The following is a 69,712-nucleotide window of genomic DNA, read 5'->3' on the forward strand; positions in this document are numbered from 1 at the left end:
TGTGGTGCACAGTTTGGAGCGGCCAAGCAACACCGTGTGCGCTGCTCGCGAGGCGAGGCGAGGCCTGCACGCATGCAATGCATATCCCCGCGCGTGTTCTCATCTAGTGTGATCTGAATTTGACAGCTTGCTTGTTTCTATTCTGCCTGCACACCTTCAGAGATTTCAGAAGTTCATAATAAACGAACGTCATTCTAGTGGTGCAAAAGGTGGGTATTCGTCGGAGAAGAAACCAGGCATCAGTCATGATCATGCGCACAGGAAGAATCTCATGGACAGAAAACTTTGTACAGCCAGCAAGCATGTCACGCGCGATTGTTTCTTTTTTTTAGGGAACGTACGATTGTGTAGCTAAACACAACTTTGTTATCCTGCGCGCGATGAGCAAGTAGGCCCATTCAGTGGATGATCAAAAAAAAAAAGTAGACCCATTCAGTGAAGAGTGCTGCATGGGCAAGTAGCCATCCTCCAGGCCCATTCAGTGCAAGCCCAACACACAAAACCCAAGGCCTTTGTCCACATTCAACTTGGCAATAGCAACTTAAAAGAAAAATATTGGCAGTAGCACACTAGCACTGCGCCACCACGGACACACCTGTCGCCTCTACTGTGAAGTATCATCTCTTTCTCCCCGTCTCCTCTAGCACGCCGTCACTCCAATTATAGACAAATTTTGCACAAGCTGGAAGTAAACAGTAGTAGTACAGTACAAGTGCAGTGGGAGATGAAAATCCAATTGGCATATAGTATAGCGCTGGTGCGGAATTTGCAAACTTGAATTTACAATGTGGTGGCGATGAAGAAATGAACATAAGCAAACACACTGGCAAACGGCAGAGAAAGAGAGGCTGAACCGCCCGGGGTAGCTGGTTCGATTCGCCTCGTTAATTCTCCTCTGCCATTTTTATTCCGCTAAGTTCAGAAACGAATTCAGTTAATTCGCAGAAACTGGCTATCAACCCCGAGCACACGGCCGCCGGGCGGGCAGGGTGATCGGCTACACCATGTCGCTGATGAGCTGCACGTGGCTGCTCCGGTGCCGCTCCACGAACATCCTCGACGCGCCCGCCACCGTCTTCTTCCACGTCTGAGCAAAGACACCCAACAAAATGGCGTGTGAGCCGAGGCGATCGAAATTAAGGTTCAGAAATGGCGTGACAGAGAAACGGCGAGCTTATTAGCTTACCCGCTCCAGCGCGGCGAGGAAGTGCGCGACGCCGGCCTCGTCGAGCCGCGCGCCCCGCTTCGCACGCGCAGGGCCGCCCGTCTTCCGCGCGGAGGAGGAGGAGGAGGCCGTGGTGGTGGGCAGCAGCAGCCCGGCCCTCCAGTCCGTGGACCCGCCGATGCTGCGCCGGCGCTTGGGCGCGGCCAGCTCCAGCCCCGCCCCGGACGCCGTACCGGAGTCCCTGGCGGAGAGCCCCGACGCGACGCGCCGGGACGAGCGCTTGCGGCGCAGCGCGAGGCTGCGGCGGGGCGGGGTGAGCTGGCGCTGCTTGGCGTCGTCGTCGTCCGGGTCGGCGAACTTGCGGAGCAGCTCGTCCGAGGAGGCCTTGGCCACGTGCTGCACCGACACCGCCTCGCCGCCGCCACTCTGCGATGGCCGCGCCGGCGTCGTCGCCATTGGGTTGGCCTGAGGGGGTAATGGTACAGTAGCCGTTGGGGAGCAGGAAGTCTGCGGGGTCAGGAATTCAGGATTGATTGATGGAGTGGAGTGGTGCGGGAGAGCGGGAGGGGATTGAGGAAGAAGGGGGCGCGGGATTTAAGCGCGGGGAAGGCGAGGAGGAATATAGCCGTTGCGGAGCGCGGGTAGGTGGGATCCCACTTGGCCATGCTGGTGTGGTGCTGGTGCGGTCGTGGTCGGCACCTGTGAGCGTGCAGAGTGCATCGCTGGCCGGCCTCGTGCGTGGGTGGGAGTGACCGCTTTTCGTTTCCCTCTGCCGTCGATCGATCGTGTGGTCGCTGTGCTGTGCTGTGACCACGATTTACGTCTCCCGTGACACCGGCGGGCAAAACGGAAGGGAATCTCCATCATCATCATCCACAGGATTCAGGCCGTTAGGCTAGATCTGCTGACCGGCCGGCATAATAAATGACAGCCTGACAGCACGGCGCCCGTGAGCCGTGGAGTGGAGTACGCACTACGTACTGCTCCGTCGTGCACCGGCAATGCCATCTGCAGGCGAGAGAGTAACTCCGTTGCTGTTTGTGTCGTCCAAGTACGCATCGTTGCGGGTAATAAACACGGCTGGGGAGGAATGAGCAGCAGCACGCCAACACAGCGATCGAGTGCCTTCCGTTCTACTAGTACCCGTGCAAAGATGTCACAAGTACGGGTGTGTTTGGGTTTGCGCCCAACTTTGCCTACCAAAAAAATTGGTCAGCCAAGATTTTAATTGCCATGGATTGGCCAACATTGGCTCGGAAAATCGACTAGAAGTTATCAAAGAATTCGTAGGCCGGAGATTTTGGTGGCAATCCAAACATTCTAGCATTTCACCAACAGGTCCAGAGATGGCAGCCTGCGTATAGGCGTGGCATTGCAGCAACTAAGATCAGATCAAGCTGGGTTGCACCTCAATAAGAAAAAAAGGGAAAGTTTATGAGCTCGCAATCTGGCAGCAACAATAGACACGCAGGCAGCAGCAAAGAAGAAATGGAGCACAGCCACTGTCTTTCTCCAAAATAACAGCACTTGCTTACACCCTGACTAGAAATAACAGCGTGAAATAAGGTAATAAGTGACTTTTGGCTAGAAATATGTGATAAATTATTCAAGAAATTTCGGCTGGAAATGACAGCAGAGGATGCAATGATCCAGGGCTATCATCAAACATCAGTCTGAGACAAGTGTATATACAACTGAAAAGGTGCAGAACTATCCTAAGATTGATGAACATCTAAGATTTCGCAGCCCCAAAGACGAGACCAACAATCCAGGTGAAGATCGATCCGATTACCCACAAGAGCAGAAAGAACACGACGATACCGGCCAAAATGGTGAGGACTGGCGGGCCATCCGGAGAAGCGCTGGCGTCACCAGTGCTGCTCTGTTTTGAAACCTCGGTGTTAGGAGAGTCTGAATCTGATGCAAACAGGGCCTTCTTCTTTGTTGCATTCTCAAACCACCCAGAATTTCTTGACAAAGGGTAAGGATGCCTGCAGCGCAAAACAGTGAGAGTGATATACAGATAGGTGTCCTTGCCAATTCACTTAACATGGAGACAACCGATGCCATATGGGCTCTCTCAACGACCATGTCACGACTCAAGTATTTGTAAGTAGCATGTGGTTGCGCATAAAATGGACAACCGAAATTTCAAACATGTAGGTGATTCTTTTGCAGTTAGTGGTTATCCCAATTTTGCAAAGCCACAGATGACAGATTCGATCCACATAGGTGCATCGATAAGCCAAATTAAAACTTATCTATACTAGTATATGGTGTATCAATTTTGAACTGAACTCATGTGTCAATCCTATCCGTTGGTCTTCTAAATAGTATAACGATTGGGAGCAACCCCTCCGGTTTTGAGACGAACAGTAACATGCTGCTGCCTCCACCGTGGTCTAGAAACATCGCGTCAACCTTCCCGTAAAAAGGGCCCATGCCTCCTGAGCCGTGCTGCAGCTTGAACTGAGTATGTTGATCAGCAGAAAGCCCATTCCAATCGATGGGGATGGCACTTATACTAATTCCTACTTTTCACTGTAAAGTCAATCCTCCTACCATATTTCCTTTCTAGATTCAGAATTCCTTTGCCTTGAATCATTTCTCAAGGCATTCTATGATTATTTTTTTATCCTTTAGCAAAATCAGTATAAAACACAAAATGCTACTAGCATGCTAGGTATTCCTAAGACTGACTGGCTGACTGACCGACCTCCCTCGATGCATCATGAAGCACGGGATGAATCACTACGATATGTTAGGTATTTGCAAGACCGCCTAACATACGTGGCCAAATCTGTCAGTTCATTTATGCGACGTTACCAAACCCTACAGATCACAGAGCTCCGCCCCCTTTCTTCCCCTGCAGCCGTAGTGACAAAATGGGGTGCCCGCACGGCCGCCGCAACTCCAAATACGTCAAGAAAGAAAGTGGTGGAGTAGAGCATAGCTACTAATCGAGATGGTATTTCCCTGTCTCCGGCCAATGCCCGTTGGTAGAAGGAGCGCTAGGGTAAGGAAGGGGGCGGGGAGGGAGAGCATCATACGGCGCGCACCTGGAGGAGCGACGGAGGGCGATGCGGGCGCCCCGGGGCGGGAGTAGAGAGGCCGCGGGAGAAGGCCGGCGGGCAGGGGAGCGGAGAGACGGCAGGGTCGCGGCGAGGTGGGGGGAGAGTGCGGCGGCCATGGCGACAGAGGGGGGCAGCAGGGGGCAGGGCGAGGGCGCAACACACACAAGCGCGGATTGGTTCAGTAGTCTAGTCGGTCCAGCTCCTGCTCTGGTTTTGGCACTTTGCTGCGTGCGACGAGCTGCGGCCACAGGTTTTGGGGTTTCAGGATCAGGATGTTAGGATGATCTCCACCGTGTGGGCCCAACGGCCCACCGGGCCGCTGGTCAGATCCGCCGCGGTGGAGGCCAGGCAGAGCGGTTCTCGCGGGGGGAAACGAAGGGGAAGAAGAGGAGGCTGGCACGGTGCGCCGTTTTCGTCACCGTCGCCAGCGATAGGCGCGGCGCGGCGGCCGAGTGGCCGGCGAGAACACCGTGCGGGCGAGCGACATAGGAAGGGGATGAAATGGCCTAGGGTTCGTCCCGAGCGGCGCGGTTGGTTGTTTCGTTCAACCGCATCGCGCGCGTGGCCGTCGGATCGCGGTGAACGGCCAGGATCAAAACCCTAGTGCACAGCGGGCTTCTTGGGCCGAAAGTAGAGGCGGGGCCAGGCCGGCTCGCGCAGCGCCTAGGCCAGTAGCCGCGCGCGCTGGGCTGAGGCCGCAGCCGCGGGCTCTAGGCTGCGCTGCAGTTTTTCTTTATTTAGTTTTGTTTGTTATTTGTCTGGTTTTTGGGTAGATTTTAAATAGTTTTTCTACTCAAATTTCATCCAACGAATTTTTTTTAGAGCACACAAAAGTAAAATAAAAAGTTCTGAAAAGGAAAATAAAAAAAAAGTTTCTGAAGTGAAAATAGAAAATTTTCAGAAAAAGAAAAATTCATGAATTTTATAAAGAAAATAATAAAGTTCATAAGATTTTCTTTAGTAAAAGAAAAGTTTCTGAGAGTATAAAAAGTTCATGAATTTTATTCATGTTTTTCCGCTGTGTAAATAATTCATAGTGCTCTTTTACCAAGAAATTAAAAGTTTACATAGAATTAAGTTTTTAAGATCGTGTTAAAGTAAAAGATTAAATTTTTGCTTCTCTAATGCAATTTTGAACCAACCGGTTAAAATTGCTTAGAGAGTAAAAGAGTACAGAATTGTTTCTGAATAGAATATTGTAAAGTTTCCGCTGCAAAGTAAAAGTTTTATCCTCAAATTAAATTGGAACCAACGGGAAAATTTAATTGGAAGAACTGTTCTTAGCAATGTTTTTCCCCTGTGGGTGAAATAAGATGCATATAGTTTCCGCTATGACAAAAGAAAGATATTTGTTTTAAAGTTAAAATATGGTATTGTTATTTTCTGACTAACGTTGATGATAACAATACTATAATTCTATGTGTCTTATGTTCAAAGCTTAAACTCTGATAAATTTTATGTCAAAGTGATCAATTTTCAGAGAACAGTTAAAGATGAAGAAATGCTCTTGAACTAGAGAAATGCATATTTCTTGTTTCCGCTGCAATAAAGTTGATGATGATGATTATTTCTTAACAAAGTTGTTTAATAGAAATACTATCATCACATTGTTTATGAGTTATATGCGTTATTTCCATTTCCGCCCAACGGTGATATGGAATTAATGTAGAAGGATGATGTTTTATTATAATTCTGCCACAACGGTGTTTTCAAATATAAAAGAAAAGTTTTAAAAAGTTTAATGTGCATATTTTTTAACTAGACCAACGTAGGGTTATTTTTTTATGCTCATTATTGTTGATTATTGGCTAATTTTTCTCAGACTAAAAGTTTTCCATGCTTTCATTCGTGAAAGCGAATGGCTGGGTACTTGTGACCCGAAAGATGACCAAGAAAGGTCACAACATGAGGGAGTATGTTCTCTCTAAAGAATGGCTTCAAAAGAAAAGGATTCTTGGATATTAATCCAAGAAAAGAAAAGAGATAGATCATTGAGAGTCTTGGTTGACGAATGTCTTTCATGTACTCTCTATGAAGAAGATTATTCAGTCAACATGATTTGAGTTGAAACAAGCAACATGCGTGTTTAATTTGACCAACGTCGGATCAAGCATGTGTGTTAAAGAGCATTCGAATTTATTTCTGAATTTGATGATTGAATATGCAGTCAAAAGAGCCAATTCTGGCATTTATGTCCCTTACAGGGAATTACCCGCATAGCGGAAAAAGATGATTATGATAAAACCTGCATGGCGGGAAAAGTCTGGGAAAATACCTGCGTAACGGGGTAAAGTTGACATAGTATTATGTCAAAAATCCTGTATGACGGGAGAAATTTATGCAAAGGACTTATCCTATATGACAGGAGAAAGATATGATGATTCATGTGCGTTTAATGCGTCCCACTCTGGGAGAAAAGTATGGAGTAGCTATTATGCTTTCCTAGTATCGACCGTACACCTTATGTGTAATGATCATTAAGCACTCAATAAATCCAAAGAGAATAAAAGTTACAGACGAACCTAAAGATCAGAATGATATGCAAGTGTGACTTGCAAAAGTACTAATGATCAAGAACTCTGTTGAGTTTCTGGAATGGAATGAGGGAAAAGTACTCCCATACCAGTTAACAGATAACTTCATTTCGCATGAAGTAGTCAGATGAATGAAATACATAATCAAAGTTTCCTCAATTCACAAGAGTTATGAATGGTTTTCAAAATTGTGGCAGAAAAGTTCTTGCCACATTTCGAGGGGGAGAAGATACCGTGATGAACATTATGCATCTAAAGTGTTCCATTAATGAAGAATGTGATCGTCAGTGGGAGTACGACGGTCATAATAATACTCCTAAAGAAAAGAAATAGTTGTATCCCTAGATTTTTCACAGTTTCGAAAGCAGACTAAGGAATACTAAGACGATGCTTAAAAGTGCCATAAAGAAGAAAGTTTTAACAAAATAAACCCAAATAATAGAGTTTAAAGATACCCCATTTTTAGTAAAGATGGAGTAATCTGGGGGAGCATGGTATGAAAATACCTAAGACTCGAATAGATTGTATCTGGGGGAGCATGTTGTATGACTTATACAACACCTGTTGTTAGCTCCATAAAGGAGGAATGAGTAAACATGGATCTTGTGATACATGTCCTGTAATACCTATTGCTTCTTGGAGATGAAAGACTATAGGATCAATTTGCCTGTTAGTGGCACATCATGATCGACATCATGATCTGAGTTACATCAGATAGAAGTAAAGAACACAAGGGATACTTCTTCAAGAAGTCTTTTGTGGACTAGAGCAAGTCTCTAGACAGTGGCATTTAAAGTTAGAAGAATCACATGTTTTTTGGGTTAAAGAAATGAGAAGACAATTGTATTCATGCAACGGTATAGAACGGGAAATTCATTTCCTAATCCTGTGCATGTGCATGACGTCCTACTTGCTAATGGTGATGTCAATCTACTGCAGCAGGAGAAAAGAAGTTCTTGTTCTCAAAGTTCAAAAGAATGTTCTCAGTAGAGTGACTCTCGTTATAATTATTGAGATTCACCAAGAAAAAAAGGGGGTATTAGGAGTGTCGCATGAGCATACTTTGAAAAGTCTCTAAAGTATGCATGTGAGAAAACCTACGCCTGTTCTTATAGTAAAGGGTAATGATTTTGGGAACTTTAGTGTCCCAAGAGTCAATGTGAAATAGACCAAATGAATATGGTACCATATGCTTCAGCTGTTGGAAGCTTTATGAATGCAAAAGTGTAACATTACCGTGACATAGTTCACATATCCGGGTTGTTTTGGCAATATCCAGTACATATTTAAATTGATGGAATGGAGTCAAAGATATCGGCCTCATGCTGAAAGAAACAAGTGCTCTCAAAAGGTTGTGAGTACAAAGATAAAAACTTGTGAAATGTACAGCGAAATCCACAATTTCGTTGACCTTCACATTAGGAGTTTTTGTGTGGAAGAACTCTATAGAATGAATCATTTATCATCAATGTGATGCAAATATAAAGTATAGCATGATATGAGGCTGAGGGACAGGCAACATCGTTATGGAAACCTGTACCCGGAGTTGATAATGGTTGACAGCAGCGATAACCATTTAAGTAATTCACTCCTATGACAACGAGTCAAGTGTGGTGCCAAACACATTGACACAAAGTTGTACGTTGTTAAGGAGAAAAGTCCGGAATTATGTTGAAATGCTTGGAGCATAAAAGCAACAAACAAGTTTTTGCAGTTCTGCTTATTAAAGGCTTACCGCCCAGTGTGTTTGGAGAACACACAGTCGACATGGGTTTTATGGTATAGTCTAAAATTTCCGGACAATAAAAGGGCCCAAGGTTAAAGAATTTGTTTCAAAACCGAGAGGTATGTTGTGGTTGTCTGATTCTATCGGCAATTGAGCTGTGACGATGAAACATGTTCTATGTACTGATCTGTTATGAAATGAGTAAAGTAAAAGTATAAGGTCAAAAGTAAAAGTTGAGATCAAGGGAGAATGTTAGGATGATCTCCACCGTGTGGGCCCAACGGCCCACCGGGCCCTTAGATCCGCGCCCTGATCGGGGGCGCTCAACCCACTATGTTTGACGGGCCCTTGTCACCTGCACTATATATAAAGAGGTGGGGTTGGCGGCTCGCTATACGAGGTTCGTCGCAACGCCGTACACCCCACCTAATCCCCTACCGATCTAGGGTTAGTGCAGTGCTGATGGGAAGCGCCGCCACCACTTCGCCCACTACTCTCTGCCATCACCGGCCACCGTCACCATGGCCGGCACCGGTGGCTCCTCGAGCCACAAGGAGAAGGTAAATCACCGATTGATCTAGCCTACCCGATCCCATGGATATAACACAGGAGAGGCTCTCGCAGAGAAACATAAGTAGTTTTATTTCTCTCTTTTATTTCGGGAAAATTTAGTTTTATTTCTTGATGATGAGAGTATGAATTCCGACCTAACGAGTGCTCCTGTTTTTTCAAGGATTTTCACTTGGAGATGTACCAGTAGCAAACAAAGCGTCAGCGTCAGGGAGCATCGCCTTTTCTTAACACAAAAATAACACATGTATGGATAAAACAGGTGACCATTTGCGCCAACGAGAATCTGAATATGCTCTTGGACATTCTGGAACCTGATTCCTGGCCAGTGTTTGCTCCGCCGCCGGAGACCTGCGGATGTGCCTCCAGACAGGCATACCACACAGGAACACAATCTGTTTCGTAAAAGACAGATACATTTGCTAACACTAATGAGAACAAAACACAAGTTCTGAATAACGCATCAGCTCATGGAAACTGGGAAAACAAGCATGATCTTCTTCTATTTGTTTGTTAGCTACAACGAAGCACAGGGCTACCAAACCTAGGTCATCACATCTAACAATGAGCTGCTAAGCTACAGATACAGGTAGCCCTTACACAAGCCTCTACGGGCAACACAATAGTTCGTTCCCTTGTGAAACCTTACAGATGAAGATCTGCGTAGTAGCGCCACACCAGACCCTTCTTGTGTGCACCCCATACATGGAGCAGAGTCAGGCGTCGAAGCTTGTTGAGAAACTCAAGGTGCTGCATTCCAGGTTCCTCAAGTTGAGCTGTATTAAACATACACATAGATATGCTTGTCAGCAAACTACCACCACACATTTTATATAAACAAACAGAACAGAGGAATGGAGCTTATGGTCTCATAGCTAGCCTTTTGTTTTACTTTATACAGTTATTACTGTGTAAATGTAGCAGAACAAACCATTGATAGAATATAAACATGGTGGATGCAGAGCTACCAGTACATACCATGACAGCGATTCCACTCTCACAAAATCTTGGAATGCTGATTAGCCTGACCTGCTGCTTTTCCGTTCCTGGATAACAAGGGTGTTAAGTTGGGTACTGAAACGACATATGGATTTCGCTTCAAGTAGTACCTTTCAACAACCGAGTCTCGTATCTATCTTGATTCCCGGCGAAGTAAACATGGGGGCAAGTTTCAACAAGGAAAGGGTCCTTGTCTGTGTATGGATAACATCCTAGACAAGACAGAAAGGCAAGTAAGAACAAGAGCTTAACTAGAGATAATTTGGCCAAACGCAGGCATGTAGATGACATGTCTTGTGTCTTCTGCAGCAAACCTGAAACTATCCAGCATCTATTCTTTGATTGCATTGTTGCTAAACATGTCTGGAATCTAGTTGCTGATATTTTTAAGGTTGATGTTCCTAATTCATTTGCTTTGCTGACTTCCTTCTGGAAGAGAAGAAAATACTTTGAAGCTTTAAACATCGTTACTGCTGCTACCTTGTGGAGCTTATGGCGTTTTCGAAATGACTTTGTTTTCCAGGGGCGAAGATGGCAAAGTATACGATGTGTTTTGGACCTGTTGGGGGCAACGATCAAGCAATGGAAAATACTATGCTCAGAAGCTCAGGGTGCGCTACTTCTCCGATGTTTAAGGCTACTGGACCACCGAAGAGGGGAATTGCTTAGGATTGCCTGGAGATAAAATGCTACTATCAAGGGCGTCGCTGGGCTGTGTTCTGCTAGCTTACAATTCTTAGCTTTGATCTTAAGTAGGCTGGCATGTTGCTCCCCGGCTATGTTTCTTGGCTTGAACTACCTAAAACTTGTAATAGGGCAGTCTAAAACCCCATTTCCCATCTGTGGCAGCTACTCTCTGGTTGCCGCCGAGCGCTGTTAACAGTCTATGTTGGTTGACGTTTGCCTTGGCTTTCTATAAAGTTGGGGTGGGGGGAAACCCCTTTTGATTCAAAAAGAAAAAGAAAGGCAAGTAAGGATTATCTAGCCTAAGATAATGCAACTACCAAGTGACCATTTAAACCATGAAATTCAGGTAGAATAAATGAATGATGATAACGGCACTAGGTCATTTTACCCAACAATATCATCATTACCACTAAGGCACTAAAGTTGAAATGCCTAATGGGTTACCTAGGCTGTTCGGTGCAGTCGGAGCAAGATGGCGCCATTTCAATGTCCTTTCCATGAACTCCAGCCTATCTTTGGCATCCGAGTTCCTGTAGAGGTCATCTATGTTCTGCCCAGATGTTCCAATGAACCTGCATACAGAATTTATTGCATAAAAACCTCCAAGTTGCTTTCATTTATAGAAAGTTAAAGAAGCAGTGCCACTCACTTGACATTGTCAAGATCGAATTGATGTGGATTCGGACATGATGAAAATGTATTATAGGTGGATGCTCCAGAGAAAAGGCATCTATGCAAAGGCTACAATAAATAAATTAAGATATGAGTTAGTCATGCATACACAAAAGAAACCATTGATTGGTACTGATATTATGATAATAAAATTCAATAGCTATTCATCAGCATCAAGAACCAACCTGCTGAGGCAAAGCAAAATTCGCTGGATCATTACACCCTGGCATTATATCTACAGGTAATGACGCCACCAGCTGCAGAGGAAATAGATTACATCAAGATCAACAACAGAAAATGGAGCAGTCAAACTGGCAAATTTTGAAGGGAAAGGGTAAAACAGTTTAACCTGAGTCAGCATTATATCCAGTTCTTTGATTGGTTCAGCTATCCTTGGTTGATCTTTTGCAGCTACTGTCTGAAAGATACAATACATGCTGGTAAGCAATTTCACAAAGTGGTCGCAGAACATGTGAAATGAAATGCTATTACCTGGCCATTCAAGAACCTTGGTGCAATATGTACTGAATTTCCGGCAACCACAACACGAACTATCTTCGATGCTATGGCTTGCTCCTAATTAATTTCAAGAGAACAGCAGAATTAGTGTCTCACTTGAGTATAACAATACTTATACTTGATAATGACAAATGACATACATTCTCATCGCCCAAATGCCCAGTGATATGGTCGATAAGAAGTTGGAACTGCAGAGGATTGAATGTGCTGCTCCCGACACTTAGTCCCGACACAAAAACAACATACTTGTCCTCATCTGTAACAGAAATGAATTCATTCCAGAGCAATTTTAACATGACTGGAAATTTGTAGCAACATGGAAAAATATTCAGGAATGAGCCCCGCAGGATACAGAAAATATTACTTATGCTAGGCAACACAGTTTGAGGAGGAAGACCAGCCTCCATAACATCTTCAACAAGAAAGTTGCCAGCACTTGTTTCCTTCCCATGAAGAGCTACTACAACTCCTGTAGATGACCAAGTGTTATTCCAAAGAACATGACTTGCTAGTTAAAAGTACAGAACAGATTGTACAGCACTAAAGAAACAAGCCTTGAATTTGCAGCATGACGAGTCTTTTAAGTGACAGTCAAACTTACCGGTCACATAAGCTGCTGGAGGTATGGCTCCTGCAAGTGCAACTCTTCCACTTTCATCTTCCAGAATAAGATTATCGTCAGAATGCATGAAATTGTGTGGCTTAACAAGAGGGATTGCCGACCTCTGCAGCACAGAAAGTTCATGCAGAAGCACATCAGTTTTTTTACACACATGCATCATATATGAACGTGTGGAATCACTACCATAATGTTACATTACCTCCTTTGAGTATTCATCGAGAATTGAAGGCTTCAGTTTCATGTGCTTGTATAAAGTTCCAACAAGCACACAATCTTTTCCTTCTTCGAGTCCAAGTACCGTAGTGACTGTAAGGTAGGAAAAAGGAGTGACTACAATTCATTCTTAATTCACAAAAAGAGAGCAAATGTTGTGCGATCCACTAGCATGAAGAAAATGTAACTACACAACACCAAAACTCATGCTGAGGACTCGAATCAGTAAAACCCCGGAAACTGGACCCAAATTTCCAATCTTGCTAACAAGGAGGCGGACTGTAAACATACTCCTAGATTCTAACTACAAAATGATGGTGCTCTCAGCAATATTAACTCCATTGAAAAGATCATATGCCACAGAGCACTACAGCCAAGTGAAATGGCTTTCACCCCAACTTCAATTGCACACCAACCAAAGCATTTGATAGCTACCAGTTCCGGAACTTTATGAAAGCAGACAAACTAAATTGGACATGAGCCTGAACACACCCAGGAGACCCTAACCGGATAATCAATGTCGGAAGCTGCTTAACCTAAACAGAGCTCAAAGGGCCTAAAATTCGGCACTCACAAGTCACAACTGCACTTGCCAAATCTTGTGTAGCCACCAGTAATCAGCTGTCCATGGATTAGAGAGCAACATTTCAACAAGCCATACATACTGTACCACAAATTCACAGCAAACACCGAAATCAGGCAATGCTCTGGAAACAATTTCTATCCATAACTACCCCCAGACAAGTCATGCTGAACTCTCCAAAGTATCGATTGGGGGGGAGAGGGGGGAGGGGTTCCGTACCGGGGAGGTGCGGCTTCCGGGAGGGGACGAGGGCGTGGAGGAGGGTGCGCATGTGGTGGAGGCGGGTGTAGTAGATGTGGCTGTACTGCTGGCCCTGGTACCTCTCCCCCTGGATGGTGTACCTCTCGTCCTGCACGCGCGCGGCCGCCGCTCGGCAAATCAGTCAGGTCCACGGCCCCGAACGGGGGCGAATCGAATCGGATGGGGGCGGCGGGGTGCTTACCAGGTTGCTGTAGTCGGCCTGCTTCCTCTCCATGGCGACCGGCGGCGGCGGAGTTTTGGGGGAGGGGAGGGGCGTGGGTGGGGTTTGGAGCGGTCTGTGGGGTTTCTCTCTCGTCGTCCGCGCGTGTCTCCTTCCCGCCCGCGCCCAAATTTATCCGCCGCGGGCGCGCTCCGTGGTTTCGTCGGCGATGGAAGCGGTGCGGCGTCGCCGTGACAGAGTGACTGGCCTGGCTCAGGCCCGGGTGGGAAGATTAGTAGCACTTTCGCGGCCCAACCCGATAGACTCCCTCACGGTTGCGCTCGGCCCACCTAGAATGATTTCGTGGGGCGAGTGACTGTCACGAACTACTCTCTGGATTTCAGCATAATTTGTCTCTCTTACACTAGGCTAGGGTGGGCCCGTGGTACGTATCTCAGAGGATTCTCTAAAAAAAACTTGTATCTCAGAGGAGAAGGAAACCGATAAAGGGAATCAGATCCAAACACAGAGAGAGAGAGAGAGATTTTTTGCGACGGAGAGAGAGATGTGTACAAAGTACTTCCTCTGGACGGGAATATAAATTGGACATCGATTTTTAGGTCCTCGATTTGACTAGCAAAACATGTGTTGTATGCCATAAAAATTATATTTGTAGAATCCTTGTCGAATGAACTTCCTAAACACATATTTTTTGGGAGGAATATTATACATATATTGCAAGTTAAATTCACGACCTAAATTTCGGTGCTCAACTTATATACTCATCTGAAGAGAGTAGGCGAGAGGAGAGAGAGTCGTTACAACATTTCCTTTCTTGCCGTCTTCAAAGCCTCATCATCGCTTAGGACCAGTTCTTTAGATGGCTTCTAGAATAAGCTGGAACAAGCTTATGAGCTTGCCGCTGGATGATCGCGAGACTCTTTTGAGGCGTTGATTTGGCACACTAGGCTAGGGTGGGCCCATGCCATTCTTCCCTCTTTTACAAGCGGCTTGTGCCCAAGTCAAATCCTATCAAAACCACTGAGTAAAGTGTACTCCTTGCATAGGTCAGTACCACCTCCGCTTCTGGTGATAAGTGACGCACTGTATGCGCGACAATTTTCTTTACCATTTTATCTCTTAAACTATGCGTCCAGATCACAACCATTTTCACCGTTGCATGTCTTACATCGAGATTTTTGAAACTAGATCACATGTTAATATGTTTAAAGGAACATTTTTTTCCCAAAAAGCAAAAACAGGAAAAAAGGGTGAAAACCAAAAAAGAATACAAAAAACGAAAGCACGGCCGTGCCTTTTCACTTATTGGAAGCACACATGTATTTTTTTACTTTTTGGGAAGCACAATTGTGTTTTTCACTTTTTGGGAAGCACACCTACACTTTTCACTTCCAGGAAGCTCAACTGTGCTTTTCACTTTTTGAAAGTGCAACTATGGGAAGCACAGATGTGCTTCACGTCGAAGCAGAACAATGTTTTTTCACATGGTATGCTTCACCAGAGAAAATAAAAACAACAACAAAATATAAAGAAAACATAGGAAAAACCAAAAGCCTGGAAAAAATGTGTGCAAAAAATGAGTTCTCGTGAGTGTATTCGACGCGCGACACATGGCGGTGGCTAGCCAGACTACGCAGGCGCCCCTCGCGCGCTTGTGCGTGCCCGTAGGGAAGCCCATCCAGTGTACCCCTTAACTAGTTGGTCCGAAGTCCTATTTGATGCTTACTATAGAGGCTTATTGGTACGGGGCGGACACCTCCTAGGTAGGTAAATGCTAAGTGTGCCGCGGACCCATATTATCTCTTCCATCGGTTCCCTCTGGTTTTACTGGAGGGGGGGGGGGGGTATTTGGTTTTGTATTAATGGTTTTCCGGGTTTGTTGGTTTAAAAAAAAAACAACTTTTTTCTTTTGTTTATGAACTTTCTTAAAAATTTGTGAACTTTTTCAAATGTGTGATTTTTTTTTGCAAATCGTGTTATTTTTATCAAATTTATGAACCTTTTAAAATCACAAAATTTTGCAAAAAAATGTTAACTTTATTTCAAATTTATCAATTTTAAGATTTTTCTAAATTTATGAACTTTTTCAAAATTTGCAAAGTTTTCAATTTTTATGACTTTTAGAAAAGGCGAGTGATAGGCGCCGGTGCGCCAGCCGAAATTTCGGCCAGTCGCACCTCGTACGTACGATTCGTCCAGTATTAGCCGCACGATGCCTTCCTCCCCACCTGTTTTGTAATTAAAAAAAAGCATATCGTGTGTTCATCCCGAGCAGCCGTCGTGTTCTCCCCCAGCCGCCAGCCAGCCCGCCGGCCGTCCACGTCGCTACCGGCCGCCGCCGCCGCCTGGACGTCCTCCCAGCCACCGACTCCTTTCCAGCGTCACCGTCGCTTGTTCCCCAGCATGGCCCGCCCCCGGTCGCCGTGGCTCTCGACGGCTCCGCCGCTTGCAGCTCCGGCGAAGGTCGCAGCTCCGACAAAGGAGTGGCGTCATTGCATCAATGGTGAGGTGCCAGTTCCAGCTTTATGACATCAGGTTGAAGCTTTTCAAAAATAGGGTTGAAGCTTTTCATGTCAACAATTGCAACTCTTTTGTTGTGTACTCGCGTTGAAGCTTTCTATATAGTTGGTTGAAGCTTTCTATAAAAAGGGTTGAAGCTCTTCAGTTTAACGGTTGGAGCTTCCCAAAATGACGGTTGTAGATTTTTTTTTATTTCGTAGTGGTCGGATGAAACTTCTCTATCCGCCGTTTGAAGCTTTTCCGAATACGGTTTGAAGCTTTCACGTGAACTATTGAAGCTTTTTTCAGTCCATGGTGTCTTGTTCAAGCTTTATATACGGTTGGTTGAAGCTTTTGAATCGAACGGCCGTAGCTTTTGTGATTGCTGGTTGTAACTTTTGTGATTGCCAGTTGCAGCAAAAACAACTTCTGGTTCCAGCTCACGTCGGTACTTCCAGCAAAACTTTTGTCCGCCGCCCTCCGCGGTTGCAGCATCTATTCTACACGGTCCTAGCACTGACTCTGCTGGTTCCAAGAAATCTCACTTCGCAAAAATCCGCCGCCTTTCGTTTCCAGCTTTTTATTCGTCGGTTCCAGCTTTTTATTGCGTGGGTTGCAGCGTTTTTCTCAGTTGGATGCAACACATTGTAGCAGAGTAGAACTTAATATGGCTGGAGGTAGAAGAAAGGTAACAAATAAGGTAAGAAATAATTAAAGGGAGAAAAAAAGGGCAGTCGAGCGGGCCCATAGCGTGAGTCGTGGGGAGCAGTTTTGCTAAGACTGTGCCAGCGTGGCACGAAAAGCTAGCGTGGGGCGCGTGTAGTGCGCGCGAGCGAACGCGGCCGGCCGAAAGTTGCGCCGGCGCGCCGTATTTAAACGTTTCCCTTTAGAAAAACTCAAACCCTCTTCAAATTTGCCAAAAAAAACATTTTGTGCACTTTTACAAATCTACAAAAAAAAAGGGATTCTTTTTTTTAAGTCAACCGCATAACCAAGCCTTGCTGGGCCGGCCTGCAGCGCGCGGGCGTGAGCACCAGTTGAGTGAGTAGAAGCTCTCCGTTCCCAAGCCGCATCACGAGAGAACCACCGAGCACGCAGACAGAGTTCATTCTCCCAAAGGAGTATGACCAATGTGGTGTAGGAGTATTATTTTCAGGATTGTTGGTTAGGTAATTCTCATCTACCTCACACGCAGGGACGGTGCCGGAGGTCGGAAGTAGTACTATTTTTCCGCCTCCGGTCGTTGTCGATATTGCGCACGACTCACACGCAGGGACCGTGCTGGAGGATGGACGTCGCTTGTGTCCCCACGAGACCGCACACGTCGATCTTCAGCTCTAAATTCAGACAACACGCGGCTCTTCATCTTCCATATTCAAATACAAGAACAAACAAGCTCTCCTTGATTACGCCGTCCATCCCAAGCTCCCAACCACATTTCTTCTCCCACTCCACTCGTTAAATACCCCTTGAAAATACACTCCCTCTTCAGATCAACATAGAAGTGCAAGGAAACCCCAGCCTCCAGCCATGGCGACCACCGACAGCATCAAGCTCTCCGCCGCCCAGCAGACGAGCTTTGCACTGCGCCTCGCCTCCGCCATCTCCTCCCCCTCCAACGCCGACGGCGCACGCGGCAATGTCGCCTTCTCTCCGCTGTCCCTCCACGTCGCGCTCAGCCTCATCGCCGCCGGCGCCGCCGGCGCCACCCGCGACCAGCTCGTCGCCACGCTCGGCGCAGGCGAGGCCGAGGGGCTCCACGCGTTCGCCGAGCAGGTGGTGCAACTCGTGCTTGCCGACTCCTCGGGCGCTGGCGGCCCGCGCGTCTCGTTCGCCAATGCAGTCTTCTCCGACGCGTCGCTGCCGCTCAAGCCGTCCTTCAAGGAGGTGGCCGTGGGAAAGTACAAAGCCGAGGCCCACTCTGTCGACTTCAAGACTAAGTAATCAAAGCCAAGACTCACTGCAGTATTTCACCATCAAGTTTTACAACGACGTTAAAAGCTCGGACATATACAAACTTATTTTTTGTGTGTATTTTCTTGAATTTATAATCTTTGATTTCATCATTCATCTTGGGCACACCCATAAGACTACCCAGAGTGGGAGTAACATAGGTAGTAACATCACATATATCTAGATAAAATAGATGATGTGGCAAGCAATAAATGAAGAAATGGAGGAAAGTGGTACTACCTCCGTTTCAGTTTACAAGTCCTACGCGTATACCTAGGTTACCAATTTTATCACCCCTAATATAAACTATATAACACAAAAATTATATCTTTTGAAAGTAGAAACTCCGAAGTTTATGTTGGTTTTTTTTTGTAATATATGACTTGTATTAGGTTGGTCAAATTGACGACATAGGGGTACGCGCACGCCTTACTGAGGGAGAGGTAGTAACATAGCTAATTACTAGTAGTATGAGTAACATCACACATATCTAGATAAAATGAGTTTATAGCCTAATAAATGAAGTGTTGCATGTTACCACACATATGTTACTCCCCACTATAGAGGTAGTAACATAGACTAGTAACATGTGCATGTTACTAGTCTATGTTACTATCCATTATGGCTAGTCTAATTCAATGTTGCAGCCATTAGTTAAAACAATGAAAATAAATAAGATATGTAAAAACTGATACATGCACATGTACTCTCTATGGGCCCAACATGTTTTTCGAAGTTGACTTTGACGGTTGATAAGATTAATTATTATATCATTATAAATTCCTTTCACATACAAATTTGACTATATGATTTGTGTAACATTCATGTTATCTATTATTAGGTCCTATATATTTGTATTGGGGGGGGGGGGTACATATTCTTGCCATGTACTCGCAAAAAAACATATTCTTGTCATTAATATGTGTGTAAAATTTCATGAAAAATAAGTTAAACACTTACGTTTTTAGGGGTTTACACAAACATGTACGCATCTATAAAATTTCAAAAAAAATTGACACCTGCGTTTTGATTTTATTTTGTGGAATTTTTGTTCATCCCGAGAGCTTATTTCTAGTGAAAACAATCCCTGGTGACTTTGGTCCAATCGGTCTAAGATCCGGCCCATACAAGGCACATCGCCCTGCCCTCCTAGCACATTGCCCGTAGAAAAACCTAACCCATTGTCTCAAAAAGAAAACCTATCCCTCCTAGTTTCATCTCACTCCCTCGTATAGCCTATATTTTTTTCACTCCCTTCCCGTGTGCCACACAGGTCCCATGAAACTATCTTAACACTGTCAATTCATTACCCTTTTGTGAAAATAATTCTGATGCTCACTGTTCAGTACAACCAATACAAATTAATGGACGTTCTAATTTATTACCCTGTGGTGCAATTTTGCTTCATCTGTTTCGCAGTAGCATATGCTTCTCTAGTGTTGCAGTTATACTTCTGTCTAATCATGGTAAATTCGATCTTAAGAGATACTTATATGAAGTAGTATGTAATATGGTGATTTGCAAGTGTGTGAGGCCCTACTAATTAATCAGCATAACTTAGAGACACATAGCATGTTATTTTTATGAGCAAAGATGCCTTTCAGAAGTATTAGCTCGTCTAAAGATTTTGATGGCGGGGAATTTCTAACAGATGGAACTGTGCAAAAACTACTGCTATTACGTTGGAAATTCAGCACATATTCGTTACAGAATCTTATCGTTTCTGTCTTTTGGTCATTTCAGAGACAGTAACTGGATTGTTTATTGGAGTTACAACAATTGTACTAAATAATTATGTATTTTGTCTTGGTATAGGCTGCCGAAGTTGTTGGTCAAGTGAACTCATGGGTTGACAAAGTCACATCGGGTCTCATCTTCCAAAGAGATACTTCCTGTTGGGTCCATTGAGGCTGATACGAGACTGGTTCTTGGGAATGCATTGTATTTCAAAGGAACTTGGGCTCAGAAATTCCATGCATCAGACACTAAAGATGATAATTTCCACCTTCTCGACAAGACATACTTCTTCCAAAAGCACAAGACAATAAAAGCGCCATTCATGTCTAGTACAAAGAACCAATATATTTCGTGTTTTGAAAACTTAAAGGTACTCAAGCTTCCTTACCAGCAAGGCGGGGACAAGAGGCAGTTCTCCATGTACATACTTCTTCCAAAAGCACAAGATGGTCTTTGGAGCTTAGCAGGGAAGTTGACCTCTGAGCCAGAGTTTCTGGAGAAGCATATCCCTGCTCGAGCGGTTCCGGTCGGGCAATTCAAGATCCCTAAGTTCAAGATATCGTTTGATTTTGAAGCGTCCAAATTGTTCAAGAGTTTGGGCCTCCAACTTCCATTCAGCACAGAAGCAGATCTTTCGGAAATGGTCGATTCCCCTATGGGACAGAGTCTATGTGTCTCATCTATATTCCACAAGTCTTTCGTAGAAGTGAATGAAGAAGGAACTGAGGCTGCCGCCGCAACTATTGCGGTAGTCATGTGTAGATCGCTTCCAGCAGTTCCTCCCATGAAGGTGGATTTTGTCGCGGATCACCCTTTCCTCTTCGTGATACGAGAAGACGTGACCGGTGTGGTGCTATTCGTCGGTCATGTGGTCAATCCTCTGCTTGCAGGGTAGCGCATGTGTAGTGAACCACTTCCATGGTGCAAGCGTGATCGTGACGGCGTCCGTGACATGAAGGCCTTTCTCCATTGTGTTGCAAGTTCAATAAATGTACGTAGTCGTACATGTTCCTTTTTCAAAACTATATAAGAGTTGCTTGAGGTATGATGTTTTGGCTTTTAAACTGTTCCTTGCTTGGTGTACATATGAAATGGAATATCGATGCCCTAGTCTCTGGATATGAATTTCATAGAAAAGCAGCTAGGTACTCCATTCTATGATGGTTGGCAGAGGTTAGAGAATTTGGAACTTGCTCCGCTCTGGAACAGAACACTTTAATTTGACCACAAGCTAAACCCCACGCAGCATGACGCTGATGCAAATCCCATTTACGCAATCACAGGCAAATTCCCTTAACAGTAAAACTGTACACGCTTGCATCGTAATCCAAAACTCTGGACTCCAGTACTAATCAGTTGTGTGATCTCAAGAAAACACCATGCATCTAAAGCAAACACCTAAAAGGCCGGTGGTTAAAGAACTGATTCAGTCCAAAATTCGGATAGAAGGACAAATTAGACCAACGCGATCAGCTAGCTTATTAAAGAACTGATTCAGTCCAGCTGACAGCAACTCGGCGTGCTAGCTGCCGCAACAAGGAGATTGAGTGTCACTTGCATAGTCGCCCGATGTGCATGCCTGCTTTGTTTGTGGGATGCGTATATAGCGGCGGACAAATCATGTGCTCTGCGGTGCTGGAGCCTACGTGGACGGATAACGTAGACTAGTAAGTTTTTCCTCTCCTGCCGGCCGGTGGCGTCGAGATCAGACGCCACGGGGGTACAGTTCAAGTGTACAGCAGTAGACTGCTACAAACATCTGCTAATCACGCGGGGAGGGGAGGAATTGTCTAGGCCTGGGATTGCTTTGACACTCCGCCTGGTTTGTTTTTGCCTGACGGCGGATCCAGCAAAGAAATTTCGTGTGGGGGATACCCTTGCAAATCAGAGGAAATACAGGGTTTGGTAGTGGATAGAGGGAAAATTAGAGCATCTTCAACGTTGTCCCCTAAAACGAACACACTACATGTTCACAGACACTGATACAGAAGCCGGCCATCCAACATGTACACTAGCTGTCCGGGCACATTTCAAATGGAACTTGAACAAATGAGACAAATTTCATGCAAACCATACAATTTTTATTTAATCTGGATCAAATTCATGAAAAGTTTGACATAGTTCATTAAACAAAAGCGGACATAGCAAAACTTCCTGGTCTAAGTTATGGCTCTTGAACACATGCGCGCTAGTTGTTATGGCTCTTGAACACATGCGCGCTAGTTCCTACTGAAGAATGATCTTGGCCAGCTTCGGTTTTGGATGGCAATCGATGAAAGTGAGGTGGTTCTAGGATGGGTACATGTTCTGATTTCTTCTCATATTATGTATTCCTTCGCTTGCCAAGGTCATGTTATCCTTGACTTTGTTCGACATTGTGATGTTTACCGTTTTGGCACGTGATGCCCATTGGAGGACTTCTAGTCTCATCGTGGGAGATTCTCCTCTCATGGATCGTCGACGCATGATGTGGCTTACACGAATAGTGTTACGGAGCAAAACTCGCCTTCACCTTGATTGGCCTCTAGATGCCCAAATCTTTGTCTGGCACATAGCCAAAAAAGACATTTCTAGGTGTATAGGGGAGATCAAACACATCGTCTGATCTATCTGTGGTAGCCGGAGCCCCAGCTTTTTAAAAGCTCCGGTTAGAGAAAATGCATTGTATGTAAGCTTCTATTGTGCTCGTTGCAGTAGTGTGCACTCGGCAGCGAGATGATTCTTTGTCTTGCACTCTTGTGTAAATGAGACTAATTGTTCACCAGTTCCATATCTTTGTTGATCCCACCCCCTCCCCCCTACTCGCCTTTCTCTGTAGCAATGGGAAGAATGGGGAACCCTGTTGAAGTGTATATGTGGATTGTATAGTCCTTTCCATCAGTTTAGACTTTTGTTGCGACGGATTGTGCATGAAGCTTAACATGGTATCAGGGCATAAGATCTTGAGTTCAAGTCGTGGCTTTCACAGTTTATCAAAACATTATTGTTGCTCTCTGTGTCCACGCATAGGTCTCTTGAACCATATCTCTAAATCTATTCACGTGTTGACTTCCCACGTCACACGTGAGAAGGGGTGTTGAACTGTATATGTGGATTGCCTAACCCTTTTCATCAATTTGAACTTTTGATTGCGTTGGCTAGTGCATGGAGCTTAGCAAACCCAATGCTTCGGTGCGGGCCATAGATAGGTTAGGGTTAGGTTCCACAGTGGCGCAACATTGATGATGGCAGCAGCGTCAGCTTGGTGAATAACTTTCCCTCGAGCTACATAGGTGTCGTCTATAGTGGCGTCGATGATAGATTCCTGGCGTCATTTATTCAAATGAGCCTAGGTTTGTAGGGTATGTCGATGCGGCAGCGATACCATCTTTCCTCAGCAGTTTGATCCTCCGTCCTCTTCTCCATCACATCGGTGCGTCCTCTAGTGCCAGAGCAAGGCATGCGAGAAAATAGTGGAGGTCTTGCTCTAGAACTTGCATCGCTTCCAGCTGTGTCGACTTCTTTTACATGACGCTGATCCAGCAAGACTGTGGCCTTGATGAATTCCCGTTCCGATCAAGAACGACCATCTAGCTCCGGCGATGGAGCGGCTTTTGGGAAGAGCGTGGTCGCACCCTAGAAGAGAAGAGGTAGTAGAAGACATGGTCGCATTTACTCCGCAAAAATAAAAATAAATAGACGGAACTAAAATGGGCACTCCTCTTGGCACACAACATACGGTGGTCGGTGGAAGAATATATTTACGGATATGATCATATGATCAACCTTTGAAATTCCAGGAACAAACGCATAACTTTCTCTTACTTTAAATATCGCTGTCGGTGTGGTCAAGGACTTAGTCCCGAGGGGGGACAAAATGAGACTCCCTAAATCTATGGGGGGCATGGGTTTCAGGGATATGAGAGCGTTCAACCAAGCGCTGCTGGCTAAGCAAGCTTGAAGGCTTCTTGACTCCCCTGACAGCCTATGTGCGAGACTAATGAAGGCATACCCTCAAGGTCAGTTGCTAGATACAGTATTCTCAATCTCTGGTTCAGCGGTGTGGAAAGGTATATTGCATGGTTTGGAGCTGCTCAAAAAAGGTGTCATATGGCGGGTGGGGGACGAGGAGCACATCCGGACGTGGCGAGATCCTTGGATCCCACGACCATCTTCCTTCCGGCCGATCGCTCCAAAAGGCTCATGCCGTCTCAATCGTGTTTCAGCGTTTCTGGATGCTAATGGGGCATGGAGGGCTGATCGCCTCCGTGAATATTTTTGGGAGATGGATGTTCAGCATATTCTCAAAATTCGAACTTCTCCAAGACAGTGGTCTGACTTTATCTCATGGTATCCAGAGAAGAGTGGAGTTTTCTCAGTTAAAAGTGCATACAAATTAGCTACGTGCGATCACAACACAACATTTTCTGAAGGGGCAACAAGTGCGTCCGCGAGTGGATCCCGGTCCCTATGGAACTGTGTGTGGCAATCATCGGTCCCGCAGAAGATGAAGATCACTGCGTGGCAAGTTATAACGGGAGCTTTACCCACGCAGAAGTGTAAGGTGTTACGTCACATACCCACAACTTCCACTTGTCGGCTATGTGGACTAGAGGAGGAAGGCACTTTCCATGCCTTGGTTGCATGCGATCATGCGAGAGGAATTTGGTTGCAGATGCGTGACAGATGGCCACTCCCACCGGACGAGATTCTTCTTGATAACGGAAGGGAATGGCTTATGCACCTTTTGTGTAGAAGCTTTGATGATGTACGGGACATGATCATCATGTTAGTTTGGCGCATTTGGCAGCTAAGGAATGACCAGACTCATGGCAAGGAGGCTCCGCCAGTTTCTGCTACGGTGGACTTCCTCGAGAGTTATTACAAATCCATCAAGCTTGCTGGTCGGTATTCGGTGGACGAAATTCTGAAAGGAAAAATGCCATCTTCGGCGATTCCAACAGCTCTTCCTAGAAAGGAAAATATACTACTATCTTGGTCGGCGCCGGGTCCGGGTTATGTTGCCCTAACTGTCGATGGATCTTTCCAGGCAGCAGATAGCTCGGCGGCTGCTGGAATGGTGTTGCGCGACCATCAAGGACAGATCATCTTTGCAGCTTACCGAGTCCTGTTCCACTGTAACGACACTCTGGAGGCTGAACTTCACGCGCTCATGCCGGGTATGGCCTTGGCCATCCAACACTCGGTTCATCCAGTCGTCGTCCAGTCGGATTCTTCTGAAGCCTTGGCGAGTCTCTCAAGCAATGCTTTAACTCGCTCGGCTTACGGTCATTTGGTTCTAGAGATTAAGGAGTTGATGAGTAATAGGGAGTTTGTACCTCTGAAAACAAGTCGTTCTCAGAATAGAATTGCCAATCGGTTGGCCAATTATAGCCGATCCGATCGGGCTACATCGGTGTGGTTGCGTTCGGTTCCACCTTGTATTGAGGATTTGTGGCCTCTCGACTGTAACACTATGACATTTGAATAAAACTTCCTTTACTCCGCAAAAAAGAAAAAAACTTTCTCTTACTTTAGACACGAACCTAACATTTCTTTTCCTAGTCTTCTTAGATTAGAAAAAAGAGCCTAACCTTTCCAAGGCACCGCACGTACGTCGTCCATTTGTACATTTCTTTATATCAGAGGAATAGGTGCACACCTGCCTACATCAACATCACGCACCACGCACCACGCACCGCACTTTACAGTAGGCCAATCCTTTACTCCAGAAGCGTATTCGTGCCGTAGCGTTCGGTATCCACCAAACTTCCCCTATCATTTCGTGCAATAGTCATCTGTACCTATTTCCAGAAGTAATCCGTCTCCACCGCAGCAAATGCGGTGCGCCGTGCGTCCTGTCACGTCACGTCCTCTCGAGTCGATCTCGCGGTCGCTGTGGTGTGGGTTCAGATCGGCCCGTCACCGCCTTTCAGGTCCAGCAGATCGTCGATCGCGATCGACGGATGGCGTGTGGAAAGGTGGCAGCGGAGCGACCCCTGGCCCGATCGTGTCCCGACGGCGACGGCGGCCTAACCATGCCTCCCTCACGTTACCCATCGCGGGTCGCTCGGCCGAGATCGGCACGAAAGCGGAGCGGCAACGCGGCGCCGATCGGGGCCGCCGCCGCGACGTGCTCGATGCTGTACGTACGGACGGACGTAGTAGATCACATGACGGTGCGCCGCTCCAAGCAAACGGCGCATTGCGACGGCTGTACACCACCGGACCATGTGGTGGATGTGGCAGCGTGCCGTGGCTCCGCCGCTCTGTCCCCCGCTTCTCGAGCCCGGCCGGCGCATGTGGCCGTCGCGGCTCGCCAGGGCTTCAGGCGGGACGTGTCAAGCAAAGCTGAAACGCGCCTCGCCTCGTGCGCCCCAAGGGCGACCGGCACCGTCCACCCAACAGCTTGACCTGGAACACGCGACATCACACACGTGGGGAGAACAAGCTGTCACACGCGTGTCGTACATTCGTACTAATCCCTTCCTTCGTATGTTTTTTTCTCGAAAAATATAAGCCTTGATCAAAGTTATAGGAAAAATATCTGCATCTCATTTTTCTTATGATCTATTTATAATCAATCATGTCAGTCATTAGAACACTAGAGGCAATAAAAATTACAATCAGTTTCATTGGCCACCTAGCGACGATTACAAGCACCGGAGTGAGCCAAAGGCGCTGCCGTCATTGCTGGACAGACCTTGTTGTAGACATCGGAAAATGTCATGCTAAGGACCCAAAGGATCGGTGCAGTAACCATCGCCGATGAAAAAAGTTGTAGATCAGGAATATCAAACCTATAACCACACGAACAAAAGCGAAAAAACATTTGAAAATAGATCCAACGAAGAAAAGCACCAACCAAATTCCGTGAGATCCGACGGAGTCATACCTCCACAGGCCGGCCGATGCCGCTATACACACCATTTGGATGGGAATCGGACATGAGGCCGACATCCTTCGCACCACCACTGTCCAAAGGTCAACGAAAACGTGGCGGACCGCCAGCAGGAGGAGGAAGAAGACTTTTCTTAAGGAGGGAAGACAACCATAGATTTTTTTAGACGTCCATACGAGCAAATATCTACATCTCAAATACCAAAACACACACACACACACATCTAGGGGCATAGATTCATATTATATATGTTTGTAGATATAGAGAGTTTTTCTATATAAACTTAGTAAAATTTAAGAAATTTTATTCAAGCTAGGGTTTCTCTCTCGCTCGACTGCGCTGGCTAGGTCACTCATCCCCTCCAAACTTTGTCGGTGAGCCTGTGGATCCACCTCCCCTCTGCCTGCAGTTCAGGCGGCTGATGACGGGGAGGGGGCCCCGGTGCCTCGACTTCGACTAGTAGTTTGGGTTAGCTTTTTTTTTTTTCTTTCTCTTAGGTGTTCGGGCAAATGACGATTATTCATCCTCGAGAGACATCTTCCGGGCTCTGATTGTCCTCGAGTTCATCCATCGGGATGGAGTTGACGGGGCTTCGGCGTCGACCCTTGTCATCTTCTTGGGGCAGTGCGGTTAGGATTCTCGTCGTGCGAACACGGTGGTAGCATTACCGATTCAAGGTTTCAATGACGATGTCTGCAACTCCAAGGCACATGCTATGAGCGTTGGCGCTGTCGCAAAAGTAGAACTCCAGAAGGAATCTCGACGCCAACGGTTGGAGAGGGTGATGGTTCGACGAAAGGCAGCGGCGTCATAGTTGATGGGAGATGGAGCGCCATGATGGAAGGGGATAGATAGACAATTAATTTACTATACTAGAGTGTATGAGGGTCTGCGTCTGTGTTTAAGAAAATATTAAATAGTTTTTCTAACGATCATTGTAATTTAGCGGGGAAAGTACCTAAAAGTACTTGTTGGACTTGCCAACCACGGTAAGACAACTTCCCAACTATAGAAATAATCATGGAATAACTTTTTTGTTTGTGCGGAAAAATCATGGAATAACCTTTGCTCTAATATTCTGGCTTATCCAAACAAATCATCTCATATTCCGGTTGACACCTGTAATCCAATTCCAAAAGCCATAAACACATCTAATTCCAACACGGCGGAATTGTTCCCTCCTCCAAAATGGGGAAGCAGAGGTTGAGCCAAAGTAGACAACTATTAACTCCACACCAACCACCAATCCATCCAGCAGTATAACAATCTTGTGCAATCCACTGGCGTAGTTTCCCCCAATTTGGACATTTCCAAACGGGGCAACACGCAGCCCAACTCTGACTTGCCGTGCAGATAAACAAAATACTAGCACTGATCGGAGGAGCGAGACACGCTAACTTTGATTTGTACCGCGGATATAAAGAAACCAGACCAAAAACACCCATTCTAGAAAGAACGGAAATCCAAGGAGGCGATCACCGTTTGTGACCCGTGACGGTGACGGAGCCCGCCGTCTCATGCCGCCAAAGACCAAACACTTTCACCACCCCTGGTTTCTGTCTTTTTTTTTTCAGCAGAGCCCCTGGTTTCTGTCGGCGTCCAAAAAAAATATAAAAAACTCCTGGACCGTGACTGCGGAGTTCCAAAAAGAAAATCAAAATCGACCGCGGAATTCCAGAAAGGAAATAAATTTGACCTGCGAAATTCCGCCGAGAGTCGCACCTACCCCCCTCCCCGGCGGGACTATAAATCGCGGCCCTCCCCCGCCTGCCTTCCTCTTCTTTCCTCTCTGCAATTTTTTCCTACCACCCGTTTTGCGCTTTGCCCCCTCCGGAACAGGAGAATCCGTGTCAGCTCCCTCGGCGTGATCCTCCCCGTGCCCGCCCGCTACAGTCCAGCTCGCCGCCAGCCGTCCCCGTGCGCGCCGCGGTTTAGCGTCCTTGCGGCGGAGATTTCGTGCTCCGCGGGCCAGATTCGCCGTGCGGCCAGCCGTCGTCCAGCTGCTCCTCGTCGGTTCCCGCCGATCTGTGGTCGGGTCCAGCTGCTTGCGGCTGTGCGGTTCGGGCCGCGGCCAGGTGTGCGGCATTGGGGGCCCTCGGCGTGGGGATTTCCTGCCGGAGGGAGCTTTGCGGACGAAAAAGCTGCCTTCGGGAGGAACTCTTCCAGCCCCGAGGGTTTGGTCTGGTGTGCGGGGGAAGGGCGGAGGCCTCGTGTTTCGCGTGGGGTTTAGTTGGATTTCGTGGAGTGCGAGGCAGAGGAGTCTGGGCTATTTAGCGGGCCAGGTCCTGTGGTGGAAGGCCTCACACCGGAGATCTCCTCGCCCAAGAGGAGAGACGCCGTCGGAAGGTTTCTACTTCATCCTTCCCTGGTTAATTCAAGTTTCGCTCTGCTTTGCTTGCCGTCCAGTGATAACTATGGGTTGCTGACCAAGTTTCTTGTTGTGAAATGTCAGGTTCAGGATTTCCTCCTCGGCGAGAAATCCTTGAAGTTCTCCAGGTTTGCAAGTAGTGTTCTCTTGCTATTTAAGGACCCGGCAATTGTGAGAGACTGGGAACTTTCAGCCTTCAGAGGGTGTTGTTGTTGGGATGGGTAATCAGAATGGCACCCCCGGGAACGATTACTACAATCGGTTCCCCAGGGAGCATCCTGCTTCTAGGTATGCCGATGGGATTGAAGATGATAGCTACTCAGACTTGAAGAAATCTGACAAGCCCTGGCCCGATGCTGACTCTTTTAGGCCCACCGCCGCTGGTATTCTGAGGCAAGGGTTGGATCCGACATCCATCTCTGTCCTCGGGCGCAAGACAGCAGACCTAAGGGAGCATTACATCCTTGGCCGGAAGCTTGGGCAGGGCCAGTTTGGGACGACGTACCTCTGCACCGAGATAAGTACAGGGTGCGACTTCGCGTGCAAGACCATCCTCAAGCGCAAGCTCATCACCAAGGTGGATGTCGAGGATGTGCGCCGTGAGATCCAGATAATGCACCATTTGTCGGGACACAAGAACGTTGTCTCCATCAAGGATGTCTATGAGGACGCGCAGGCGGTCCACATTGTGATGGAGCTCTTGCCTGGCGGGGAGCTCTTTGACCGAATTCAGGGGAATGGCCGTTACAGTGAGATGAAGGCTGCAGAGATTACAAGAATTGTTGTCAGCATTGTGGCTATGTGCCATTCACTTGGTGTGATGCACCGCGATCTCAAGCCAGAAAATTTCCTCCTCCTTGACAAAGATAATGACCTGTCCATAAAAGCAATTGATTTTGGCCTGTCCGTCTACTTCAAGCCAGGTATGGTATTGAATTTCAATGCATGTACATGCACATATTTTTAAGCAATAAATAAATGCCATACTGTTTTTCTGCCTTTTTTGCTGTGTAATATTTTGTTGACACTGAAAGGTGGACATATTCAGTTACATTCCTGCTGCACCCTTAGCAATCATTATACAAGCCGCCACTTCAAAATTCAAACTAGTATATAACATCATGGCCTGAATGTTGACTAACACATCAGGAGTTGGTATATCACACATATGAATATTAGCTTATCATTGCTGCTTATTACTAGGATGAGGAAAATTGAAAATGAAACTCTGTTTCTACCTCGTTCATATTCGCATGTATCTGCATTATATGTACCCATCCCGAGTGTGAAGTGTTGTTATTTTCTGAATAAATTATTGTTTTTCTTTACTAACTTTGCTAATTTACCAATTCAGGCCAGGTTTTTAGTGAGCTAGTTGGCAGCCCGTTCTATGTTGCTCCTGAGGTGTTGCACAAACGCTATGGGCCAGAATCCGACGTGTGGTCAGCTGGAGTGATACTCTATGTATTGCTAAGTGGGGTTCCACCATTTTGGGCAGGTGATTTCTTTAAACTCTAGTGTTAAATTTGAGTCTATTATCTTCCTGGAATTGCTAAACTGATCAATATTGATTTTATCAGATACACAGAAAGGCATATTTGATGCAGTTCTGAAGGGGCACCTTGATTTGGAATCAGACCCTTGGCCTAAGATATCTGACAGTGCAAAGGATCTTATAAGAAAGATGCTTTGCAATTGCCCTTCAGAGCGTTTGAAAGCCCATGAAGTGCTACGTAAGTATATTTTATTTATTTCTTCACCCTTGCAAATTGTTTTAGTAGTCACGAACATTTTCCTTTTGTACTTATTTACCAATTATATGTTAATGCCAGGGCATCCCTGGATCTGCCAAAATGGGATGGCCACTGACGGAGTTTTGGATCCTAGTGTTATCTCTCGGCTCAAGCGGTTCTCTGCAATGAACAATCTACAGAAATTGGCTCTGAGAGTGAGTTTTCTCTGCAATTTTTTCCATTTCACATCTTTGGATCTTTACAAGTGTAATAGTTGAAATTTTGGTAGAATATTAACTTTATGCGGTATAATGGTCTCATGGATCATGGCTCTGTTTGTTTGGATTTTCCTATAATATGTTAGTTTACGACACATACATAGTTACTGTGAATCATCAATTGACATTACAGTTCACACGAACATGCCATTGGTCATGAATGGATTCTATTGCTGCCATGCAAGCAAGTTCATTTGAGCTGCTGCTTTAATCTCACTACATGAATTTCCTACTGCGGAAAGGGAATATGCTTTTGTTTTTGGCATTTAGTAACTGTGTGGGCTAGGCACTATGCTGGAATTTAATTTGTTTCATTATGTCCTGCATCTATCAATTTTGTAAACAGTACAGCCCTGTTTCTTCTGTGACACTTTATATGCTTCCAGGTGATAGCTGAGCGTCTTTCAGAAGAGGAGATTGCTGGATTAAGAGAATTATTCAAGACAGTGGACATAAAAAATAGAGGTGTAATCACTTTTGGTGAGCTTAGGAAAGGTCTGACAAGATATGGCAATGAATTGGTGGATACCGAGATCTGTGATATAATGGAAGCGGTAAGTGCGTGCCTCTGATTATTACGAAGGCTAGTCTATATGTGTGGAATGGGTAAATATTTTCCTGCTTCAAACACTGTTTAGCCACCACACACTATTCTTCAGTTCTTTTGTGGTTCTGGGATATCCTCTGTTGGAAAAGGCCTAACCAATATATATCATTGCTGTGATTATATATGGCATTTTTTTGCTGAAAAATGCCTAAGTTGTACATATATAGTATGCAGTAATAATATATATAACATGCATTTCTTGATTTGTAGGTAGTAAATTGTCTGCATTGCTGTCCTACTTTATCTAATCTGTCTGAACCTTTTTCAGGCTGATACAGACACTGATGTAACCATAAACTATAAAGAATTTATTGCTGCAACCATGCCTCTAAACAAGATAGAGCGGGAAGAACACTTGAAGGCAGCTTTTACATATTTTGACAAAGATGGCAGTGGCTATATCACAGTCGACAAGCTTCAACGAGCCTGTGCAGAATATAACATGGAGGGCACTCTCCTTGAAGAGATTATTTTAGAGGCCGATCAGAACAATGTAAGTCGATTATCCCACTCTAAAATATCATGGCATGCCTGTTAATTGTTAGTATCATTTAACTGTGGGTCTTAATTCTAATGCCTATTTAACTTGTGAAATCATACCTCTGTCCTTGGTGGCATTGGGTATCTACCACCAGCTATGCCTAATACCCAGTGTCTCAACAGCTCAAAGGAAAAACAAAATCTATATAGCAACAGCACGGAACACATAGATCTCAGATTACATACAGATTATGGTATCTGCATAATGTTGCAAAAAAGAGAGTAATAACTCATTACTACTTTAAAATCAACTTTGTAATAGTGATCTTAGCTGGATATTACTATTGAGAAAAATTGTAGTGTTACTTTCAGCATGACCTACATCACCGCTGATTTGTTTGTCAAAAACCAGCTGAATCTAATGAACGTGCATTATCTTTGTTTTTCAGGACGGTCAAATTGATTATGCCGAATTTGTAGCCATGATGCAAGGCAACGCCAACGGTGGCAATATTGGACTTGGGCGTCCAACACTGGAAACCAGTCTGAATGTGACCTTGAGAGATGCAGCTCAAGTACATTAATGCACAGATTTTGTTCTCTTCTCATTGCCATTATGTCCACGGCCCAAATTGGGTTGTGGGCATGTACTTCCGAAGTACGAGAAGAGAACTAGTCGATTCTTTCGGCGGCATTTATCGAAAATAAGCTGGTCTAGCTAGCAGTACAGTCATTGTGAGAGACAGCGTCGTGGGTTACATATAGTAAGTAGTTGTGTCCTGGTTCATATGGCTGCAAGACTAGCTGCTATCCATCAGGTGGAAGTAAGAGAGGGCGTGCGTCCAGTTCGTTTGTTCTTTGTATGGTCAGTTGTGTGCTTTGTGTCTAATGAAAAACTTGTCTTCATGAAATGCCATATCCCCAAGTTTGTTCTTCTTGCTGTTATAATTTTTAAAATTATGAGTCTGTCTGCACAGATCGTAATCAAGCAGCCTCAGGAGCTCTGTAGCTACCCTTGGTAAACCAGAGCAACAAAGGGTAGGCACAGCACACCAGTTCATGTCTTTGCAGAGACCAATTTGCTTAGTAGATCATCTTCTAGTTGGATGACAGATTTACAGTATGAGTATGGCTATTCTAGATGTGTAAGTATAATTTCCTTCTATGTAAAGATCTGATGAAACCTGAAGAGTTCTTGGCTCTGTTCAGGTGGCCTCCGACACCCGGGTCTCCTGCGCGGCAGCTATCTCCTACAGACGAGCCAGGCAGCACCGTCAGTAGTAAGAACGAACCTGTATTTTCGCACAGGCAGCAATCGGCAATATTTACCTTGACGTCTCCGTCTCTGGACAGGACGCACGTCGACGTGACCGCGCTGCCGTGGCCCAGCAGCCACCCGACCTCGCACACCACGTCGCCGTCGTCGCCGTCGCCGTCGCCGCCGCTCACCTTGAGCGAGCTCCACAGCTGCTTCGGCAGCAGCGTCACGACGCCGGCACCGTCCCTCGCCGTCCTCCGCGGCTCGTGGTCCGGCTCCAGCCCCGCGAACTTGCCCTGCACACCAGACATGTCAGTGTCACGCACGGCTATCTTCTTCGATGGACTGTGCGGTACGTGCTGCAGGAGGATGCTCACCGTCACGGGGTCCAGCGCGCCGGAGAACCTGGCGGCGCTCTCCCACTGCCCGACCACCTCGGACGCGGGGAGCCTCTCCCCGGCGGCGAAGGCGGACTCGCGGAGCGCGCAGCCGCCGAGCTGGTCGCCGTTGCGGTACGGGCCGTACCACTGCTCGGAGAACACCTTGACGCCGCGCAGCCGCGCCGCGTCCTTGGCCAGCGCCACCGTCTGCACCAGCCTGACCCGCACCTCCGCGTTGTCCGGGTGGCAGATGCAGTGCTCCACCTCGAGCACGGCCGAGGGGCCCTTGGGCCACGTGGCCACGTAGGAGCCCCCGGCGCCGCCGTAGGCGAAGGCGGTGGCGGAGGAGACGTGGCGCTGGTGGGAGGTGTGCACGGTGGCGGCGTCGGCCTCGCAGCCGACGGTGGGGAGGAGGCGGACGAGGCGATAGTGGAGCGCGCCCGGCGCGGCGGGGTCGGCCAGGGTGGGGCACTGCGTCTGCCAGTCGAACACCTGGACCCCCCACTCACGGTACGCGTCCGGGACCACGTTGGCCGGCAGCTCCACCGGGTCGCCGGCCACCGTGAAGTCCGCGCCGAAGCCGTCCCACTCGCCGGACACCCGCGCCGCGAACTCCTCCCACTTATCTGCGCACGCACGGACAAGTTTCAGTGTGCAGTTCAGTCGTGGCATGGCATGGCGTAATAACCCTGCCCATTGTCTTGTCAGTCAACAGACAGGAGCTAGTTCATGGTGGCTGGCAAGTGGCAACTGACCTGGCTGCGCGCCGGCGTCCGGGTCGTTGGTGGCTGCGGTGGTTGGGGTCGCGGGCGACACGGCGCGCGGCGCCGATCTGGCGGACGCCGAGGACCTGGTGCTGGTCCGTGGCCGAAGCAGCAGAGGAGACGGCGGGAGAAGCGCGCGCTGGTGGTTGGCGTTGGGGACGGGCGCCAGGCGTTGCGTCGACACGGGATGCATCCGTTCTTTTGTTTTTTCACTCGCCCTTGCGTTATTTTTTCGGTGGATTGGTGTTTTCCCGTGACCCGGGCTATCCTGTCGCACAAGGCTGATCGACGGCGAAGTAGTAGATAAAAAACGTGTGGGCGTGATTGGGATCAGGGAGTTCGTGGCCACGCCCGCCTGGGCCGCGAGCCACATGTTGCGTCCCCGGACGGGCTTTGGCGACAACTATAACATCATCCATGGCTAAGTATGAAAACGGTTTCTCAAAAAAAAAAAAGGCTAAGTATGAAAACGATCGAAGATTCTCCACAACATCTCCAAGCAGATCAAAATTTTGCCATCCATTTTGGATAGAGGAGAGAGAAATTTTAGTTGCCTACACTTTTTTCTTCTGCATACCCATATTTTCGGAACCAGATAAACAAAGTTAATACTAAATCAACGGCATTTATTTTGGGATGGAGCGAGTATTTCATTGCATAATTAAACATCCACTGCACATTATACATAAAACAAGTATAAACTAAAGGATACCCGAATTGGTTGATGAAAATTTAGGTTGATAATATAAGAACCAAAGTTAAAAATACATATTTGGTTATGTATGGTTGTAACAATATTAAATGGATTGTTTTCTCATATATGGTTGAACTGAGGTAAGTCTTTTTGGGAATACACACAAGTGTGCGTATCATGCATTAAAGGAGAAGGGGGGGGGGGGGGTTTAAAGAGCCCCGTCCACGAGTGGCTTACATTCGATAACATGAAGGCACTCCGGCCACCTACTGATTACAAGGGGCTAACTACTACCGACTGCCCACCTAGCCAAGGACCCAAAGAAGGACCCAAGGTCAATCTTGACAAGTCCCGCGGTCTTCCACGCTCGGCCCTCGCTCACCACCCTGTCGATCAGAGCATTAACCGAAGGTGCCGCACTATCGAAAACCACCGCGTTCCGATGCTTCCAGAGCTCCCACATCACTAGCGATATAATTGTCCGTATATCCTTGCTCCTAGGGCTTGTCGAAGTGCACGAGTTGCACCAATCCACCAACTTACGCTCGGTTGTTGGTGCCCAATCTGGCGTGCCTAGTGCCGTGAGTACGTGGTGCCATACTGTTCGCGCCAGAACAAACCCAAGAAGGATGTGGTTCAGCGTTTCATCCGCCTAGTCACAGAATGGGCATGAGGCTTGGTGGGGCAGTCCACGGCGAGCCAAGCGATCTGAGGTCCAGCATCTGTTCCTGCCTGCAAGCCAAGCGAAGAAGCAGCACTGTTGTGGCGCCCTTGATTTCCATGCCATTTTCGCCTACGGGGCTACCTCCATGCCCAAAAATTTCGCCGCGTAGGGCGAGAATGCTGAGTATGCGCCATCCTCCTCCCATGCCCACCTTGTGTAATCCTCCCTTGATGGCTCGAGCTCAATGGCATCTGTCGTGGAATTGTCACGGCAGATGTCCTCGAGCTAGGACTTAGTCGTGGAGCCATCACAGCTAGGAAGCTTGAAGGGGTTAAGCGGGACAAGGAACACGAGGGTTTATACTGGTTCGGCCCCTTATGGTGAAGGTAAAAGCCTACGTCCAGTAGAGGTGGTATTGATTAGGGTTTCGATGACCAGGGAGCTAAACTGCTATGCCTGGCTCTCGATGAGATCTTTCTTGTCCCTAAACCGCTGCCGGGTCGTCCCTTTATATAGGGAGGCTGACGCCCAACAGCTCTCAGAGTCCCGGCCGGCTCATAAGAGTGTCCGGCTCGGACTCTCAACTATTCTTGCCTTACACTACAAGTTCTACTATAATGATGATGGTAACTACGGGCCTTAAGCCATATCCGGGTGTTAAGCCCATCTTTGGCCCACCGTCTTCAAGCTTGTCGCCGGGCTTCTGGCAATGACCATTATAAGTAACCCGACCCCTTCTGGCGGGTGACTCTAAGGTCTATATCCTCAACATTAGGCCCCAGATTGATTTGAGCCGGCTCATGTCAATCTTTAATTCTTTCGACAGAAAAAACTCCGGCTTACAATTGTGTGAAGGCCATAACCTGGCGTGATGTCATCCTCTGGACTCCGGGTGATCCGCCGTGACGTCATCTTCCATTAAGTCCATTTTTTACTCCCCCAGATCCGCAACGGATCTTATCTTTACTGCCATCCCGAAAATCGAGGCGCCTCTCGGGCGAGATAACCGCGCCGTGACCTTCTCGTTTCTCGCGCCCACTTATGAGCTTGCCCTTATAAATAGCTCGGCTCGACGGGCCTTCAGCCACCCGTCTTCCTCCTCGCGCCACTGTTCTTCCGCTCGAGCTCTGTTGCCGTCGCCGCCGCGGGTCTCCTCCTCCTCACCAGCTCCGGCCGCTGCATCAACCTATTGTGTCCAGAGAAAACGGCGGCGACCTCCGCGACTCACCAGCACCTGTAAGTCCCGGCCGCCCCGTAGAACAGATCTGCAGTAGGATTCGTCCTGTTCGTCCGTGTTCTTCGCCGTCGCCCACGAGCCCTTGGTAGTTTTCATTCTTATTGCCCTTCTTGATCTTAAACCTATATAAACCTGCTGCGGTAGCTGTTTGGCACCCATTTCAGATGCAAAATAGATCTCTTTTACTGCATAAAGTCCCTGTTTGAGCCTGCGAACTTCTCCTGTGTCTGCTTTAGGTCTAGAAATTTTTCCCTTTAGTCGACCATTTTGATCCGAAATTTTCACCGCGATCTGTGAAACTTGTTTTCACCATACTTAGTAAAAAACTGCACTCGTTGAATCATGGCGGTTTACATTTCCGGTTTAAAGAAAACACGCGCCGTAGAACCTTCCGGCTCAAAGGAAGCCAACCGCCGTAAAAAATTTCGGCTCACTTACAACAAGACTGTAGATGAGTTGAATTACTCTTAACACCTTTTCAGCGGCTTAGATAACCCGATGTATTTAGATATATGTCATTAGTCCCCTCCATAAGCCGCCACTTTAACATTGAACTGTAAATTTCCTCCGACTTATAATTAAATCGGACGTTTCCTTTTATCATAGGCTGCCGACTTTCACCATGCCTCCCAAAGCTCCTAAAGCATCCATCACTTGCAATTGGATGAGGTCCAATGTCACCGACGAGACTTTAGCGGATTTTGTCAAGTCAGGTTACCTGCCTAAGAAGGATGTCATGTCCTACCGTGCCCCTGACCCGTCAGAGGAGAGACCACAACCAAAGGACGGGGAGGTAGTGATTTTTGCGGATCACATGAGCCGGGGCTTCGCACCGCCCGGCTCAAAGTTTTTCAGGGATGTACTGAATTTCTTTGACCTGCGGCCACAAGATATAGGACCCAACTCGGTGTCCAACATATGCAATTTCCAAGTGTTCTGCGAGGTTTATCTTGGAGAAGAGCCCAGCCTGCTACTCTTCAGAGAACTCTTCTACCTGAACCGCCAGAACGAGTGCGCCAACGGGCCAAGTTTGGAACTTGGCGGAATCTCCATTCAGCGACGGAGAGACTGCCTTTTCCCTTACGCCGAGCCGCCGAGTCACCCAAAGGACTTGAACCAGACGTGGTTCTATTGCCAAGACACGTCGCCGGCTGACGAGAGCCCGCTGCCCGGCTTTCGCCCTTCACGTCTAGAGCCAACACACCCTCTATCAGACAAGCTGACTCAAGCGGAGCGCCAACCTCTGCTCCCCACCATCAACAAGATCAAGGCTCTCCTGGGCAATGGTCTCAATGGAATTGATCTGGTCCGAGTCTGGATCTCCTGGCGGGTGATCCCATTGAGCCGCCGCCCCGGCTTAATGTGTGAGTACACGGGCCGAAAGGATGATCCCCTGAGACACAGTCGCAACGATCTTCCTGAAGACGTTGCTGAGGACATGACCAAGGCTCTTTTGAACGAGAGCTTGGCAGACTGTGGGAGGACCGGGTTAGCCCCCTTCTGCAAGACCAACCCAGCCCCAGCGGTAAGCCGCTAATCTGAACAGCTTATCTTCTTCTGTAGATAACCGTCATCTGAATATTTAAGAAATCATCATTGTACTTTTCAGGCTGATGACAAATTTTGGAAGGTCAAATATGACCATGAGGCGGCCAAGAAGGCCAGGAAGGCGAAGAAAGCCGCCAAGAGAGCCGCTCCCCGTAAGAAGGGAAGTAGGCCTACTGCTTCAGAGCTGATGCAACTAAGCGACAGCTCCGAGTCAGAGGTAACCCCTGAACCTGTAAGCTCTTGTTATGTTTGTTGTTTATTTCTGTCCGCCTTATCAATACTGTTCATCAACAGGATGACACAGGAGCAAGTAACCCGGTGGTTGAAGAGGTAATGTCACTTTCCTCCGACTCGGAGCCCTTGCCAAGGCTGAAAGTCCGAAGGGTAACCCGGAAAGTAAGATTTTCACATCCTTTAGCTTATCAAGATCCTCAATTTATTTTGAAGCGACAGGTTCATGAGAGCCGGCGTCACACCCGGACCAACAAAGATGCTGACCTCTCCTCCGGGTTACCTGACGCATCGAGGAAACGCCGAACTGAGGTTATCTCCAACTTGTACCCTTTTCATCCTTTGGCGGGTGTTATACGTCAACCGCTCAATTCTTCTGACTCAAATTATCAGGAAACTTCCCCCTCTTCTGGCGACTCTATGCAGTCGAACCTGCCGTCTTTCAAGACCGTGCCCGGGTAATGATGATCATCTCATGTTGTACTTTGTGTTTACTTACACTTTTGTGCTTAACCTTTCTGTCTTTTCAGTGCCCAGGCAAAACTTAGCAAAAGGGCAAAGAAGAACAAGCCGGTCGAAGAGCCGGACTTTCCTGAACCGGAAATAGCCGCTCAAGACCCGCCAGCTACTTCTGCTCCTGAAGCCACTGCTCCAACCGAAAAGCCAATAGCAGAAGCTTCTGCTAACCCGGAGGCCTCCAGTTCGGCTCAACCAGCAGATGACCCGGACGTGGTAATCACCCGGACGGAATTTGTTGAGCCGGGGAGACCTACAGCGCTGGCCAAGTGCTCCGCCAAGGGGGAGTTGCTACAACCCCGCCAGGTTAATCTGGATCTCACCGACTATGCCAACCTGAACATCGGAGAGATCGTCTCCGGCTACATCAGCCAAGTACACAAGAGCCGGGATGCAGAAATCGGCATGGTGAACTAGATTCAGCAGAAGTCTGAGGTACCACTCTTCTTTCTTCTTGCTTACTGTATAGTTATCTTGTTATTCTTACCATGCTCTAGCCCCCAAGTCTACGACTGATGATAGAATATGTTGTAGACTTAAGTTCCGGCTTACTCACATGAACCGACAATTTGTAGATAGAAACGTTCGATATGCATTAGCCCCCAAGTGCCAAGTGCCTTTGCTTGGAAAGTGCTTGGGACTTTGTAAATTGCATAATAACTGTTCATCCTATAACCCGGAAATTATGCAGGCTGCTTGCAAGAAGCTTGAAGCTGACATCTCAGATTTGAAGACCCGCCTAAAGACACAAGAAACTGAGACCCGGAAGGCCAATGCCAAACTTGTGTCCAGTATTGCTGCGCAAGAAAAGCTGAAGACGGACTTTGACACTGAACGGAGAGCCTGGGCCGAGGAAAAGGCGACTCTGGTAAACCGGGCCGAACAGGCGGAGAAAGCTCTGTCAGAGAAGACCGCCAAACTCTCCGGCTTAAAGCGCCAAGTGTCCCAGATGGTTGCCGCAATCTTCGGTAAGTCATTTCACCGGCTTTCATCAAGTTTACAATCTTTATATCTCATAACTCATCCTTGTCGGCGGCTTATCTTACTCTGTTAAACAGGTCCCAGAAGCGCCAACCTCAACCAAAGTGTGGTAACCAAGCTGAAGGCCGTGTACACCCTGGTGGAACAACTCTACACCGGGTCACAGCGTGCCTTGGCCGTGGTGGCCCTATCCAATGAGGTGCCGACTCACCTGGCGGAAGTTCTTCGCCGGCTTGCCGTTCTTCCCCAACGTGTCCAAGAGCTGCGGCGGGCCTCTGCAAGAGCCGGAGCCATCACCGCTCTGAGCCGGGCCAAGGCTTTCCTTCCAGAGTTAGACCCGGCAGACATTGCCCTCGGCTATCCCAGTCTGAAGGAAGACGGCACACCCTTCGACCAAAGGGACTTCGCAGCCTGTGTGAAGATCGTGCGCCCGGTGGCCACCCTCATCGGAAACAACACAGATCTGACCAAGTACCAGCCGGGTTACAACGCCGAAAATCAGAGGATCCCCACTCCGCGTTACGAAGCCATCAACTTAATCCCGCCGACTCGTAAGCACACATTTGCCCCGGAAGTTGACCCGGCCGGGTTAATTGACGAGGAAGCTCAATTTGAGGCTCTGAGCGGCATTGACTAGAAGTCGTCAACTTTCCAGGTCTTGGGAACAGCCGGAGGAGAGGAGAGGGATGAACCGGAGGCTTCAACTCAGCAGGCATCGTAACTCTGCAGGCGACTTATGTGAAACAATGCTTCACCCCTTTGGACTCAATGAGTCTTGTAATAGAATAGGGCCAACACTTTAACTTTGCCATGCCATCGTGCACGCGTTGAATGCTGAAATCCATTGAAGTTGTCTCCTTTATATTTTCCCGGGTCATAATCAATTATTCATTTTCCTTAAGCTCAAATAGTTGCCTTTAACTAGCCTGCATAAAAGGGCAAATCACAAGTCTCTAGGCGGCTTACCGCACTGAGAATCATAGTTTTAGACATATAACCCGGAATATGAATAAAAAAAGACTGGTCCTCAATTATGCCCTTGATATAGCTGTAATAACGCACTTACCGGCCTGCGAGCATACTTCCAGCTTATATAACCCGGGTAATAAGGTTGGTACCTCAATTCCGATTTACCAGTCTTAATAACACCAATTGTATTCAACTAGTATCATAAATCAAAGTTAAGCCGGCAAAGTGAGACCCGGCTATGCATACTTGAAATAATCAGAAGAACTCGCTATAAATCAGAAAAACTTAGGGGCTTCCAGTTCGAATACGACCAGAGACCCGTCCCAAAGGGGTTATGCTAGGATTCGAATACGATCATATAGCCCCCAGTGGGTGTGGCGATGCCAATCAAGAGGGTACCGACAGCTATGTTCTCTTTGGTTCGAATACGACCCATGTTTGAACAGGAAGCCCCCAAATGACTTTAAGAATTGTTTAACGACGCTGATTCGAATACGATCCACGTCGGTTCCCAAAGGGGTTAAACTATGATTCAAATATGATCAAAGAAAACTCCCCAATGAGCTCGGCACTTCGCCAATCAAATGGGTATCGACAGCTATGTTCTCTTTGGTTCGAATACGACCCATGTTTGAACAGGAAGCCCCCAAGTGACCTTATTGTGTATGGCTAGATTCGAATACGATCATAAGCCGGATCCTCCTTCAAGTTATCACATGATCTTGTAATGAAAACAACATATTCATCTTTGGAGGAGAAAAAAGGACAGAGGTCCTGATTTATTGCTTATCATAATATATACATGGCTTAGAGAAATATGTACATTATGAGAGCCGGTGGCTCAAGTGTAATAAGGCCGAAGCTGAGCTATGTTCCACGGCCGACGGGTCTCTTCCTCCGACTTACGTGAATCTTTGTGCTCCCGAATGTCAATGAGGTAATATGACCCGTTGTGCAAATTCTTGCTGACCACAAAGGGCCCTTCCCAAGGCGGGGATAGCTTGTGCGCATCGGTTTGATCTTGGATGAGCCGGAGCACCAGATCGCCTTCCTGGAAGACCCGGGACTTAATCCGGCGACTGTGATAACGGCGCAGGTCTTGTTGGTAAATCGTGTATCGAGCCGCTGCCACATCACGCTGCTCGTCCAACAAATCAAGAGCATTTTCGCGCGCCTGTTCATTATCCGCCTCAACATAAGCCGCCACTCGAGGCGAATCATGACGGATGTCACTGGGGAGGACTGCTTCCGCTCCATAAACCATGAAGAAAGGCGTGTAACCCGTAGACCTGTTAGGAGTAGTATTGATGCTCCATAACACGGAGGGCAACTCCTCCACGCAACAACCCGGCGTCCGTTGCAAAGGGACCAAAATCCGGGGCTTGATGCCCTTCAGGATCTCCTGATTAGCTCTCTCAGCTTGACCATTGGATTGAGGATGAGCCACTGATGAAACATCAAGTCGAATATGCTCTCGTTGACAAAACTCCTCCATGGCGCCTTTGGATAGATTGGTACCATTGTCAGTTATAATGTTGTGTGGAAAGCCAAAGCGAAAGATCACCTTTTTCATAAACTGAACTGCCGTGGCTGCATCACACTTGCTAACTGGCTCCGCTTCAACCCACTTGGTAAATTTGTCAACTGCCACCAAGAGGTGGGTCTTCTTATCCTTGGACCTTTTAAAAGGCCCAACCATATCAAGCCCCCAGACCGCAAAGGGCCAAGTGATTGGGATCATCCTCAGCTCCTGAGCCGGCACATGAGCCCGTCGCGAGAACCTTTGGCAACCATCACATTTACTGACCAAGTCCTCCGCATCAGCATGGGCCGTCAGCCAATAAAAACCATGACGAAAAGCCTTGGCTACAAGAGACTTTGAGCCGGCGTGATGGCCACAATCCCCTTCATGAATCTCACGCAAGATCTCTTGACCTTCCTCAGGGGAGACACAACGCTGGAACGCTCCCGTAACACTGCGGCGATGCAACTCACCATTGATAACAATCATTGACTTAGACCGCCGGGTTATTTGCCTGGCCAAAGTTTCGTCCTCAGGCAAATCTCCCCGGGTCATGTAAGCCAGATAAGGCACTGTCCAGTCCGGGATAATGTGGAGAGCCGCCACCAGCCGTGCCTCCGGGTCAGGGACAGCCAAGTCTTCCTCTGTGGGCAACTTAACAGAAGGGTTATGCAGGACGTCTAGGAAAGTATTAGGCGGCACCGTTTTTCGCTGAGAGCCCAGCCGGCTTAAAGCACCAGCCGCCTCGTTCTTCCTACGATCGATGTGCTCTACTTGGTAACCCTGAAAGTGCCCGGCAATGGCATCAACTTCGCGGCGATAAGCCGCCATGAGAGGGTCTTTGGAGTCCCACTTTCCTGATACTTGTTGAGCCACCAAGTCTGAGTCACCGAAGCACCTTACCCGGCTCAAGCTCATCTCCTTAGCCATCCGAAGACCGTGGAGCAAGGCCTCGTACTCAGCTGCATTGTTGGTACAAGGAAACATCAATTGTAGCACATAATGGAACTTGTCACCCTTAGGGGAAGCCAATACAACTCCAGCCCCCGAGCCCTCCAACTGTCTGGACCCATCGAAGTGAATAGTCCAATATGTGTTATCCGGCTTTTGTTCGGGCACTTGTAGCTCTGTCCAATCGTTGATGAAATCCACCAAGGCCTGAGATTTTACAGCAGTGCGTGGCACATACTTCAGACCATGAGGTCCGAGCTCTATAGCCCACTTAGCCACTCTCCCTGTGGCCTCTCTGTTTTGAATGATATCCCCAAGGGGGGAAGAACTGACCACAGTGATGGGGTGACCCTGGAAATAATGCTTAAGCTTCCGGCTTGCCATGAACACACCATAAACAAGTTTCTGCCAATGCGGATACCGCTGCTTGGACTCTATGAGCACTTCACTGACATAATAAACCGGCCGTTGAACCGGATGCTCCTTACCCTCTTCCTTGCGCTCCACCACCACGGCCACACTGACGGCTCGTGTGTTAGCAGCCACATACAGCAATAAAGGCTCCTTGTCAACCGGAGCAGCAAGGACTGGGGGCTCGGCCAGCTGCCTCTTCAAATCCTCAAAGGCAGTATTAGCTGCATCATTCCAGACAAAGTCATCAGTTTTCTTCATCAACTGATATAATGGCATAGCCTTCTCCCCCAAACGGCTTATAAAACGGCTTAAAGCAGCAATACGACCCGCCAGGCGCTGGACGTCGTTTATACACGCCGGCTTAGCCAGGGAGGTGATGGCCTTGATCTTCTCCGGGTTAGCTTCAATGCCTCTGTTAGAAACCAAGAAACCCAAGAGCTTGCCTGCAGGAACACCAAAAACACATTTGGCCGGGTTAAGCATCATCTTGTAGACCCGGAGATTATCAAAGGTTTCCCTCAGATCGTCTATCAGGGTTTCCTCCTTCCTGGATTTAACCACAATATCATCCACATAAGCATGAACATTGCGCCCAATCTGGTTATGAAGACAGTTCTGCACGCAACGTTGATAAGTTGCCTGTGCGCTCTTGAGTCCAAAGGGCATAGACACATAGCAGAAGGCTCCAAAGGGAGTGATGAACGCCGTCTTCTCCTGGTCCTTAACTGCCATTTTAATCTGATGATATCCAGAATAAGCATCCAAGAAACTTAAGCGCTCACAACCCGCCGTAGCATCAATAATTTGATCAATACGGGGAAGGGCGAAAGGATCAGCCGGACACGCCTTGTTCAAGTCCGTGTAGTCCACACACATCCGCCAGGTGCCGTTCTTCTTGAGCACGAGCACCGGGTTAGCTAACCATTCCGGGTGAAAGACTTCAACGATAAACCCGGCCGCCAAGAGCCGGGCCACCTCTTCACCAATAGCTTTCCGCCTCTCTTCATTAAACCGCCGAAGGAACTGCCTGACCGGCTTAAATTTCGGATCAACATTGAGAGTGTGCTCAGCGAGTTCTCTAGGTACACCTGGCATGTCAGACGGCTTCCATGCAAAAATGTCCCTATTCTCACGGATGAACTCGATGAGCGCGCTTTCCTATTTTGGATCTAGATTGGCACTGATGCTAAACTGCTGAGATGAATCTCCTGGAACAAAATCAACAAGTTTAGTCTCATCAGCCGACTTAAATTTCATTGCCGGCTCCTGCTCCGTAGTCGGCTTTTTCAGAGAGGTCATATCTGTTGGGTCAACGTTGTCTTTGTAAAACTTCAACTCCTCTGTTGCACAAACAGATTCTGCATAAGCTGCATCGCCTTCCTCACACTCCAGGGCCACCTTCCGGCTGCCGTGAACCGTAATGGTCCCATTATGACCCGGCATCTTGAGCTGTAAATACATGTAACACGGCCGTGCCATGAACTTGGCGTAAGCCGGCCGCCCAAATATGGCATGGTACGGGCTTCTTATCTTAACCACCTCAAAGGTCAAATTTTCCACCCTGTAGTTATTCTCATCTCCAAAGGCCACTTCCAACTCGATCTTGCCGACTGGATAAGCTGACTTACCAGGTACCACACCATGGAAAATAGTGTTTGTCTGGCTGAGGTTCTTATCAATCAACCCCATACGACGGAAAGTCTCATAATAGAGGATGTTGATGCTGCTGCCTCCATCCATGAGCACCTTAGTGAACTTATATCCTCCCACCTGAGGAGCCACCACCAAGGCCAGGTGACCCGGATTATCCACCCGGGGAGGGTGATCCTCCCTACTCCACACTATGGGCTGCTCAGACCACCGCAAGTAATGTGGAACCGCCGGCTCAACAGCATTCACAGCCCTCTTATGAAGCTTCTGATCTCGCTTACACAGACTGGTGATAAACACATGATACTGTCCACTGCTGAGCTGCTTTGGATTGGTCTGATAACCCCCCTGCTGCTGTTGATGACCCTGGCTAGATTGCTGATTAAAGCCCCCTTGACCGTTCTGATGATTATAACTTGAGCCGCCGCCCGGGCCATGAAAACCGCCAGCGCCTGAGCCGCCGCCCGGGCCATTGTTGCCATCAAAGGCGTTGGAATTCTTGAAGGCTTTCATGATCGCGCAATCCTTCCATAAATGAGTAGCTGGCTTCTCCCTAGAGCCATGCCTTGGACAAGGCTCATTCAACAGTTGCTCCAACGTCGGGCCTGACCCGCCGCCTCGGGGAGGGGGCCTCCCCTTGCGTCTCTGGCTATTACCCTGCGAACTGGCGTTGGCCACGAACTCGGCTGCCATCGGCCTTGCGCTTGCCACCTCCTTGGTTCCCCGGGTTATGCTGATGACCCTTGCCATTGCCGTTCTTCTTTCCCTTCCCTGTCCTTTCATCATCTGAAGCAGGGTCCTTGGTACCATCAGAATCGGCGTACTTGACGAGAGCCGCCATTAGTGTACCCATATCATTGCAGTCGCGCTTAAGCCGCCCGAGTTTCATCTTCAGGGGCACGAAACGACAATTCTGTTCCAACATTAAGACTGCAGAGCCAGCATCCATCTTATCAGATGAATGTATTATTTCCTTAACCCGGCGAACCCAATGTGTCGTAGACTCACCCTCCTGCTGCTTACAGTTAGTCAAATCCACAATTGACATAGATTGCCTACAGGTATCCTTGAAGTTTTGGATGAACCGGGCTTTCAGCTCAGCCCAAGACCCGATGGAATTCGGTGGTAGCCCTTTCAACCAAGTGCGGGCAGTCCCATCTAACATCATAGTGAAGTACTTGGCCATTGCCGCTTCACTGACCTCCAGGAGTTCCATGGCCATCTCGTAACTCTCGATCCAGGCTGCGGGTTGTAAGTCAGCTGTGTAATTAGGCACCTTCCTAGGGCCTTTGAAGTCCTTGGGTAGACGCTCATTGCGGAGAGCCGACACCAAGCAAGGGACACCTCCAGTCCTGGTAGGGATACCCACGTCGATGGAAGCCGTCGGATAAGCCGGGGGAGTCTGGTAAGCCGTCAACTGAGACACCTGCTCCGCCTCTTGCCGCACTCTGTCTTGGTCTGCCGCGTGAAAGGCTCCGTTATGAGCCGGGCCATGGCCAGGGGGCGGGTCATGGCATCGGACGTTACTTGAGCCGGTCGCTGAGACCATGTGTCTGCTGTAACTCGGGCTCCGGCCTGGACGAGGGGTTGAGTGGATCCTGTCCCGGCTGTAGGAGTACGCCTCTTGCTGCGCTAGTGCTGTCTGAAGGAGTTCCCTGACCCGGCGGGTTTCAATAGCCGTCGGAGAGTCGCCGTCAATTGGGAGGGCCGCCAGCCGCGCTGCTGCGGCTACCATGTTCTCCAGCGGGTTAGCATAATGACCCGGTGGTATTGGCACATACTGAGGCGGGGCAGGGCTCACCCGGGGAGGCCCCATCACTTGCGGTTGGATGGGGTTCCCAGACCCGGGCACTATGATCCCCGGCGGGTTACTAGACCCTGCACCTGGCGTGTTGAAGAGGTTTCGAGGATCGTAAACCGGAGGGAGTCGAGATTGGGCCTTTTGATGCCTCCTTCTCATGACCTCATTGGACGCGTTCTGATCCATCGTGAGCCGGAAGGACTGCGCCTGGATCAACTGAGTTTGGGCGTCGAGAGCCGCCCTCTCCGCAGCCATCCTGATCCCTTCCGCTGCCAGATCCTCCTTAGCTTTCACTAGATCTAACTTTAACTGCGCCACCTCCGCATCGTGCTGAGCTTGATCCGCCGGGTCAACCGCGGCGGTCAACAGGGCCGTCATCTTGTCCGTGAGATCCATCAGCACCTGAGCCGGCGAGGGCACCGGGTTTCCCGCTCCAGCAGCGGGGTTCTGAACAGGCTGCGCGCCGGCCATGAAGATTCCAACCCGGCTTGGCGGCTCAAACGGGTCCGGAATACTGTCACCATCGGAACAACCCATGAGCCTGCCATCTTGAAGTTGATACAACGAGTTTGACTCATCGGTGGACGACTCGCCGTCAGAGCCGGCGGCCGTCTCATCACCAGATCCAGATCTATCAGAGAGCCCTCCATGGATACATCCCACAAAAGCACGCTTTAAGGCAGGCAGGGCCCGGGCGGGTCGCGCATGCTGAGCCGTCTCGATGAGATCGGCGCAGAGATCCGGCTCAGGGCCCGGCTCACCAATCTTGCCAATGAAAACATGAATTCCGTCGAAGGGGACCTGGTACCCGTACTCAATTGAGCCGGCGTCGGGGCCCCAGTTTGCATCGTCGATGTAGAGCTTGCCGCGACGACTCTTGGTCTTCCGGCCCATAGCGTATCCCTTGAGCCCTTCGAAGCTGCCCTTCAAGAACTCGAATCCACCATGCGCCAGCCCCACGGTGGGCGCCAACTATCATGGAATTGTCACGGCAGATGTCCTCGAGCTAGGACTTAGTCGTGGAGCCATTGCAGCTAGGAAGCTTGAAGGGGTTAAGCGGGACAAGGAACGCGAGGGTTTATACTGGTTCGGCCCCTTATGGTGAAGGTAAAAGCCTACGTCCAGTAGAGGTGGTATTGATTAGGGTTTCGATGACCAGGGAGCTAAACTGCTATGCCTGGCTCTCGATGAGATCTTTCTTGTCCCTAAACCGCTGCCGGGTCGTCCCTTTATATAGGGAAGCTGACGCCCAGCAGCTCTCAGAGTCCCGGCCGGCTCATAAGAGTGTCCGGCTCGGACTCTCAACTATTCTTGCCTTACACTACAAGTTCTACTATAATGATGATGGTAACTACGGGCCTTAAGCCATATCCGGGTCTTAAGCCCATCTTTGGCCCACCGTCTTCAAGCTTGTCGCCGGGCTTCTGGCAATGACCATTATAAGTAACCCGGCCCGTTCTGGCGGGTGACTCTAAGGTCTATATCCTCAACAGCATCCGTCCTGTCCCAAAGCTCAAAGCCTCCAGAAGGAGCGTCAGGTCAATGTTGGTCCCAACGTCGATGGCCGAAGTCCTGTTGTGTAGGGCCTCCTCCACCGTACAAGAGGTGCATATCCCTTTGCGGACCCGATGATATAGGCCAGGTGAGATGTCCTGGACCTTGAGCCCCTGCATCCACCGATCCTCCCAAAACAGTGTTGATCGACCATTGCCGAGGCGCGTCACTGTAGCCGCCTGGAAGATGTCGCGTGCCTCATTCAGGACCTGGATATCAAAGCCTGCCCATGGTCTTGTGGCATCCGTGCGTTGCAGCCACGACCACCGGGCCTGCATCGCAAAGTTTAGCCATGTCAGGTCCGGGATGCCTAGACCTCCGGCCCAGGTCGGTGTGCATACTGAGCTCCAGGCGACCGCACACTGTCCACTGATAATCGACAAGTATAGGGGATCGCAACAGTTTTCGAGGGTAGAGTATTCAACCCAAATTTATAGATTCGACACAAGGAGAGCCAAAGAATATTTGAAGGTATTAGCAGCTGAGTTGTCAATTCAACCACACCTGGCGATTAATTATCTGCAGCAAGTAATCAGTAGCAAAGTAGTTTGATAGTTTTGATAATAGTGACAGCAGCAATGGTAACGGTAACAGTGATAGCAGTAATTTTGTAGCAAGTGTAACAGTGATGATAGCAGCAGTAACTTAGCAGAAACAATATAAGATAAATTCGTAGGCATTGAATCGATGACTTGTTGGATGATATTCATCATGTGACAGTTATAACCTAGGGTGATACGGCACTAGCTCCAGTTCGTCAATATAATGTAGGCATGTATTCCGTAAATAGTCATACGTGTTGGGGAACGCAGTAATTTCAAAAAAAATCCTACGCACACGCAAGATCTATCATGGTGATGCATAGCTACGAGAGGGGAGAGTGTAGTCCACGTACCCTCGTAGACCTTAAGCGGAAGCGTTATGACAACGCGGTTGATGTAGTCGGACGTCTTCACGATCCGACCGATCCTAGTACCGAAAGTACGGCACCTCCGCGATCTGCACACGTTCAGCTCGGTGACGTCCCTCGAACTCTTGATCCAGCTGAGCCGAGGGAGAGTTTCGTCAGCACGACGGCGTGGTGACGGTGATGATGAAGTTACCGGCGCAGGGCTTCGCCTAAGCACTACGACGATATGGCTGAGGTGTAAAACTGTGGAGGGGGGCACCGCACACGGCTAAGAGATTGTCTATTGTGCCTTTGGGGTGCCCCCTGCCCCCGTATATAAAGGAGGGGAGGAGGAGGAGGCCGCCCTAGGAGGAGGCACGCGCCAGGGGGGGGGCAATCCTACTCCAAGTAGGTTTGCCCCCCCTTCCTATTCCTACTAGGAGAAGGAGGAAAGAGGAGGAGGGGAGAAGGAAAGAGGGGGCCGGCCCCCCAAACCCTAAACCAATTCGGTTTTGGCCTAGGGGGGCGCGCCCCACACCTTGCTTGCTGCCCTCATTCTCCACTAGGGCCCAATAAGGCCCATAGACTCCCCGGGGGGTTCCGGTAACCTCCCGGTACTCCAAAAAATACCCGATACACTTCGGAACCGTTCCGGTGTCCGAATATAACCTTCCAATATATCAATCTGTATGCCTCGACCATTTCGAGAATCCTCGTCATGTTCGTGATCTCATCCGGGACTCCGAACAACCTTCGGTACATCAAATCACATAACTCATAATACAAATCGTCATCGAACGTTAAGCGTGCAGACCCTACGGGTTCGAGAACTATGTAGACATGACCGAGACACATCTCCGGTCAATAACCAATAGTGGAACCTGGATGCTCATATTGGCTCCTACTTATTCTACGAAGATCTTTATCGGTCAAACCGCATAACAACATACGTTGTTCCCTTTGTCATCGGTATGTTACGTGCCCGAGATTTGATCGTCGGTATCTCAATACCTAGTCCAATCTCGTTACTGGCAAGTCTCTTTACTCATTCCGTAATGCATCATCCCGTAACTAACTCATTAGTCACATTGCTTGCAAGGCTTATAGTGATGTGCATTACCGAGAGGGCCCAGAGATACCTTTCCGACAATCGGAGTGACAAATCCTAATCTCGATCTATCCCAACTCAACAAACACCATCAGAGACACCTGTAGAGCATCTTTATAATCACCCAGTTACGTTGTGACGTTTGATAACACACTAAGTGTTCCTCCGGTATTCGGGAGTTGCATAATCTCATAGTTAGAGGAAGATGTATAAGTCATGAAGAAAGCAATAGCAATAAAACTCAACGATCATAACGCTAAGCTAACGGATGGGTCTTGTCAATCACATCATTCTCTAATGATGTGATCCCGTTCATCAAATGACAACTCATGTCTATGGCTAGGAAACTTAACCATCTTTGATTAACGAGCTAGTCAAGTAGAGGCATACTAGTGACATTCTGTTTGTTTATGTATTCACACATGTATCAAGTTTTCGGTTGATACAATTCTAGCATGAATAATAAACATTTATCATGATAAAAGGAAATATAAATAACAACTTTATTATCACTAGTAGGAAAAGGGGCTTTTACCCCGGTTCATAAGGGCCTTTAGTCCCGGTTCTTACACGAACCGGGACTAAAGGCCGTCCACGTGGCCGGTGCGGGGAGCCCAGGCAGGAGGGCCTTTGGTCTCGGTTGGTGCCACAAACCGGGACCAATAGGCAGGGCCTTTTGTCCCGGTTGGTGTCACCAACCGGGACCAATAGGCATCCACGCGTCAGCAGCTGGCAGGGGCTGAGGTTTTTGTTTTTTTGAAAGGTGGTGGTTTAGGGGTTTTGGGGGGGTTAATTTAGGTGTTTCATATATTGTGTTAGCTAGCTAATTAATAGAGAGAAGTGTCCTCTCTTATCTCCGTGCTTGGTCGACGCTACGTACTATATACGTATGGAGAGGAGTAGACACGCTAGCTAGTAATCAAATGAAGGAAACAGAAGATCGTCATGAACATATGCATACAGAGAGAAGTGATATCGACCACCTCTCCTTCTTCGAGATATTCGTCGAACAACAAGTTCTCGTATATCTATCCGACACTACCGGCTACATATATACAATAATTATCTCTTACAATACAATCTCCTAATTAAATTGTAGGAACACAGGGTCCACATAGTATTCTTCGTTTTCAGCGATCACGTGGTCAAGGAAGAATGCCGCCAATTCCTCTTGAATTCCTCGCATACGATCTGGTGCTAGGAGTTCATCCCGCTTCCGAAACATCTAATTTGAAGAAGGGGGTCAATATATATATATATATATATATATATATATATATGAATGAAACTCAACACAAATGATGGTAATAAAATAAAATTGTGAATATTATTGCTTACGCACTTCATATTGTTCTTCAGTGTAGCCCCGCTCACAGGTCGTGTAGCGGATGGACTCGCAAACGTAGTATCCACAGTAATCATTCCTGGGTTCCTGCCACAACCACTTTACAAGAAATAGAGGTCAATCAAACTGATAAGCAATGCTAAATGGTATTGATGAAACTAGCGCTTGAATCACTAGGAGATGCGCGGAACATGCTACTATAGTACTTACTTTCGGGTGATTAAATTGCAGCTTCTTCGGCAGTCCCGGAGCTTTTGAGGTGAATTTTCTCCAAACCCTGCCAGACAAAGAAAACAATTACTTGATATCAGGAAATGAACAAAGTTGCTGATATGGTGGATAATGATCGATTTAACTTACTTCTCGAGCATTTGAGTCATGTTCGCATAGTCTTGGGGATCTTTTCGTCTCGAGTCTAAGACGGTTACTACTCCCTCCTCAAGCTTAATCTCTAGGAGAATATAGTGGAAGCTGCGCATGCATGCATAAGTCATCAATTACATTACCATAACCTGGACTAATAAGGGAAACCGAATATGCACAAGACAGTAACACTCACTTGAAGTTGTAAGGAAAGAGTATTATATCTTTGTTTTGATTTAATACCAACGATTGTAGCAAGTTGGCCTCGGCTTCTTTGGGATGTTTTTCAACCGTATATGCATCTATGAGATTTGTGTTAATGAACCCAATATCATCGATTTGTCTTTTCTTCAATTCGGCGATCTTCAATCTGCATAATATAGTGAGGATAAGTATAAATACATGCAATGAAAGAGCTGACCTATATAGAGAGACTTAATGACAGAAGTAGTGTTGGAAATATGCCCTAGAGGCAATAATAAATGGTTATTATTATATTTCTTTGTTCATGATAATTGTCTATTATTCATGCTATAATTGTATTGTCCGGAAATCGTAATACATGTGTGAATACATAGACCACAAAGTGTCCCTAGTAAGCCTCTAGTTGACTAGCTCGTTGATCAACAGATAGTCATGGTTTCCTGACTATGGACATTGGATGTCATTGATAACGGGATCACATCATTAGGAGAATGATGTGATGGACAAGACCCAATCTTAAGCATAGCATAAAAGATCGTGTAGTTTCGTTTGCTAAAGCTTTTCCAATGTCAAGTATCTTTTCCTTAGACCATGAGATCGTGCAACTCCCGGATATCGTAGGAGTGCTTTGGGTGTGCCAAACGTCACAACGTAACTGGGTGACTATAAAGGTGCACTACGGGTATCTCCGAAAGTGTCTGTTGGGTTGGCATGGATCGAGACTGGGATTTGTCACTCCGTGTGACGGAGAGGTATCTCTGGGCCCACTCGGTAATGCATCATCATTATGAGCTCAATGTGACTAAGGCGTTAGTCACGGGATCATGCATTGCGGTACGAATAAAGAGACTTGCCGGTAACGAGATTGAACAAGGTATTGGGATACCGACGATCGAATCTCGGGCAAGTAACATACCGATTGACAAAGGGAATTGCATACGGATTGATTGAATCCTCGACACCGTGGTTCATCCGATGAGATCATCGTGGAACATGTGGGAGCCAACATGGGTATCCAGATCCCGCTGTTGGTTATTGACCGGAGAGGCGTCTCGGTCATGTCTGCATGTCTCCCGAACCCGTAGGGTCTACACACTTAAGGTCCGGTGACGCTAGGGTTGTAGAGATATATGTATGCGGAAACCCGAAAGTTGTTCGGAGTCCCGGATGAGATCCCGGACGTCACGAGAGGTTCCGGAATGGTCCGGAGGTGAAGAATTATATATAGGAAGTCCAGTTTCGGCCACCGGGAAAGTTTCGGGGGTTATCGGTATTATACCGGGACCACCGGAAGGGTCCCTGGGGTCCACCGGGTGGGGCCACCTGTCCCGGAGGGCCCCGTGGGCTGAAAGTGGAAGGGAACCAGCCCCTAGTGGCCTGGGGCGCCCCCCTTGGGCCTCCCCCCATGCGCCTAGGGTTGGGAGTTCCCCCTTGCCTTGGGGGGCAAGGCAACCCCTTCCCCCCCTTGTGGCCGCCGCCCCCCTTGAGATCCCATCTCTTGGGGCTGGCGCACCCCCCCAGGGGCCTATATAAAGGGGGGGGGGAGGGAGGGCAACACACAACAGCCTTGGGCGCCTCCCTCCTCCCCTGCAACACCTCTCTCTCTCTCTCTCTCGTAGAAGCTCGGCGTAGCCCTGCGGAGACCCGCTACATCCACCACCACGCCGTCGTGCTGCTGTATCTCCATCAACCTCTCCTTTCCCCTTGCTGGATCAAGAAGGAGGAGACGTCGCTGCACCGTACGTGTGTTGAACACAGAGGTGCCGTCCGTTCGGCACTCGGTCATCGGTGATTTGGATCACGGCGAGTACGACTCCGTCATCCACGTTCATTGGAACGCTTCCGCTCGCGATCTACAAGGGTATGTAGATGCACTCCTTTCCCCTCGTTGCTAGTAGACTCCATAGATGCATCTTGGTGAGCGTAGGAAAATTTTAAATTATGCTACGGTTCCCAACAGTGGCATCATGAGCCAGGCCTATGCGTAGTTACTATGCACGAGTAGAACACAAAGCAGTTGTGGGCGTTGAGTTTGCCAATTCTTCTTGCCGCTACTAGTCGTTTCTTGTTTCGGCGGCATTGTAGGATGAAGCGGCCCGGACCGACCTTACACGTACGCTTACGTGAGACTGGTTCCACCGACTGACATGCACAAGTTGCATAAGGTGGCTAGCGGGTGTCTGTCTCTCCTACTTTAGTCGGAACGGATTCGATGAAAAGGGTCCTTATGAAGGGTAAATAGAAATTGGCAAATCACGTTGTGGTCATACGTAGGTAAGAAACGTTCTTGCTAGAAACCTACAAACCACGTAAAAACTTGCAACAACAATTAGAGGACGTCTAACTTGTTTTTGCAGCAAGTGCTATGTGATGTGATATGGCCAGAAGATGTGATGAATGATATATGTGATGTATGAGATTGATCATATTCTTGTAATAGGAATCACGACTTGCATGTCGATGATTATGACAACCGGCAGGAGCCATAGGAGTTGTCTTTATTATTTTGTATGACCTGCGTGTCATTAAATAAACGCCATGTAAATTACTTTACTTTATTGCTAAACGCGTTAGCCATAGAAGTAGAAGTAATTGTTGGCGTGACGACTTCATGAAGACACAATGATGGAGATCATGATGATGGAGATCATGGTGTCATGCCGGTGACAAAGATGATCATGGTGCCCCGAAGATGGAGATCAAAGGAGCATGATGATATTGGCCATATCATGTCACTATTTGATTGCATGTGATGTTTATCATGTTTTTGCATCTTATTGCTTAGAACGACGGTAGCAAGTAGGATGATCCCTTATAACAATTTCAAGAAAGTGTTCACCCTAACTGTGCACCGTTGTGAAGGTTCGTTGTTTCGAAGCACCACGTGATGATCGGGTGTGATAGATTCTAACGTTCGAATACAACGGGTGTTGACGAGCCTAGCATGTACAGACATGGCCTCGGAACACACGCAATTGTCACAGCCCCAGATCAGCCCTTGTTTGACTTTTGCTTGTTCCTCATGTCATCATGTTTAATTTTCAAAGAAACTTGAAATGGGGATGTTGAAACCCTAGCACCAAATGCATTCAACTAGGTTCAAGTAAAAAATATTTTCAATGAACCCAAATGCCCTTTAGAAAAGTTCATGATTTTTGTTAAAGGTGAAAACCCCTGCCAAAAATGATGCACCTATTTCTAGGCCATCCTGGATTTTGAATTAAATCTTATTGTATTTGACTTTTGGGCATTTAAATGCTATAAATAATTTAAATGTTCAAATAATGTTGGAACTATTTTTGGGCCACTGAAATAATTCAGCAAGTGTCCATGAATATTTTCAGGATTTTAGGAAATGCCTTGGTATTTTTCCTAAGCTCAAAACAGAGGCAAATAATTAGAAAACAAAAACAAATTAGAAAACAGAAGAGGGAGAGAAAGTTACCTGGACCTACCTACTGTGCAGCCCACCTGGCCGGCCCAGCTGGCGGCCCAGCCCACCAGGTGCTCTCCTGTCGCCTTCCTCCTCGCGCCAGTAGGCGAGGGCGCGTGCCCGACGCGCGCAGCTACACGCCGCGGCCACCTCCTCCCTCCCTGCCTGCCTGGCTCCGCCTCGACGCGTCTGGACGATGCCACGCGACCCCCAGAGCCGTCCGGCTCTCTCTCTCTCTCCCCCGAACGCTCTCCCCCTCCTCTGTTCTTCCCGCCCGAACGCCTCCGTCGCCGCCGCTCGCCACCACCGCGGACACCGCCATCCCGGCGACGCCCTGAGATGCCCAAGAGCTCCGCCTAGTATCCCTCTTCCTCCTCGTCGAGCTGTGCAACGCCGGACGCCCCGAGTGCCTCCACATCGTCGTCTTCAACCTCCCAACGCCGGAGATCCCTCTCGCCGCCCCGCTCGCTCCGGTGCTTCCCCGAGCACGCCGAGGCCACCTCTGCACTCACTGTGAGGCTCCGGTCCTTTTCCCCCTAACCACCTCGTTGATTTCACCCTGTAGCTGCCGTCCTCATGAGCTCCGAAGCTCGCCGCCGTCAGGCCACATCGCCGCCGCGGCCAGAGCTAGCTATGACCGCAACCAAGCACTGCAACATGCTCAGCACGCCGTCAGGAGCCTGGAACACTCAACCGTTGCTCCTGCCGTGCACTGCAGCGTCGTTTCGTCGGTCCCGTAGCCCCGGCCGCCGCTAACCTCAACGCCGGCGCTACTTCCGGCTACCCCACGGCCTCCCGCGTGTTCCATTGGATGGGCGCGAGCGCTAGCTACCCATAGCACCCATCCGCGCGTCGAATGGATGCCGGAGCCGCGATTCCGGCGTGCCTCCGCCGTGGCCAGAGGTCACCGGCGGCTAAGCGCCGGCCTAACCCCGATTAGGCTAGTGCTAATGATGCCCTGTGCAATTGACATGCGGGCCCCACTGTATAATTAACCATCTAACAAAAATAGATTAAATTAATCTAAGTCCAGTGGCCCCACGTGTCAGTTTGACTACGCTGACGTGGCCGTTGACCTGGCCCCACTGGTCAGCCTCTGTTCCTGCCCTGTCACACTGACGTGCGGACCCCACTGGTCAGGTTTGACCTGACTGGGTTAGTTGACCTGCTGACGTCACACTGACGTCAGGCTGACGCAGTAAAGCATTTTCTGGATTTATTTTTATTCAGGAAATTCCAGAAAATAGTATAAACTTCTAAAAATCATATAAAATCAACCGTAGCTCAGAATGAAATAATTTATATATGAAAAATTATCAGAAAAATGCAATCTATCCATCTGTATCATTTGCATGCATGTCAAACTAAGTTATACCTGCTGTATAGGTGAAAACATGATAATGCACTATTTGAATTCATAGTTTGAATTTGAATTTGAACCTTGAGTTCAAATCAACCCAAACCTTTCTGTTGCTAGTTGCATTAGACCAAATCATGTCATATTGCCATGTCATAATCATGCATCATAATTGTTGCATTGCATTGATTGTGCTCTTCCTTGTTTGCCGGTGATTGTCCCCTCTCGATAGCCGTGATTCCGACGACGTGATCGATGACACCGATGAAGAACTATAATATCTTCAGAAGTGCCAGGCAAGCAAAACCCCCTTGTTCATTCCGATACAATCCCATTCTCTCGCTCCTGCTCTCTTCTACTGCATTAGGACAATCGATTCAACTGTTACATGCTACGGTAGTTGAACCCCTTTTCCTCTGCATGACCTGTCATTGCCACAGTAAATAGATGAAACCCACTAGCATGAGTAGGAGTTGTTTGAGCCCTGATGTGCCTACTCATTCATGCTTGTTTGTCATGCCTGCTACTGCTTAGAGTTGAGTCGGGTCTGATTCGTCGGGGATGAATTGGAATGGTGATGAACATGTCCTACTGTGTGTGAGCTAAGTGTGTGAACACGATTTGGTAAAGGTAGCGGTGAGAGGCCATGTAGGAGTACATGGTGGGTTGTCTCATTGAAGCCGTCCTCAGGAACTGAGTTCTGTGTTTGTGATCCATGATACAGTTACTACCACGCATTGGGCCCGAAACCAATGGACCCTCTCGGCTTCTTAATCACCCTTGTCCTCTGTCCAGGAGTTGCAAGTAGTTTCTGGTGTTTGTAGTATGCTGGAGGCCGTGGACAGCGCTGACCGAGGGGTGGGCTGTGATGCGGTAGGCACGTGGCACAGTGTACCGGCCGCCCGTTTGGTGTCTCGGGAACCCTGCACACATCGTTCGGGGCCGTATGTGGAAACCTCGGCCGGACTCCCTGCGGATGGAACCTGAATAGGCGATAAACCTGGACTAGAGACTTGAGTGTTTAGGTAGGCTGTGGCCGACTCCCTCGCCAGGCTTCCGCTTGAAGGTTGCCGAGGTACACGACGTGTACATGGTGGTAAGTGGCGAGAGCGTGTGTGACGAAGTACACCTCTGCAGGGTTAACATCATCTATTCGAATATCCGTGTCCGCGGAAATGGACTTCTGGGTTGCCTATAACAGTTCATAGACAAGTGAAAGTAGATACTCTAAAATGCGCAAGATAAGCGTGAGTGCTATGGATGGCGTTCTCGTAGGGAGACGGGAGCGGATCCATAGTGGAGTATTGATATGATGAATATGTGGACTCGTGTGCGCCACCTCAAAAGAGTTACTTGCAGTCGTAGTTAGGATAGCCACCGAGTCAAAGCTGGCTTGCTGCAGTTAAACTCCACCACCCCTTTGTTGATACCGATGCATATGTAGCTAGTTCTGATGTAAGTCTTGCTGGGTACATTTGTACTCACGTTTGCCTATTTTATGTTTTGCAGAGAGACGTCAGTCTCGCTAGTAGTTCCGTGTGGACTTCGACGTTTAGCTTGATACCTCAGCTACGATCTTGTGCCCTCGGCAGGATCTGGTAGATAGTTAGGCTTCTCAGCCTTTTTCATTTGTAGATGTCTGTACTCAGACATGTTAAGCTTCCGCATGTGCTTTGACTTGTATGCTCTGAATGTTGGGTCATGAGACCCATGTTTGTAATATCTGGCTCTTCGGAGCCTAATGAATAAATACTCTGAGTCATAGAGTCTTGTTGTGATGCCATGTTGTATTTGCACATATCGAGCATATTGTGTGTATGATTGAAATGCTTGGTATGTGTGGGATCCGACAACCTAGTTGTTTATCCTTGGTAGCCTCTCCTATGGGGAAATGTAGTCTTGTGCTCCCATGAGCCATAGTAGTCCGCTACAGCCCGGTTCACCGGAGTCCTGCTAGCCCAGCACTACTGCTCCGGAACACTTGACTGGCCGGCATGTGTTTCATATCGTTCCTGTGTCTGTCCCTTCGGGGAAATGTCACGCGGTGACATCCGGAGTCCTGCCTAGCCTGCTACAGCCCGGGTTCCCGGAGTCCTGTTAGCCCAGTGCTACAGCCCGGATTCGCACGCTGCTGACCGACACGTTCGATGTTGATTCAGGTATGCCTGTCCCCATACGTTAGTGCCGCTTTGGGTTCACGACTAGCCATGTCGGCCCGGGTTCTCTGTCATATGGATGCTAGCGACATTGTCATATACGTGAGCCAAAAGGCGCAAACGGTCCCGGGCCATGGTAAGGCGACACCCGTGGGGGTACCGTGCGTGAGGCCGCAAAGTGATATGAGGTGTTACAGGCTAGATCGGTGTGACTTGGAATCGGGGTCCCGACAGCAATACACTTAGGTTCACTTGACGAGCCTAGCATGTACAGACATGGCCTCGGAACACGGAGGACCGAAAGGTCGAGCATGAGTCGTATAGAAGATACGATCAACATGGAGATGTTCACCGATCTTGACTAGTCTGTCTCACGTGATGATCGGACACGACCTAGTCGAATTCGGATCATGTTTCACTTAGATGACTAGAGGGATGTCTATCTGAGTGGGAGTTCATTAAATAATTTGATTATATGAACTTAATTATCATGAACTTAGTCTAAATCTTTACACTATGTATTGTAGATCAAATGGCCCACGTTGTCCTCAATTTCAACGCGTTCCTAGAGAAAACCAAGCTGAAAGATGATGGCAGCAACTATACGGACTGGGTCCGGAACCTGAGGATCATCCTCATAGCAGCCAAGAAAGATTATGTCTTAGAAGCACCGCTAGGTGAAGCACCAATCCCTGAGAACCAAGACGTTATGAACGCTTGGCAGCAGCGTGCTGATGATTACTCCCTCGTTCAGTGCGGCATGCTTTACAGCTTAGAACCGGGTCTCCAAAAGCGTTTTGAGAAACATGGAGCATATGAGATGTTCGAGGAGCTGAAACTGGTTTTTCAAGCTCATGCCCGGGTCGAGAGATATGATGTCTCCGACAAGTTCTTCAGCTGTAAAATGGAGGAGAACAGTTCTGTTAGTGAGCACATACTCAGAATGTCTGGGTTGCACAACCGCTTGTCTCAGCTGGGAGTTAATCTCCCGGATGACGCGGTCATTGACAGAATCCTCCAGTCGCTTCCACCAAGCTACAAGAGCTTTGTGATGAACTACAATATGCAGGGGATGGAAAAGACCATTCCCGAGGTATATTCAATGCTGAAATCAGCTGAGGTAGAGATCAGAAAAGAACATCAAGTGTTGATGGTGAATAAAACCACTAAGTTCAAGAAGGGCAAGGGTAAGAAGAACTTCAAGAAGGACGGCAAGGGAGTTGCCGCGCCCGGTAAGCCAGTTACCGGGAAGAAGTCAAAGAATGGACCCAAGCCCGAGACTGAGTGCTTTTATTGCAAGGGAAGTGGTCACTGGAAGCGGAACTGCCCCAAATACTTAGCGGACAAGAAGAAGGCCGGCAACACCCAAGGTATATGTGATATACAAGTAATTGATGTGTACCTTACCAGTACTCGTAGTAGCTCCTGGGTATTTGATACCGGTGCGGTTGCTCATATTTGTAACTCAAAGCAGGAACTACAGAATAAACGGAGACTGGCAAAGGACGAGGTGACGATGCGCGTCGGGAATGGTTCCAAGGTCGTGTGATCGCCGTTGGCACGCTACCTCTGCATCTACCCACAGGATTAGTTTTAAACCTCAATAATTGTTATTTAGTGCCAGCTTTGAGCATGAACATTGTATCTGGATCTCGTTTAATTCGAGATGGCTACTCATTTAAATCTGAGAATAATGGTTGTTCTATTTATTTGAGAGATATGTTTTATGGTCATGCCCAGCTGGTCAATGGTTTATTTTTGATGAATCTCGAACGTGATGTTACACATGTTCATAGTGTGAATACCAAAAGATGTAAAGTTGATAACGATAGTCCCACATACTTGTGGCACTGCCGCCTTGGTCACATTGGTGTCAAGCGCATGAAGAAGCTCCATGCAGATGGACTTTTGGAGTCTCTTGATTATGAATCATTTGACACGTGCGAACCATGCCTCATGGGTAAGATGACCAAGACTCCGTTCTCCGGAACAATGGAGCGAGCAACCAACTTATTGGAAATCATACATACCGATGTGTGTGGTCCAATGAGTGTTGAGGCTCGCGGAGGATATCGTTATGTTCTCACTCTCACTGATGATTTAAGTAGATATGGGTATGTCTACCTAATGAAACACAAGTCTGAAACCTTTGAAAAGTTCAAGGAATTTCAGAGTGAAGTCGAGAATCAACGTGACAGAAAAATAAAATTCTTACGATCAGATCGTGGTGGAGAATATTTAAGTCACGAATTTGGTACACACTTAAGGAAATGTGGAATAGTTTCACAACTCACGCCGCCTGGAACACCTCAAAGAAATGGTGTGTCCGAACGTCGTAATCGCACTCTATTGGATATGGTGCGATCTATGATGTCTCTTACCGATTTACCGCTCTCATTTTGGGGTTATGCTTTAGAGACTGCCACATTCACTTTAAATAGGGCACCGTCTAAATCTGTTGAGACGACACCGTATGAATTATGGTTTGGGAAGAAACCTAAGCTGTCGTTTCTAAAAGTTTGGGGATGCGATGCTTATGTCAAGAAACTTCAACCTGAAAAGCTCGAACCCAAATCGGAAAAATGCGTCTTCATAGGATACCCTAAGGAAACTATTGGGTATACCTTCTACCTCAGATCCGAAGGCAAGATCTTCGTTGCCAAGAACGGGTCCTTTCTAGAGAAGGAGTTTCTCTCGAAAGAATTGAGTGGGAGGAAAGTGGAACTTGATGAGGTGATAGTCACCCCTTCCGAACCGGAAAGTAGCGCAGCGCGGGAAAATGTTCCTGTGGTGCCTACACCGACTGGGGAGGAAGTTAATGATGATGATCATGAAGCTTCAGATCAAGTTGCTGAACTTCATAGGTCCACAAGGACACGTTCCGCACCAGAGTGGTACGGCAACCCTGTCCTGGAAATCATGTTGTTAGACAACGGTGAACCTTCGAACTATGAAGAAGCGATGGCGGGCCCGGATTCCGACAAATGGCTAGAAGCCATGAAATCCGAGATAGAATCCATGTATGAAAACAAAGTATGGACTTTGACTGACTTGCCCAATGAGCGGCGAGCCATAGAAAACAAATGGATCTTTAAGAAGAAGACGGATGCGGATGGTAATGTGACCATCTACAAAGCTCGACTTGTCGCTAAGGGTTATCGACAAGTTCAAGGGGTTGACTACGATGAGACTTTCTCACCCGTAGCGAAGCTGAAGTCCGTCCGAATCATGTTAGCAATTGCCGCATACTATGATTATGAGATATGGCAGATGGACGTCAAAACGGCATTCCTTAACGGCTTCCTTAAGGAAGAGTTGTATATGATGCAGCCGGAAGGTTTTGTCGATCCTAAGAATGCTAACAAAGTGTGCAAGCTCCAACGCTCAATCTATGGGCTGGTGCAAGCATCTCGGAGTTGGAACATTCGCTTTGATGAGATGATCAAAGCGTTTGGGTTTACACAGACTTATGGAGAAGCCTGTGTTTACAAGAAAGTGAGTGGGAGCTCTGTAGCATTTCTCATATTATATGTGGATGACATACTATTGATGGGAAATGATATAGAATTCTTGGAAAGTATAAAGGCCTATTTGAATAAGTGTTTTTCAATGAAGGACCTTGGAGAAGCTGCTTATATATTAGGCATCAAGATCTATAGAGATAGATCAAGACGCCTCATTGGTCTTTCACAGAGTACATACCTTGACAAGATATTGAAGAAGTTCAGTATGGATCAGTCCAAGAAGGGGTTCTTGCCTGTATTGCAAGGTGTGCAATTGAGCACGGCTCAATGCCCGACCACGACAGAAGATATAGAAGAGATGAGTGTGATCCCCTATGCCTCGGCCATAGGGTCTATTATGTATGCCATGCTGTGTACCAGACCTGATGTAAACCTTGCCGTAAGTTTGGTAGGAAGGTACCAAAGTAATCCCGGCAAGGAACACTGGACAGCGGTCAAGAATATCCTGAAGTACCTGAAGAGGACTAAGGATATGTTTCTCGTTTATGGAGGTGACGAAGAGCTCGTCGTAAAGGGTTACGTCGACGCTAGCTTCGACACAGATCTAGATGACTCGAAGTCACAGACCGGATACGTGTATATTTTGAATAGAGGAGCAGTAAGCTGGTGCAGTTGCAAGCAAAGCATCGTGGCGGAATCTACATGTGAAGCGGAGTACATGGCAGCCTCAGAGGCAGCACAGGAAGCAGTCTGGATGAAGGAGTTCATTACCGACCTAGGGGTGATTCCCAATGCGTCGGGCCCAATGACTCTCTACTGTGACAACACTGGAGCTATTGCCCTTGCGAAGGAGCCCAGGTTTCACAGGAAGACCAGGCATATCAAGCGTCGCTTCAACTCCATTCGTGAAAGTGTTCAAAATGGAGACATAGATATTTGTAAAGTACACACGGACCTGAATGTAGCAGATCCGTTGACTAAACCTCTCCCTAGGGCAAAACATGATCAACACCAGGACGCAATGGGTGTTCAATTCATCACAATGTAACTAGATTATTGACTCTAGTGCAAGTGGGAGACTGTTGGAAATATGCCCTAGAGGCAATAATAAATGGTTATTATTATATTTCTTTGTTCATGATAATTGTCTATTATTCATGCTATAATTGTATTGTCCGGAAATCGTAATACATGTGTGAATACATAGACCACAAAGTGTCCCTAGTAAGCCTCTAGTTGACTAGCTCGTTGATCAACAGATAGTCATGGTTTCCTGACTATGGACATTGGATGTCATTGATAACGGGATCACATCATTAGGAGAATGATGTGATGGACAAGACCCAATCTTAAGCATAGCATAAAAGATCGTGTAGTTTCGTTTGCTAAAGCTTTTCCAATGTCAAGTATCTTTTCCTTAGACCATGAGATCGTGCAACTCCCGGATATCGTAGGAGTGCTTTGGGTGTGCCAAACGTCACAACGTAACTGGGTGACTATAAAGGTGCACTACGGGTATCTCCGAAAGTGTCTGTTGGGTTGGCACGGATCGAGACTGGGATTTGTCACTCCGTGTGACGGAGAGGTATCTCTGGGCCCACTCGGTAATGCATCATCATTATGAGCTCAATGTGACTAAGGCGTTAGTCACGGGATCATGCATTGCGGTACGAGTAAAGAGACTTGCCGGTAACGAGATTGAACAAGGTATTGGGATACCGACGATCGAATCTCGGGCAAGTAACATACCGATTGACAAAGGGAATTGCATACGGATTGATTGAATCCTCGACACCGTGGTTCATCCGATGAGATCATCGTGGAACATGTGGGAGCCAACATGGGTATCCAGATCCCGCTGTTGGTTATTGACCGGAGAGGCGTCTCGGTCATGTCTGCATGTCTCCCGAACCCGTAGGGTCTACACACTTAAGGTCCGGTGACGCTAGGGTTGTAGAGATATATGTATGCGGAAACCCAAAAGTTGTTCGGAGTCCCGGATGAGATCCCGGACGTCACGAGAGGTTCCGGAATGGTCCGGAGGTGAAGAATTATATATAGGAAGTCCAGTTTCGGCCACCGGGAAAGTTTCGGGGGTTATCGGTATTATACCGGGACCACCGGAAGGGTCCCGGGGGTCCACCGGGTGGGGCCACCTGTCCCGGAGGGCCCCGTGGGCTGAAAGTGGAAGGGAACCAGCCCCTAGTGGGCTGGGGCGCCCCCCTTGGGCCTCCCCCCATGCGCCTAGGGTTGGGAACCCTAGGGGGGGAGTTCCCCCTTGCCTTGGGGGGCAAGGCAACCCCTTCCCCCCCTTGTGGCCGCCGCGCCCCTTGAGATCCCATCTCTTGGGGCTGGCGCACCCCCCCAGGGGCCTATATAAAGGGGGGAGGGAGGGCAACACACAACAGCCTTGGGCGCCTCCCTCCTCCCCTGCAACACCTCTCTCTCTCTCGTAGAAGCTCGGCGTAGCCCTGCGGAGACCCGCTACATCCACCACCACGCCGTCGTGCTGCTGGATCTCCATCAACCTCTCCTTTCCCCTTGCTGGATCAAGAAGGAGGAGACGTCGCTGCACCATACGTGTGTTGAACGCGGAGGTGCCATCCGTTCGGCACTCGGTCATCGGTGATTTGGATCACGGCGAGTACGACTCCGTCATCCACGTTCATTGGAACGCTTCCGCTCGTGATCTACAAGGGTATGTAGATGCACTCCTTTCCCCTCGTTGCTAGTAGACTCCATAGATGCATCTTGGTGAGCGTAGGAAAATTTTAAATTATGCTACGATTCCCAACAAGTAGTACTACTTACAGACAGTAGCAAGTGATCGTTGTTTTATCGAGGGCCTTTTGATTGTAAAACTGGAAGAAATCCTCAAATGGAACATTCAGCAGATCAATTCCAATGAGGTCATGCTCCGGTTTAACTCTCAGCATCAAAGTATCCATCCCATCAGACTCTCTGCAGGTTTTCATGTACCAATCATGTAGTCTTCGCATCATCGTGCTTAGAGATCTTTCATCTTTGACGAGAGGCTTCCCGTAATGGTATTTGTGTTCGTCCACCTCCATGATTTCATAATGTACATCGTCGGGCAGGTAATCTCCAAGATTGCTATAACCGGGCACCATACTCGGATCATTAGCGACGATGTCTTTTGACACCTTGAGCGGGGGGCACGATTGGTTCGCTTGTTCGCCGAGCTGGGCAATTTTTTTCCCAGCTCGTCGTTCTTTTAACCTTTTATCACTGACAGTACTTCCCGACCGCTCTGCTTTGGCATATGTCTTTGCAAGAATGCGCTCATAGTTGCCTCTCGGCGGAGACTTTGGTGGTTTTGTCAGGGCAGCCAGAGTGCGCTTTGCTTTCACCGGATCTACCTTCTCCTCCGGAGGTGGATGTTTCTTTGCTTTCACCCCTTCAAAGAAGTTTGTCACTTCGGCTCGCACGATCTTCCTGGTTTCCTCCTCGGTCCTCTCGTATGGTAACTTCTCTGGAGTCTTCAGAGAAGGACCGAATCTGTATTGCCTCCCGCCTCTGGCAGCTGTACTGCTAGACGCCGGCAGAGCAGACGGAGCGGCTGCGGCTGTCTTCTTTCCTTGCTTACGAGGCGAAGGAGAAGGACTACGACGCGCCGGAGCAGCCGCAGCGGCGGCGGGTCTCTTCCGCCCTTGCTGACGAGGCAGAGAAGGAGGAGGCTGGCTGCTCTGGCGCGCCGGCGCTGGCGGAGAAGGAGGCGGAGTGCCGCCACGCGCCGGAGAAGGAGGCTGAGTGCCCTGATCACTCGCCGGAGGAGGAGGCGGCGGAGTGCCCTTACTCGCCGGAGCCGTCCAGTTCGGAAGCTTGATGAGCTCCTTCCGCCATAGGCATGGAGTCTTCAGAGCAGAACCCAGCCGAGTCTCCCCTTCACCGGTAGGGTGGTCAAGCTGGAGCTCCTCAAATCCCTCCGTTATTTCATCCACCATCACCCTAGCATATCCTTCTGGAATCGGCCGGTAGTGGTAGGTTGCGCCGGGTTCAGGAGGTAAAACAGAGCCAACAGCCGCCTTGACTTTGAAGTTCTGCCATTCCGCCATAAGGTGGCAATGTTGAGACTCCGTGATAGCATCCACGGGGTAGCTAGCAGGAGCCGCATGCTCCAGCTGAAGCAGCTCGGTGGAAGCCATGTTGCTTCTCCGCTGAGATGGTGGTGTAGCTTCGGGGGCAGTTTCGGCATGTCAATTGCCGTCTCGTTCCTCTAGCGCTTGAACCCTTTCGTGCAGCTTCTGAATTTGGATCTGCTCCACTTTTTTTCCTCCTCTCCTGGCTTTTGTAACCGCCCGCGTCCGGAAAACCAGCCTTCCACGGAACGGAGCCTGGCGTGCCTCGTGTCCGTCCAGGGTGCTCAGGATTCCTGAGGGCCATTGTGAGCTCGTCGTTCTCTCTGTCTGGAACGAACGTCCCTTCCTGCGCTCTATCGATATATTGCTGAATCTTCTTGACTGGTATTCTCAAAAGCTCGTTCGTCCAAACGCACCTCCCTGATACAGGGTCCAAGGTTCCGCCAGCCCCGAAGAACCAAGTCCGGCAATGGTCTGTCCAGTTCATTGTCTGTGGTTTGATCCCTTTTTCAAGCAGATCATTCTCAGCCTTGGCCCACTTAGGTCGGGCTTTGAGGTAGCCACCTGACCCCGTGCGATGGTGAAGCTTCTTCTTCGCAGCATTCTTCTTGTTTGTCGCTGACATCTTCTTACTCTTTTCCGATGTCTTGTGGGCCACAAATGCGGGCCAGTGATCTCTGATCTTCTCATACCGGCCGATGAATTCTGGTGTCTCTTCTTTGTCGACAAACGTTTTCAGCTCATTCTTCCACCTCCTGAATAGGTCTGCCATCTTCTTAAGAGCATGAGACTTGATTAATTGCTCTATAACTGGCTTCTCCGGATCCTCCTCTGGCGGTAGGGTGAAATTTGCCTTCAGCTCAGTCCAAAGATCATCTTTCTGCATATCATTGACATAAGACACCTCAGGGTCTTCCTTCTTAGGCTTATACCATTGGTGGATGCTGATCGGGATCTTGTCCCTAACTAGAACCCCGCACTGAGCAGCAAATGCATCCTTTGTCCGGAGGGGTTCAATCGGTTGGCCGTCGCGCGCGATTGCTGTGATCTCAAACCTTTCATCCGAGCGCAACTTTCTCTTCGGGCCTCGTCTCTTTACCGAAGTTGTGCTCGATCCGGAGGGCTAGAAAAAAGAAGAAAGACGAGTGTTAATTAATATGTGTACATACCAAAACAATGAATGCATCAATTAGCTAGTCAGCACAGGCTTAACTAATATATTTACCTGGCCGGACTCTGTTCGGTCACCGGAGCCGTCACCACGGGCTCCTTCTTGCACCAGCATTGGGTCACCGGAGCCATCATAATCATGTCTTTCCTCCTCCACTCTTCGATCACCGTAGCCTGCTTCTTCACCCTGTTCTTCCAGACCATCATTGTCGTTAAGATACGACAAGATATCACCTCCGGCTAAGATTATGTCCCCCAACACCTCTTCTGTTTGCTCATCTCGTCCGTGCTCCATTGTTTCTGCAAATATTACAACATGGCAATTATTACACAAACATGACAACAGGTGGATATATTAGTGCAAACGTAGACCTAGCTTATTCCGGGTTTGGGGTGGCCTAGGCAACGCTTCAAGGGTAGGGGCGCGGCGGGAGGGGGTAGGAGACCGACATCGTTTTTTTCTAGGGTTTGGGTGTCCTCGAGAGTTTTGGTCAAGCGAGAGGGCCGAGGGGGTGCTCCCGTGGTATAAGTTATCACGGTCGAGAGGGGGTATAAATATCGACTGTCCATCATGTCGAAGTTATCTGGGAGGGAGTTATATATATCGACAACGACGACATACATACATGGGAAAATAATGTTATCGTGGAGGGGGTATATCGACCCCCC

General features: G+C 48.1%; 5 protein-coding genes and 1 pseudogene across 8 annotated transcripts; 2 read left to right on the forward strand and 4 right to left on the reverse strand.

The window, feature by feature from the left end:
- Positions 1-718: 718 nt before the first annotated feature.
- On the reverse strand, positions 719-1,769 carry LOC109741480 (uncharacterized). The gene is made up of 2 exons (XM_020300566.4): positions 1,187-1,769; positions 719-1,087 (listed from the first exon to the last, which is right to left on the reverse strand). Exons 1-2 carry the CDS (start codon positions 1,619-1,621, stop codon positions 998-1,000), a joined length of 525 nt encoding a protein of 174 aa, XP_020156155.1. The 5' UTR covers positions 1,622-1,769; the 3' UTR covers positions 719-997.
- A 974-nt stretch (positions 1,770-2,743) lies between these two features.
- Positions 2,744-4,486, reverse strand: LOC109741481 (uncharacterized). The gene is made up of 2 exons (XM_020300568.4): positions 4,225-4,486; positions 2,744-3,156 (listed from the first exon to the last, which is right to left on the reverse strand). The coding sequence occupies exons 1-2, from the start codon at positions 4,353-4,355 to the stop codon at positions 2,898-2,900; spliced, it is 390 nt and encodes a 129-aa protein (XP_020156157.1). The 5' UTR covers positions 4,356-4,486; the 3' UTR covers positions 2,744-2,897.
- Positions 4,487-9,467: 4,981 nt separating this feature from the next.
- LOC109741484 (DNA polymerase delta small subunit) lies at positions 9,468-14,029 on the reverse strand. The gene is made up of 14 exons (XM_020300572.4): positions 13,807-14,029; positions 13,584-13,713; positions 12,768-12,874; positions 12,548-12,671; positions 12,311-12,415; positions 12,087-12,202; positions 11,920-12,003; positions 11,777-11,845; positions 11,613-11,684; positions 11,405-11,496; positions 11,200-11,327; positions 10,179-10,280; positions 10,048-10,115; positions 9,468-9,845 (listed from the first exon to the last, which is right to left on the reverse strand). Exons 1-14 carry the CDS (start codon positions 13,837-13,839, stop codon positions 9,786-9,788), a joined length of 1,290 nt encoding a protein of 429 aa, XP_020156161.1. The 5' UTR covers positions 13,840-14,029; the 3' UTR covers positions 9,468-9,785.
- A 3,592-nt stretch (positions 14,030-17,621) lies between these two features.
- On the forward strand, positions 17,622-21,038 carry LOC109741473 (serpin-ZX-like; annotated as a pseudogene).
- Positions 21,039-26,485: 5,447 nt separating this feature from the next.
- LOC109741472 (uncharacterized) lies at positions 26,486-35,118 on the reverse strand. 3 transcript variants are annotated; one of them, XM_073497120.1, is made up of 6 exons: positions 34,714-35,090; positions 33,956-34,584; positions 33,650-33,874; positions 33,505-33,570; positions 26,849-26,981; positions 26,486-26,753 (listed from the first exon to the last, which is right to left on the reverse strand). In XM_073497120.1, the coding sequence occupies exons 1-4, from the start codon at positions 34,913-34,915 to the stop codon at positions 33,526-33,528; spliced, it is 1,101 nt and encodes a 366-aa protein (XP_073353221.1). In that variant the 5' UTR covers positions 34,916-35,090; the 3' UTR covers positions 26,486-26,753; positions 26,849-26,981; positions 33,505-33,525. The 3 variants fall into 3 exon arrangements, with proteins under 3 accessions (XP_073353221.1, XP_073353220.1, XP_020156150.2); XM_073497119.1 differs by having other exon boundaries at positions 26,849-26,986; XM_020300561.4 differs by lacking the exons at positions 26,486-26,753; positions 26,849-26,981 and having other exon boundaries at positions 33,381-33,570; positions 34,714-35,118.
- Positions 28,633-33,231, forward strand: LOC109741471 (calcium-dependent protein kinase 7). 2 transcript variants are annotated; one of them, XM_045228012.2, is made up of 9 exons: positions 28,913-29,200; positions 29,307-29,510; positions 29,592-30,145; positions 30,577-30,720; positions 30,803-30,955; positions 31,055-31,170; positions 31,620-31,787; positions 32,109-32,333; positions 32,770-33,231. In XM_045228012.2, exons 2-9 carry the CDS (start codon positions 29,440-29,442, stop codon positions 32,902-32,904), a joined length of 1,566 nt encoding a protein of 521 aa, XP_045083947.1. In that variant the 5' UTR covers positions 28,913-29,200; positions 29,307-29,439; the 3' UTR covers positions 32,905-33,231. The 2 variants fall into 2 exon arrangements, with proteins under 2 accessions (XP_020156148.1, XP_045083947.1); XM_020300559.4 differs by having other exon boundaries at positions 28,633-29,200; positions 29,307-30,145.
- Positions 35,119-69,712: the final 34,594 nt, after the last annotated feature.

The sequence above is a fragment of the Aegilops tauschii genome, chromosome 4, assembly GCF_002575655.3.
Source record: "Aegilops tauschii subsp. strangulata cultivar AL8/78 chromosome 4, Aet v6.0, whole genome shotgun sequence".
Taxonomy (NCBI): domain Eukaryota; kingdom Viridiplantae; phylum Streptophyta; class Magnoliopsida; order Poales; family Poaceae; genus Aegilops; species Aegilops tauschii.

Coding starts and splice junctions, on each gene's coding strand:
- LOC109741481 (XM_020300568.4), bottom strand. CDS start 4,355: ATGGCCGCCGCACTCTCCCCCCACCTCGCCGCGACCCTGCCGTCTCTC. Junction 3,157..4,224: donor GCCCTCCGTCGCTCCTCCAG/GTGCGCGCCGTA, acceptor TTTGCGCTGCAG/GCATCCTTACCCTTTGTCAA.
- LOC109741484 (XM_020300572.4), bottom strand. CDS start 13,839: ATGGAGAGGAAGCAGGCCGACTACAGCAACCTG. Junction 12,672..12,767: donor TCGATGAATACTCAAAGGAG/GTAATGTAACAT, acceptor TCTGTGCTGCAG/AGGTCGGCAATCCCTCTTGT. Junction 12,203..12,310: donor AACTGTGTTGCCTAGCATAA/GTAATATTTTCT, acceptor TTTCTGTTACAG/ATGAGGACAAGTATGTTGTT.
- LOC109741471 (XM_020300559.4), top strand. CDS start 29,440: ATGGGTAATCAGAATGGCACCCCCGGGAACGATTACTACAATCGGTTC. Junction 30,721..30,802: donor GGTTCCACCATTTTGGGCAG/GTGATTTCTTTA, acceptor TGATTTTATCAG/ATACACAGAAAGGCATATTT. Junction 30,956..31,054: donor GAAAGCCCATGAAGTGCTAC/GTAAGTATATTT, acceptor TGTTAATGCCAG/GGCATCCCTGGATCTGCCAA.
- LOC109741480 (XM_020300566.4), bottom strand. CDS start 1,621: ATGGCGACGACGCCGGCGCGGCCATCGCAGAGTGGCGGCGGCGAGGCG. Junction 1,088..1,186: donor TCCTCGCCGCGCTGGAGCGG/GTAAGCTAATAA, acceptor GTCTTTGCTCAG/ACGTGGAAGAAGACGGTGGC.
- LOC109741472 (XM_020300561.4), bottom strand. CDS start 35,095: ATGTGGCTCGCGGCCCAGGCGGGCGTGGCCACGAACTCCCTGATCCCA. Junction 33,875..33,955: donor GCGCGCTGGACCCCGTGACG/GTGAGCATCCTC, acceptor TCTGGTGTGCAG/GGCAAGTTCGCGGGGCTGGA. Junction 33,571..33,649: donor CCAGAGACGGAGACGTCAAG/GTAAATATTGCC, acceptor GCTCGTCTGTAG/GAGATAGCTGCCGCGCAGGA.